This window comes from Scyliorhinus torazame, chromosome 29, assembly GCF_047496885.1.
Source record: "Scyliorhinus torazame isolate Kashiwa2021f chromosome 29, sScyTor2.1, whole genome shotgun sequence".
In the NCBI taxonomy this organism is placed as follows: Eukaryota; Metazoa; Chordata; class Chondrichthyes; order Carcharhiniformes; family Scyliorhinidae; genus Scyliorhinus; species Scyliorhinus torazame.
This window is the reverse complement of record NC_092735.1, coordinates 688,556-760,419: the sequence shown is the minus strand read 5'-3', so window position 1 is coordinate 760,419 and position 71,864 is coordinate 688,556.

Below are 71,864 nucleotides of genomic sequence, written 5' to 3'. Positions count from 1 at the left end.
TGACTCATTCCCGGACTGAACTGGATGATGCTGTGCTCCTGTCTCATTCCCGGGATTGAACTGGATGAAGCTGTGACCCTGTCTCATTCCCGGGACTGAATTGGATGATGCTGTGCTCCTGTCTCATTCCCGGGACTGAACTGGATGGTGCTGTGCTCCTGTCTCATTCCCGTATTGAACTGGATGATGCTGTGCCCCTGTCCCATTCCCGGACTGAACTGGATGATGCTGTGCTCCTGGCTCATTCCCGGGACTGAACTGGATGATGCTGTGACCCTGTCCCATTCCCGGACTGAACTGGATGATGCTGTGCTCCTGGCTCATTCCCGGGACTGAACTGGATGATGCTGTGACCCTGTCCCATTCCCGGGACTGAACTGGATGATGCTGTGCTCCTGCCTCATTCCGGGACTGAACTGGATGATGCTGTGCTCCTGGGGGCATAGGTTTAAGGTGAGAGGGGCAAAGTTTAGAGTAGATGTACGAGGCAAGTTTTTTACGCAGAGGGTAGTGGGTGCCTGGAACTCACTACCGGAGGAGGTAGTGGAGGCAGGGACGATAGGGACATTTAAGGGGCATCTTGACAAATATATGAATAGGATGGGAATAGAAGGATACGGACCCAGGAAGTGTAGAAGATTGTAGTTTAGTCGGGCAGTATGGTCGGCACGGGCTTGGAGGGCCGAAGGGCCTGTTCCTGTGCTGTACATTTCTTTGTTCTTTGTTTGTTCTTTGTTGTCTCATTCCCGGGATTGAACTGGATGAAGCTGTGACCCTGTCTCATTCCCGGGACTGAACTGGATGATGCTGTGCTCCTGTCTCATTCCCGGGACTGAACTGGATGATGCTGTGCCCCTGTCCCATTCCCGGACTGAACTGGATGATGCTGTGCTCCTGGCTCATTCCCGGGACTGAACTGGATGATGCTGTGACCCTGTCCCATTCCCGGACTGAACTGGATGATGCTGTGCTCCTGTCCCATTCCCGGACTGAACTGGATGATGCTGTGCTCCTGTCTCATTCCCGGACTGAACTGGATGGTGCTGTGCTCCTGTCTCATTCCCGTATTGAACTGGATGATGCTGTGCCCCTGTCCCATTCCCGGACTGAACTGGATGATGCTGTGCTCCTGGCTCATTCCCGGGACTGAACTGGATGATGCTGTGACCCTGTCCCATTCCCGGACTGAACTGGATGATGCTGTGCTCCTGGCTCATTCCCGGGACTGAACTGGATGATGCTGTGACCCTGTCCCATTCCCGGGACTGAACTGGATGATGCTGTGCTCCTGCCTCATTCCGGGACTGAACTGGATGATGCTGTGCTCCTGTCTCATTCCCGGGATTGAACTGGATGAAGCTGTGACCCTGTCTCATTCCCGGGACTGAACTGGATGATGCTGTGCTCCTGTCTCATTCCCGGGACTGAACTGGATGATGCTGTGCCCCTGTCCCATTCCCGGACTGAACTGGATGATGCTGTGCTCCTGGCTCATTCCCGGGACTGAACTGGATGATGCTGTGACCCTGTCCCATTCCCGGACTGAACTGGATGATGCTGTGCTCCTGTCCCATTCCCGGGACTGAACTGGATGATGCTGTGCTCCTGTCTCATTCCCGTATTGAACTGGATGATGCTGTGCCCCTGTCCCATTCCCGGACTGAACTGGATGATGCTGTGCTCCTGGCTCATTCCCGGGACTGAACTGGATGATGCTGTGACCCTGTCCCATTCCCGGACTGAACTGGATGATGCTGTGCTCCTGTCCCATTCCCGGACTGAACTGGATGATGCTGTGCCCCTGTCCCATTCCCGGACTGAACTGGATGATGCTGTGCTCCTGGCTCATTCCCGGGACTGAACTGGATGATGCTGTTCTCCTAGCTCATTCCCGGGACTGAACTGGATGATGCTGTGCTCCTGTCCCATTCCCGGGACTGAATTGGATGATGCTGTGCTCCTGTCTCATTCCCGGGACTGAACTGGATGATGCTGGGCTCCTGTCTCATTCCCGGACTGAACTGGATGATGCTGTGCTCCTGTCTCATTCCCAGGACTGAACTGGATGATGCTGTCCTCCTGTCTCTTTCCCGGGACTGAACTGGATGATGCTGTGCTCCTGTCTCATTCCCAGGACTGAACTGGATGATGCTGTCCTCCTGTCTCATTCCCAGACTGAACTGGATGATGCTGTGCTCCTGTCTCATTACCGGGACTGAACTGGATGATGCTGTGATCCTGTCTCATTCCCGGACTGAACTGGATGATGCTGTGCTCCTGTCTCATTCCCGGACTGAACTGGATGATGCTGTGCTCCTGTCTCATTCCCGGGACTGAACTGGATGATGCTGTGCTCTTGTCTCATTCCCGGACTGAACTGGATGATGCTGTGCCCCTGTCTCATTCCCAGGACTGAACTGGATGATGCTGTGCTCCTGTCTCATTCCCGGGACTGAACTGGATGATGCTGTGCTCCTGTCCCATTCCCGGACTGAACTGGATGATGCTGTGCTCCTGTCTCATTCCCGGGACTGAACTGGATGATGCTGCGCTCCTGTCCCATTCCCGGACTGAACTGGATGATGTTGTGCTCCTGTCTCATTCCCGGGACTGTACTGGATGATGCTGTGCCCCTGTCTCATTCCCGGACTGAACTGGATGATGCTGTGCTCCTGTCTCATTCCCGGGACTGAACTGGATGATGCTGTGCTCCTGTATCATTCCCGGGACTGAACTGGATGATGCTGCGCTCCTGTCCCATTCCCGGACTGAACTGGATGATGCTGTGCTCCTGTCTCATTCCCGGGACTGTACTGGATGATGCTGTGCTCCTGTCTCATTCCCGGACTGAACTGGATGATGCTGTGCCCCTGTCTCATTCCCGGGACTGAACTGGATGATGCTGTGACCCTGTCTCATTCCCGGACTGAACTGGATGATGCTGTGCTCCTGTCTCATTCCCGGACTGAACTGGATGATGCTGTGCTCCTGTATCATTCCCGGGACTGAACTGGATGATGCTGTGCTCCTGTCTCATTCCCGGGATTGAACTGGATGATGCTGTGCCCCTGTCTCATTCCCGGGACTGAACTGGATGATGCTGTGCTCCTGCCTCATTCCCTGGACTGAACTGGATGATGCTGTGCTCCTGTCTCATTCCCGGGACTGAACTGGATGATGCTGTGCCCCTGTCTCATTCCGGGACTGAACTGGATGATGCTGTGCTCCTGTATCATTCCCAGACTGAACTGGATGATGCTGTGCTCCTGTATCATTCCCGGGACTGAACTGGATGATGCTGTGCCCCGTCTCATTCCCGGGACTGAACTGGATGATGCTGTGCTCCTGTCTCATTCCCGGGGCTGAACTGGATGATGCTGTGCCCCTGTCTCATTCCGGGACTGAACTGGATGATGCTGTGCTCCTGTATCATTCCCAGACTGAACTGGATGATGCTGTGCTCCTGTATCATTCCCGGGACTGAACTGGATGATGCTGTGCCCCGTCTCATTCCCGGGACTGAACTGGATGATGCTGTGCTCCTGTCTCATTCCCGTGGCTGAACTGGATGATGCTGTGCCCCTGTCTCATTCCGGGACTGAACTGGATGATGCTGTGCTCCTGTATCATTCCCAGACTGAACTGGATGATGCTGTGCTCCTGTATCATTCCCAGACTGAACTGGATGATGCTGTGCTCCTGTATCATTCCCGGGACTGAACTGGATGATGCTGTGCCCCGTCTCATTCCCGGGATTGAACTGGATGATGCTGTGCTCCTGTCTCATTCCCGGACTGAACTGGATGATGCTGTGCCCCTGTCTCATTCCCGGACTGAACTGGATGATGCTCATGCTCCTGTCTCATTCCCGGGACTGAACTGGATGATGCTGTGCTCCTGTCCCATTCCCGGACTGAACTGGATGATGCTGTGCTCCTGACTCATTCCCGGGGCTGAACTGGGTGATGCTGTGCCCCTGTCTCATTCCCGGGACTGAACTGGATGATGCTGTGCTCCTGACTCATTCCCGGGACTGAACTGGATGATGCTGTGCTCCTGCCTCATTCCCGGACTGAACTGGATGATGCTGTGCTCCTGACTCATTCCCGGACTGAACTGGATGATGCTGTGTCCCGTCTCATTCCCGGGATTGAACTGGATGATGCTGTGCTCCTGTCTCATTCCCGGGACTGAATTGGATGATGCTGTGCTCCTGTCTCATTCCCGGGACTGAACTGGATGACGCTGTGCTCCTGGATCATTCCCGGGACTGAACTGGATGATGCTGTGCTCCTGTCTCATTCCCGGGGCTGAACTGGATGATGCTGTGTCCCTGTCCCATTCCCGGGACTGAATTGGATGATGCTGTGCTCCTGTCTCATTCCCGGGACTGAACTGGATGATGCTGTGCTCCTGTCCCATTCCCGGACTGAACTGGATGATGCTGTGCTCCTGACTCATTCCCGGGGCTGAACTGGATGATGCTGTGCCCCTGTCTCATTCCCGGGACTGAACTGGATGATGCTGTGCTCCTGACTCATTCCCGGACTGAACTGGATGATGCTGTGCTCCTGTCTCATTCCCGGGACTGAACTGGATGATGCTGTGCTCCTGTCTCATTCCCGGACTGAACTGGATGATGCTGTGCTCCTGTCTCATTCCCGGGACTGAATTGGATGATGCTGTGCTCCTGTCTCATTCCCGGGACTGAACTGGATGATGCTGTGTCCCTGTCCCATTCCCGGGACTGAATTGGATGATGCTGTGCTCCTGTCTCATTCCCGGACTGAACTGGATGGTGCTGTGCTCCTGTCTCATTCCCGGGACTGAATTGGATGATGCTGTGCTCCTGTCTCATTCCCGGGACTGAATTGGATGATGCTGTGCTCCTGTCTCATTCCCGGACTGAACTGGATGGTGCTGTGCTCCTGTCTCATTCCCGGACTGAATTGGATGGTGCTGTGCCCCTGTCTCATTCCCGGGACTGAACTGGATGATGCTGTGCTCCTGTCTCATTCCCGGGACTGAACTGGATGATCCTGTGCTCCTGTCTCATTCCCGGACTGAACTGGATGATGCTGTGCTCCTGTCTCATTCCCAGGACTGAACTGGATGATGCTGTCCTCCTGTCTCATTCCCGGACTGAACTGGATGGTGCTGTGCTCCTGTATCATTCCCGGGACTGAACTGGATGATCCTGTGCTCCTGTCTCATTCCCGGGACTGAACTGGATGATGCTGTGCTCCTGTCTCATTCCCGGACTGAACTGGATGATGCTGTGCTCCTGTCTCATTCCCGGACTGAACTGGATGATGCTGTGCTCCTGTCTCATTCCCGGACTGAACTGGATGATGCTGTGCTCCTGTCTCATTCCCGGACTGAACTGGATGATGCTGTGCTCCTGTCTCATTCCCGGACTGAACTGGATGATGCTGTGCCCCTGTCTCATTCCCGGGACTGAACTGGATGATGCTGTGCTCCTGTCTCATTCCCGGACTGAACTGGATGATGCTGTGCTCCTGTCTCATTCCCGGACTGAACTGGATGATGCTGTGCTCCTGTCTCATTCCCGGACTGAACTGGATGATGCTGTGCCCCTGTCACATTCCCGGAACTGAACTGGATGATGCTGTGCTCCTGTCACATTCCCGGACTGAACTGGATGATGCTGTGCTCCTGTCTCATTCCCGGGACTGAACTGGATGATGCTGTGCTCCTGTCTCATTCCGGACTGAACTGGATGATGCTGTGCTCCTGTCTCATTCCCGGGACTGAACTGGATGATGCTGTGCTCCTGTCTCATTCCCGGACTGAACTGGATGATGCTGTGCTCCTGTCTCATTCCCGGGACTGAACTGGATGATGCTGTGCTCCTGTCTCATTCCGGACTGAACTGGATGATGCTGTGCTCCTGTCTCATTCCCGGGACTGAACTGGATGATGCTGTGCTCCTGACTCATTCCCGGACTGAACTGGATGATGCTGTGCTCCTGTCTCATTCCCGGGGCTGAACTGGATGATGCTGTGCTCCTGTCTCATTCCCGGGACTGAACTGGATGATGCTGTGCTCCTGACTCATTCCCGGGGCTGGACTGGATGATGCTGTGCTCCTGTCTCATTCCCGGGACTGAACTGGATGATGCTGTGCTCCTGACTCATTCCCGGGATTGAACTGGATGATGCTGTGCTCCTGTCTCATTCCCGGACTGAACTGGATGATGCTGTGCCCCTGTCTCATTCCTGGGATTGAACTGGATGATCCTGTGCCCCGTCTCATTCCCGGGATTGAACTGGATGATGCTGTGCTCCTAGCTCATTCCCGGGACTGAACTGGATGATGCTGTGCCCCGTCTCATTCCCGGGATTGAACTGGATGATGCTGTGCTCCTGTCTCATTCCCGGGACTGAACTGGATGATGCTGTGCTCCTGTCTCATTCCCGGGACTGAACTGGATGATGCTGTGCTCCTGTCTCATTCCCGGGATTGAACTGGATGATGCTGTGCTCCTGTCTCATTCCCGGGACTGAACTGGATGATGCTGTGCTCCTGTCTCATTCCCGGACTGAACTGGATGATGCTGTGCTCCTGTCTCATTCCCGGACTGAACTGGATGGTGCATTGCCCCTGTCTCATTCCCGGACTGAACTGGATGATGCTGTGCTCCTGTCTCATTCCCGGGACTGAACTGGATGATGCTGTGCTCCTGTCTCATTCCCGGACTGAACTGGATGGTGCTGTGCTCCTGTCCCATTCCCGGACTGAACTGGATGGTGCTGTGCCCCTGTCTCATTCCCGGACTGAACTGGATGATGCTGTGCCCCTGTCTCATTCCCGGACTGAACTGGATGATGCTGTGCTCCTGTCTCATTCCCGGGACTGAACTGGATGATGCTGTGCTCCTGCCTCATTCCCTGGACTGAACTGGATGATGCTGTGCTCCTGTCTCATTCCCGGGACTGAACTGGATGATGCTGTGCTCCTGCCTCATTCCCTGGACTGAACTGGATGATGCTGTGCTCCTGTCTCATTCCCGGGATTGAACTGGATGATGCTGTGACCCTGTCCCATTCCCGGACTGAACTGGATGATGCTGTGCTCTTGGCTCATTCCCGGGGCTGAACTGGATGTTGCTGTGCTCCTGTCTCACTCCCGGACTGAACTGGATGATGCTGTGCTCCTGTCTCACTCCCGGACTGAACTGGATGATGCTGTGCTCCTGTCTCACTCCCGGACTGAACTGGATGATGCTGTGCTCCTGTCTCATTCCCGGGACTGAACTGGATGATGCTGTGCTCCTGCCTCATTCCCTGGACTGAACTGGATGATGCTGTGCTCCTGTCTCACTCCCGGACTGAACTGGATGACGCTGTGCTCCTGTCTCACTCCCGGACTGAACTGGATGATGCTGTGCCCCTGTCTCATTCCCGGACTGAACTGGATGATGCTGTGCTCCTGTCTCACTCCCGGACTGAACTGGATGATGCTGTGCCCCTGTCTCACTCCCGGACTGAACTGGATGATGCTGTGCTCCTGCCTCATTCCCGGACTGATCTTTAGTCTCAGGCTCATCCTGATACCTGAAATAACGGATAACTTGTAGATTGTGCAGCTATGGAACTCTCGGGGACCTTCTCCTTCTGACTTTATGTTTTGCTCTCACACATTGAAATGTGTGGAAGTCCGACCCGAGATTGGGAGCGCTGTGAATCAAACTCGGGGAATCGATCGAGGAAGTGTGCGTTTGGGAAAGGAGGGCTGTCGCCAGAACAAGAATAAATACCCTGACGATGAAGCCACCTGAGTTGGTTTAACAATCAGAGGCACCGAACAAAATGCATGCGCTGTGAAAATTTTAGATCAGATTCTGAAATTTCACATGTTGGCCCTCCGAGCACAGTTCCGCGGAAAGCTTACAGGATAGTGACTTCACAAAGGAGTTACAATACACGGGACTCTGGGGTCAGCTTTTATCGGGCCTGTGAATGTCTCCCCTATCTCTTTGACAAGAGCTCTGAACCCATTGCTGATAAGGTGTCTTGTAGACATTCACTCATCTTCCACGACAGCACGGGCTGAAACCATCAGACAACCCCGTGCTGATTGAAAGATCAGACATGTGATCTTTAGCATCTCTGCTTTCTACTGAGTAGTGTAGACTGCTGCCATCGTGTTTGTAGATCTCAGTGATCAAAAGTCATGCAGATTCGTGCGTGTGCTGTGTAGGAGCACCACACAAGTCGAATGAACCAAAAGACAGGCAATAAGCGCAGGCCGCTGGGTGAATGGTCCGACCGTTACCGACCACATGTCTGTTGAATCAAAACAGAATACAAGACAGATTTCAGCAGGTCTTACGGCACAGGGGGGGAGGGGAGGATGAATCTTAGGTCTGGATGAATCTTAGCCAAAGCTGTCAGACCTGTTGAGATTATCCAGTATTTTCAGTTTTTGATTCAGATCCCAGCATCCGCAGTAATTTGCTTTTGTAGAAATTATAGAATTTACAGTGCAGAAGGGGGCCATTCGGCCCATCGAGTCTGCACCAGCTCTTGGAAAGAGCACCCCACCCAAGCCCACACCTCCACCCTACCCCCATAACCCAGCAACCCCACCCAACACTAAGGGCAATTCTGGACACTAAGGGCAATTTATCATGGCCAATCCACCTAACCTCTCCATGTCAGTTGAAAGTGAGCAATGCAAGCCTTCAGAGCAGATGCACAGATTGATTTCCAAAGGCATGTGTCAAATCTCTGAAACTCCATTGCACAACAGTGAGAGCCCGGAGGGACACGGCAGGCATCTAAAGAGTAACATTAGTTGTTTTCTGATATTTTTCGTACGTGCTAAACAAAGGCAGTGAGGGATACAGATGGAAATGATACAGAGAACAGGACTGCACAAATATTTGACGGAGAATATGTTTCTGAGATGTATGAAAAACATTGTTGCCAATTAGCATGGTCAGGACACGAGAGCCATTCAAATACAAGAACCAGAATATTCAAATATTGACATTCAAACGAAGACTATGGTGCCATAGTCAGATTGTACCTTAATTACCAGCCCTTGTTGAGTACCACAGGGTCAAAATATCTTTCCAGCATGGGGAAATGTGTACTCTGTGAACGACTGTAAGCAGCTTCATAGAATCATTCCCGTACAGAAGGAGGCGATTCGGCCCGTCAAATATGCACAGATCCTCCGACAGAGTGACATAGAACATAGAAAATACAGCACAGAACAGGCCCTTCGGCCCACGATGTTGTGCCGAACCTTTGTCCGAGATAAATTATAGATTATCATTGAATTTACAGTGCAGAAGGAGGCCATTCGGCCCTTTGAGTCTGCACCGGCTCTTGGAATGAGCACCCTACCCAAGGTCAAAACCTCCACCCAACACTAAGGGCAATTTTGGACACTAAGGGCAATTTATCATGGCCAATCCACCCAACCTACACATCCCCGGACCGTGGGAGGAAACCAGAGCACCCGGAGGAAACACACGCACACACGGGGTGGATGTGCAGACTCCACACAGACAGTGACCTAAGCCGGAATCGAACCTGGGACCCAGGAGCTGTGAAGCAATTGTGCTATCCACAGTGCTACCGTGCTGCCCTTTAGAACAAATTAATCTACACTATATCATTCTACCGTAATCCATGTACCTATCCAATAGCTGCTTGAAGGTCCCTAATGTTTCCGACTCAACTACTTCCACAGGCAGTGCATTCCATGCCCCCACTACTCTCTGGGTAAAGAACCTACCTCTGACATCCCCCCTATATCTTCCACCATGCATCTTAAATTTATGTCCCCTTGTAATGGTTTGTTCCACCCGGGGAAAAAGTCTCTGACTGTCTACTCTATCTATTCCCCTGATCATCTTATAAACCTCTATCAAGTCGCCCCTCATCCTTCTCCGTTCTAATGAGAAAAGGCCTAGCACCCTCAACCTTTCCTCGTAAGACCTACTCTCCATTCCAGGCAACATCCTGGTAAATCTTCTTTGCACCTTTTCCAAAGCTTCCACATCCTTCCTAAAATGAGGCGACCAGAACTGTACAAAGTACTCCAAATGTGGCCTTACCAAAGTTTTGTACAGCTGCATCATCGCCTCACGGCTCTTAAATTCAATCCCTCTGTTAATGAACGCTAGCACACCATAGGCCTTCTTCACAGCTCTATCCACTTGAGTGGCAACTTTCAAAGATGTATGAACATAGACCCCAAGATCTCTCTGCTCCTCCACATTGCCAAGAACTCTACCGTTAACCCTGTATTCCACATTCATATTTGTCCTTCATAAATGGACATTCTCACACTTTTCAGGGTTAAACTCCATCTGCCACTTCTCAGCCCAGCTCTGCATCCTATCTATGTCTCTTTGCAGCCGACAACAGCCCTCCTCACTATCCACAACTCCACCAATCTTCGTATCGTCTGCAAATTTACTAACCCACCCTTCAACTCCCTCATCCAAGTCATTAATGAAAATCACAAACAGCAGAGGACCCAGAACTGATCCCTGCGGTATGCCACTGGTAACTGGGATCCAGGCTGAATATTTGCCATCCACCACCACTCTCTGACTTCTATCGGTTAGCCAGTTCGTTATCCAACTGGCCAAATTTTCCGCTATCCCATGCCTCCTTACTTTATGCAGAAGCCTACCATGGGGAAACTTATCAAATGCCTTACTAAAATCCATGTACACTACATCCACTGCTTTACCTTCATCCGCATGCTTGGTCAACTCCTCAAAGAATTCAATAAGACTTGTAAGGCAAGACCTACCCCTCACAAATCCGTGCTGACTATCCCTAATCAAGCAGTGTGTTTCCAGATGCTCAGAAATCCTATCCTACAGTACCCTTTCCATTACTTTGCCTACCACCGAAGTAAGACTAACTGGCCTGTAATTTCCAGGGTAATCCCTAGTTCCTTTTTTGAACAGGGGCATGACATTCGCCACTCTCCAATCCCCTGGTACCACCCCTGTTGACAGGACGAAAAGATCATTGCCAACGGCTCTGCAATTTCATCTCTTGCTTCCCATAGAATCCTTGGATATATCCCGTCAGGCCCGGGGGATTTGTCTACCCTCAAGTTTTTCAAAATGCCCAACACATCTTCCTTCCTAACAAGTATTTCCTCGAGCTTACCAGTCTGTTTCACACTGTCCTCTCCAACAATATGGCCCCTCTCATTTGTAAATACAGAAGAAAAGTACTCGTTCAAGACCTCTCCTATCTCTTCAGACTCAATACACAATCTCCCGCTACTGTCCTTGATCGGACCTACTCTCGCTCTAGTCATTCTCATATTTCTCACATATGTGTAAAAGGCCTTGGGGTTTCCCTTGATCCTACCCGCCAAAGATTGTTCATGCCCTCTCTTAGCTCTCCTAATCCCTTTCTTCAGTTTCCTCCTGGCTATCTTGTATCCCTCCAATGCCCTGTCTGAACCTTGTTTCCTCAGCCTTGCATAAGTCTCTTTTTCCTCTTAACAAGACATTCAACCTCTCTTGTCAACCATGGTTCCCTCACTCGACCATCTCTTCCCTGCCTGACAGGGGCATACATATCCAGGACACGGAGTACCTGTTCCTTGAACAAGTTCCACATTTCACTTGTGTCCTTCCCTGACAGCCTATGTTCCCAACTTATGCACTTCAATTCTTGTCTGACAACATCGTATTTACCCTTCCCCCAATTGTAAACCTTGCCCTGTTGCACGCACCAATCCCTCTCCATTACTAAAGTGAAAGTCACAGAATTGTGGTCACTATCTCCAAAATGCTCCCCCACTAACAAATCTATCACTTACCCTGGTTCATTACCAAGTACCAAATCCAATATTGCCTCCCCTCTGGTCGGACAATCTACATACTGTGTTAGAAAAGCTTCCTGGACACACTGCACAAACACCACCCCATCCAAACTATTTGATCTAAAGAGTTTCCACTAAATGTTTGGGAAGTTAAAGTCACCCATGACTACTACCCTGTGACTTCTGCACCTTTCCAAAATCTGTTTCCCAATCTGTTGCGCCACATCTCTGCTACTATTGGGGGGCCTATAGAAAACTCCTAACAAGGTGACTGCTCCTTTCCTATTTCTGACTTCAGCCCATACTACCTCAGTAGGCAGATACTCCTCGAACTGCCTTTCTGCAGCTGTTATACTATCTCTAATTAACAATGCCACCCCCCCCCCCCACCCCCACACCTCTTTTACCACCCTCCCCAATCTTATTGAAACATCTATAACCAGGGACCTCCAACAACCATTTCTGCCCCTCTTCTATCCAAGTTTCCGTGATGGCCACCACATCGTAGTCCCAAGTACCGATCCATGCCTTAAGTTCACCCACCTTGTTCCTGATGCTTCTTGCGTTGAAGTATACACATTTCAACCCATCTCCGTGCCTGCAAGTACTCTCCTTTGTCAGTGTTCCCTTCCCCACTGCCTCACTACACGCTTTGGCGTCCTGAATATCGGCTAGCTTCGTTGCTGGACTACAAATCCGGTTCCCATTCCCCTGCCAAATTAGTCTAAACCCTCCCGAAGAGTACTAGAAAACCTCCCTCCCAGGATATTGGTGCCCCTCTGGTTCAGATGCAACCCCTCCTGCTTGTACAGGTCCCACCTTCCCCAGAATGCGCTCCAATTATCCAAATACCTGAAGCCCTCCCTCCTACACCATTCCTGCAGCCAGTGTTCAACTGCACTCTCTCCCTATTGCTAGCCTCGCTATCACGTGGCACCGGCAACAAACCAGAGATGACAATTCTGTCTGTCCTGGCTTTTAACTTCCAGCCTAACTCCCTAAACTCGTTTATTACCTCCACACCCCTTTTCCTACCTACGTCGTTACCAATGTGCACCACGACTTCTGGCTGCTCACCCTTAAGGATCCTGAAGACACGATCCGAGACATCCCTGACCCTGGCACCCGGGAGGCAACATACCTTCCGGGAGTCTCGCTCGTGACCACAGAATCTCCTATCTATTCCCCTAACCATTGAATCTCCTACTACTATTGCTTTTCTATTCTCCCCCTTCTCTTCTGAGCCCCAGAGCCAGACTCAGTGCCAGCGACCTGGCCGCTAGGGTCTTCCCCTAACCTACCCAGACCCAGTCCCCCGTCCTATCCACGGAACCCCACCTGATCTTTGGATTCTAAGGGTCAATGTGGCATGGCCAATCTACCTATGCTGCTGATTTTTACCGGAGCACCTGCAGGAAATCCCCGCAGATACGGGGCGAGCGCGGGGTTAGGTGTTGTGCAAACTCCGGACACTGTCACCCGAAGTGGGAAACGAGCACTGGTCCCTGGCGGTGTGAGGCAGCAGTGCCAATCACTGTGCCACAGTACTGCCATACACATTTGCAACATTCATCGATCCAAATATCCATCGCGCAGCACTAATGGTGCTGAAGAAGGAAGAACAGTGTCGAGGGCCAATCAGATAAATGAGTAGAGATTTGGTGTTCGACGTTGCGCATAACATGGCCTCGCTCTAAATGCATAACTCACAAAGTAATGGCATCAGAGATCACACGGCTCAGAAGGCAAGCTGCAACAGACAAGAGATACTTCTGCACAAAGACAGTCTTCCTAACTATTTGAACTTTTCAATCTTGATTTAACAAAGGCACAGAAGAGAATTCATTCAGTAGACGGGTTAAAACAGAGCATGATATTCCGCAGGGTCAGTCTAAAAACATGGGATTGAGCGGATATGGAAGGACAAATAAGCTCAGGGTTAACAGCTTGACCAGGTTTTTAAGCAGCCCCATATATTGGTCAGACAGAGAAATAGATTCAGTGGATAGGGAACAGAGTTTATGAGAGAAACTGAAAACACTATCCACCATGTTCCCGAAGCTTAAATATGAATGAGTAGTACAATCAAACGTGAATGACAGACATGACCTCTGAATTTCGAAAGTGGCCAGCACCGCAACAATGAAACTGCCAGTGCTGAGGGTAGCGACACAGCGACCGACGATAACAACAGCACGAAGCAAGGCAAGCAATTAAGATGCACAGTTCTGCCTTCAACCATGATAGGAGTAATAACTTGAAATTCAGGCTTACCGGGTACCCCAACAACAGCCAGGGCTGGGTAGAAAAAGTGCTGTACAATGTAAAGTATATATTCGACCCGTTGAGCTGATGTCGTCCAGAAATGGTAAGGGGAAAGCCACAAAAGTAAATCGGATAACTTCCTGTCCATTGTGGAAACATTGAAGTCCATTGATTTCAGATTCAAATCCATTGTTACGAAATTTCCAATCTATTATTCTCAGATGCTGATCTCTCCTCCACCACACTCTGGAGACGATGACATTTGTGACACCCCAGCTGAACTATGGGGTATTATTCCCCTATTAATAGAAGAAGGAATATCCTGCAGTGACACAGTTAGTAGCTATGGAGACATACATTAATTCCAGTCACTAAACAAACAGGTTCAGTTAACCCCATTCACTCCAACACTTTTTCCATTACAAGCAGGTGAAATATTTACTCAGTGCGGGTGCGATGCGGAAGTGTTACTGAGGAAAGTAACAGTGGAAATAGCGAAGGCCCGGTACATAATCTTTCAATCCTCCTTCGAAATGAAAGTGTTACTTTCATTATCATCGTTGTGCATTTAAAATGAGGTTATAATTTGTCAGAATTAATGGAGAAACCTGAAGGCGAGGCTGTTGGGACGTTTATGTCAGATTCTCCTAACTACGATTAGGAGGATTAGGGCAGCACGGTGGCACAGTGGTTAGCACAATTGCTTCACAGCTCCAGAGTCCCAGGTTCGATTCCCGGCTTGGGTCACTGACTGTGCGGAGTCTGCACGTCCTCCCCGTGTCTGCGTGGGTTTTCTCCGGGTGCTCCGGTTTCCTCCCACAGTCCAAAGATGTGCAGGTTATGTGGATTGGCAATGCTAAATTGCCCTTAGTGTTGGGTGGGGTTACTGGGTTATGGGGATAGGGTGGAGGTGTTGACCTTGGGTAGGGTGCTCTTTCCAAGAGCCGTGCAGAGTCGATGGGCCGAATGGCCTCCTTCTGCACTGTTAATTCTCTAATAATTCTATATAATAACGATCTGTAGCGGAGGATTAATCAAGACATTTCTCAATGAACCGTCTATCAGCACAATTTGTTGTCAGGTCAGTTTACATTGTTGATGATCGACATATTGACTCTTAGCCCTTGCTGATAGATCTCACGCCCAAGACACAGACCCCGCTCTGAGAATTGCTGGAATCACCCTCCAGCTCCCCGAGGACATTTCCCGAGATCCCTGACTAACCGAGATGACCGCGTTTCGGTATCAACAATCTCCCCAACGTTGTTCGCATGTCTCTTGCATAAGATTTAAGTTCTTCATGATCTTTCACGAAATCTACAGATTCCAGTGTGAATGTTCTTCCAATGCTGGTGCTCTTTACAAATTGTCTTCCCCATCGTATGTACAGTTACTCCATCGCACTGATGGTCATCATCTTGGAGATATTCTTTTGGGAATCTTTTCGATCCTTTTTGCATTCTCTGCAAGATAAGGTCGTGAATGTTGTGATTTTACCCAAGATGCTGACATTCGTAATTCTGGTAAATACCCCAAACCGATTCATTTAGTTCGAGTTCCATCAAGTCAAACAGTCGGCTTTGAGGGCCGAAGGGTCTGTTCCTGTGCTGTATTGTTCTTTCTTCTTTGATTGTAGTTTTTGGTCCATTTTCCACGATAAGCTTCCTCCTTCTTCAATACTCTCGCCCTCAGTCTTTAGATAAGGCGGGAAAAATGTGGAAGAACAGGTCGGTAGATTCTATGTTATTCTTCTCATCAGAAATTCTGACAGAAATGAAATGAAATGAAAATCGCTTATTGTCACAAGTAGGCTTCAAATGAAGTTACTGTGAAAAGCCCCTAGTCGCCACATTCCGGCGCCTGTCGGAGGAGGCTGGTACGGGAATTGAACCGTGCTGCTTTAAAAGCCCAGCTATTTAGCCCAGTGTGCTAAACCAGCCCAAGAGACAAACTATCTGGGCTACTGTGGAGGAGGCATTGATATCAAAACATAGAACAGTTACTTATGGGAGGTAAGTTTTTACTTTTAAAACCCTTACCTGGTCCCGTTTCTGTTCTTCTTTACTGTTTTATTTTTTAATATAAGGCGGGAACCGGAAGTTCGACCGCGGACTTCTGGGAAGGCCCCCCCCCACAACCAATACATTCAAGTGGAGAGGAAACCCAAGACACTACACCCACCCGCCCTCCTCCTCTTACCTAATAATAAGACCCATTGGTGTGAGGTAAGTGCCATATTATATTATTATTTAAATTTTTTTTTAGAATTTATTAACCAGATCTTGGTTGGAAGTTAGAGGGATGGCAGGGAAGGGAGTGCAATGTTCCTCCTGCAGGATGTTTGAGGTGAGGGATGCCGTTAGTGTCCCTGCTGATTTTACCTGGAGGAAGTGCAGCCATCTCCAGCTCCTCCAAGACCGAGGTAGGGAACTGGAGCTGGAGTTGGATGAACTTCGGATCATTCGGGAGGCAGAGGGGGTCATAGATAGCAGCTTCAGGGAATTAGTTACACCAAAGATTGGAGATAGATGGGTAAGTGTAAGAGGGACTGGGAAGAAGCAGTCAGTGCAGGGATCCCCTGCGGTCGTTCCCCTGAGTAACAAGTATACCGCTTTGGATATTTGGGGGGGGGGGGGACTTACCAGGGGTAAGCCATGGGTACGGGCCTATGGCACGGAGTCTGTCCCTGTTGCTCAGAAGGGAAGGGGGGAGAGGAGCAGAGCATTAGTAATTGGGGACTCGATAGTCAGGGGCACAGATAAGAGATTTTGTGGGAGCGAGAGAGGCTCACGTTTGGTATGTTGCCTCCCAGGTGCAAGGGTACGTGATGTCTCGGATCGTGTTTTCCGGGTCCTTAAGGGGAGGGGGAGCAGCCCCAAGTCGTGGTCCACATTGGCACTAACGACATAGGTAGGAAAGGGGACAAGGATGTCAGGCAGGCTTTCAGGGAGCTAGGATGGAAGCTCAGAACGAGAACAAACAGAGTTGTTATCTCTGGGTTGTTGCCCGTGCCACGTGATAATGAGATGAGGAATAGGGAGAGAGAGCAATTAAACACGTGGCTACAGGGATGGTGCAGGCGGGAGGGATTCAGATTTCTGGATAACTGGGGCTCTTTCTGAGGAAGGTGGGACCTCTACAGACAGAACAACAAAGAACAAAGAAATGTACAGCACAGGAACAGGCCCTTCGGCCCTCCAAGCCCGTGCCGACCATACTGCCCGACTAAACTACAATCTTCTACACTTCCTGGGTCCGTATCCTTCTATTCCCATCCTATTCATATATTTGTCAAGATGCCCCTTAAATGTCCCTATCGTCCCTGCCTCCACTACCTCCTCCGGTAGTGAGTTCCAGGCACCCACTACCCTCTGCGTAAAAAACTTGCCTCGTACATCTACTCTAAACTTTGCCCCTCTCACCTTAAACCTATGCCCCCTAGTAATTGACCCCTCTACCCTGGGGAAAAGCCTCTGACTATCCACTCTGTCTATGCCCTTCATAATTTTGTATACCTCTATCAGGTCGCCCCTCAACCTCCTTCGTTCCAGTGAGAACAAACCGAGTTTATTCAATCGCTCCTCATAGCTTATGCCCTCCATACCAGGCAACATTCTGGTAAATCTCTTCTGCACCCTCTCTAAAGCCTCCACATCCTTCTGGTAGTGTGGCGACCAGAATTGAACACTATACTCCAAGTGTGGCCTAACTAAGGTTCTACACAGCTGCAACATGACTTGCCAATTCTTATACTCAATGCCCCGGCCAATGAAGGCAAGCATGCCGTATGCCTTCTTGACTACCTTCTCCACCTGTGTAGCCCCTTTCAGTGATCTGTGGACCTGTACTCCTAGATCTCTTTGACTTTCAATACTCTTGAGGGTTCTACCATTCACCGTATATTCCCTACCTGCATTAGCCCTTCCAAAATGCATTACCTCACATTTGTCCAGGTTAAACTCCATCTGCCATATCTCCGCCCAAGTCTCCAGACAATCTAAATCCTGCTGTATCCTCAGACAGTCCTCATCGCTATCCGCAATTCCACCAACCTTTGTGTCGTCTGCAAACTTACTAATCAGACCAGTTACATTTTCCTCCAAATCATTTATATATACTACAAAGAGCAAAGGTCCCAGCACTGATCCCTGTGGAACACCACTGGTCACAGCCCTCCAATTAGAAAAGCATCCCTCCATTGCTACCCTCTGCCTTCTATGGCCTAGCCAGTTCTGTATCCACCTTGCCAGTTCACCCCTGATCCCGTGTGACTTCACCTTTTGTACTAGTCTACCATGAGGGACCTTGTCAAAGGCCTTACTGAAGTCCATATAGACAACATCTACTGCCCTACCTGCATCAATCATCTTAGTGACCTCCTCGAAAAACTCTATCAAGTTAGTGAGACACGACCTCCCCTTCACAAAACCGTGCTGCCTCTCACTAATACGTCCATTTGCTTCCAAATGGGAGTAGATCCTGTCTCGAAGAATTCTCTCCAGTAATTTCCCTACCACTGAAGTAAGGCTCACCGGCCTGTAGTTCCCGGGATTATCCCTGCCACCCTTCTTAAACAGAGGAACAACATTGGCTATTCTCCAGTCCTCCGGGACATCCCCTGAAGACAGCGAGGATCCAAAGATTTCTGTCAAGGCCTCAGCAATTTCCTCTCCAGCCTCCTTCAGTATTCTGGGGTAGATCCCATCCGGCCCTGGGGACTTATCTACCTTAATATTTTTTAACACACCCAACACCTCGTCTTTTTGGATCACAATGTGACCCAGGCTATCTACACCCCCTTCTCCAGACTCAACATCTACCAATTCCTTCTCTTTGGTGAATACTGATGCAAAGTATTCATTTAGTACCTCGCCCATTTCCTCTGGCTCCACACATAGATTCCCTTGCCTATCCTTCAGTGGGCCAACCCTTTCCCTGGCTACCCTCTTGCTTTTTATGTAAGTGTAAAAAGCCTTGGGATTTTCCTTAACCCTATTTGCCAATGACTTTTCATGACCCCTTCTAGCCCTCCTGACTCCTTGCTTAAGTTCCTTCCTACTTTCCTTATATGCCACACAGGCTTCGTCTGTTCCCAGCCTTTTAGCCCTGACAAATGCCTCCTTTTTCTTTTTGACGAGGCCTACAATATCATTCGTCATCCAAGGTTCCCGAAAATTGCCGTATTTATCTTTCTTCCTCACAGGAACATGCCTGTCCTGTATTCCTTTCAACTGACACTTGAAAGCCTCCCACATGTCAGATGTTGATTTGCCCTCAAACATCCGCCCCCAATCTATGTTCTTCAGGTCCCGCCTAATATTGTTATAATTAGCCTTCCCCCAATTTAGCACATTCATCCTCGGACCACTCTTATCCTTGTCCACCAGTACTTTAAAACTTACTGAATTGTGGTCACTGTTACCGAAATGCTCCCCTACTGAAACATCTACCACCTGGCCGGGCTCATTCCCCAATACCAGGTCCAGTACCGCCCCTTCCCTAGTTGGACTGTTTACATATTGTTTTAAGAAGCCCTCCTGGATGCTCCTTACAAACTCTGCCCCGTCTAAGCCCCTGGCACTAAGTGAGTCCCTGTCAATATTGGGGAAGTTGAAGTCTCCCATCACCACAACCCTGTTGTTTTTACTCTTTTCCAAAATCTGTCTACCTATCTGCTCCTCTATCTCCCGCTGGCTGTTGGGAGGCCTGTAGTATACCCCCAACATTGTGACTGCACCCTTCTTGTTCCTGATCTCTACCCATATAGCCTCACTGCCCTCTGAGGTGTCCTCTCGCTGTATAGCTGTGATACTCTCCTGAACAAGTAACGCAACTCCGCCTCCCCTTTTACATCCCCCTCTATCCCGCCTGAAACATCTAAATCCTGGAACGTTTAGCTGCCAATCCTGCCCTTCCCTCAACCAGGTCTCTGTAATGGCAACAACATCATAGTTCCAAGTAGTAATCCAAGCTCTAAGTTCATCTGCCTTACCCGTAATGCTCCTTGCATTAAAACATATGCACTTCAGGCCACCAGCCCCGCTGTGTTCAGCAACTTCTCCCCGTCTGCTCTGCCTCAGAGCCACACTGTCCCTATTCCCTAGTTCTCCCTCAACGCTCTCACCTTCTGACCTATTGCTCCCGTGCCCACCCCCCTGCCATACTAGTTTAAACCCTCCCGACAGGATGGTCTACTTCTGAACCTGAGGGGCACAAATATCCTGCGGGGGAGATTTGTTATTGCTCTTTGGGGGGGTTTAAACTAATGCAGCAGGGGCATGGGAACCTGGATTGTAGTTTTAGGGTACGGGAGATTGAGAGTATAGAGGTCAGGAGCACAGATTTGACTTCGCAGGAGGGGGCCAGTGTTCAGGTAGGTGGTTTGAAGTGTGTCTACTTCAATGCCAGGAGTATACGAAACAAGGTAGGGGAACTGGCATCATGGGTTGGTACCTGGGATTTCGATGTTGTGGCCAATTCGGAGACATGGATAGAGCAGGGACAGGAATGGTTGTTGCAGGTTCCGGGGTTTAGGTGTTTTAGTAAGCTCAGAGAAGGAGGCAAAAGAGGGGGAGGTGTGGCGCTGCTAGTCAAAACAGTATTACGGTGGTGGAGAGGATGCTAGATGGGGACTCTTCTTCCGAGGTAGTATGGGCTGAGGTTAGAAAATAGTTCTAGGGATGTGGAGGAAAGGATGGCGAAGATGATTCTGGATAAGAGCGAAAGAAACAGGGTAGTTATTATGGGAGACTTTAACTTTCCAAATATTGACTGGAAAAGATATAGTTCGAGTACATTAGATGGGTCGTTTTTTATACAATGTGTGCAGGAGGGTTTCCTGACACAATATGTTGACAGGCCAACAAGAGGCGAGGCCACATTGGATTTGGTTTTGGGTAATGAACCAGGCCAGGTGTTAGATTTGGAGGTAGGTGAGCACTTTGGGGACAGTGACCACAATTCGGTGACGTTTACGTTAGTAATGGAAAGGGATAAGTATATCCCGCAGGGCAAGAGTTATAGCTGGGGGAAGGCCAATTATGATGCCATTAGACATGACTTGGGGGGGGATAGGTTGGAGCAGTAGGCTGCAAGTGTTGGGCACACTGGATATGTGGAGCTTGTTTAAGGAGCAGCTACTGCGTGTTCTTGATAAGTACGTACCAGTCAGGCAGGGAGGAAGGCGTCGAGCGAGGGAACCGTAGTTTACCAAAGAAGTGGAATCTCTTGTTAAGAGGAAGAAGGAGGCCTATGTGAAGATGAGGAGTGAAGTTTCAGTTGGGGCGCTTGATAGTACAAGGTAGCGAGGAAGGATCTAAAGAGAGAGCTAAGACGAGCAAGGAGGGGACATGAGAAGTATTTGGCAGGTAGGATCAAGGAAAACCCAAAAGCTCTCTATAGGTATGTCAGAAATAAAAGAATGACTAGGGTAAGAGTAGGGCCAGTCAAGGACAGGGATGGGAAGTTGTGTGTGGAGTCTGAAGAGATAGGCGAGATACTAAATGAATATTTTTCGTCAGTATTCACTCAGGAAAAAGAGAATGTGGTGGAGGAGAATGCTGAGACCCAGGCTATTAGAATAGATGGCATTGAGGTACGAAGGGAAGAGGTGTTGGCAATTCTGGACAGGCTGAAAATAGATAAGTCCCCGGGACCTGATGGGATTTATCCAAGGATTCTCTGGGAAGCCAGGGAAGAGATTGCTGGGCCTTTGGCTTTGATTTTTATGTCATCATTGGCTACAGGAACAGTGCCAGAGGACTGGAGGATAGCAAATGTGGTCCCTTTGTTCAAGATGGGGAGTAGAGACAACCCCGGCAACTATAAACCGGTGAGCCTCACGTCTGTTGTGGGTAAAGTCTTGGAGGGGATTATAAGAGACAATGTTTATAATCATCTAGAAAGGAATAATATGATTAGGGATAGTCAGCATGGCTTTGTGAAGGGTAGGTCATGCCTCACAAACCATATCAAGTTCTTTGAGAAGGTGACTGAACAGGTAGACGAGGGTAGAGCAGTTGATGTGGTGTATATGGATTTCAGTAAAGTGTTTGATAAGGTTCCCCACGGTAGGCTATTGCAGAAAATACGGAGGCTGGGGATTGAGGGTGATTTAGAGATGTGGATCAGAAATTGGCTAGCTGAAAGAAGACAGAGGGCGGTGGTTGATGGGAAATATTCAGAATGGAGTTTAGTTACAAGTGGCGTACCACAAGGATCTGTTCTGGGGCCGTTGCTGTTTGTCATTTTTATCAATGACCTAGAGGAGGGCGCAGAAGGGTGGGTGAGTAAATTTGCAGACGACACGAAAGTCAGTGGTGTTGTCGACAGTGCGGAAGGATGTAGCAGGTTACAGAGGGACATAGATAAGCTGCAGAGCTGGGCTGAGAGGTGGCAAATGGAGATTAATGTAGAGAAGTGTGAGGTGATTCACTTTGGAAGGAATAACAGGAATGCGGAATATTTGGCTCATGGTAAAGCTCTTGGAAGTGTGGATGAGCAGAGGGATCTAGGTGTCCATGTACATAGATCCCTGAAAGTTGCCACCCAGGTTGATAGGGTTGTGAAGAAGGCCTATGGAGTGTTGGCCTTTATTGGTAGAGGGATTGAGTTCCGGAGTCATGAGTTCATGTTGCAGCTGTACAAAACTCTGGTACGGCCGCATTTGGAGTATTGCGTACAGTTCTGGTCACCGCATTATAGGAAGGACGTGGAAGCTTTGGAGCGGGTGCAGAGGAGATTTACCATGATGTTGCCTGGTATGGAGGGGAGATCTTATGAAGAAAGGCTGAGGGACTTGAGGCTGTTTTCGTTCGAGAGAAGAAGGGTGGTGATGTCTAGCACAAGGGGACATAGCTTTAAATTGAGGGGAGATAGATATAGGACAGATGTCAGAGGTAGGTTCTTTACTCAGAGAGTAGTAAGGGTGTGGAATGCCCTGCCTGCAACAGTAGTGAACTCGCCAACACTAAGGGCATTCAAATGCTCATTGGATAGACATATGGATGATAAGGGAATAGTGTAGATGGGCTTTAGAGTGGTTTCACAGGTCGGCGCAACATCGAGGGCCGAAGGGCCTGTACTGCGCTGTACTGTTCTATTTTCTATGTTCTAAAAGAAAAACTACTTACCAGTCACTTACCACAGATAAAAAGCACCTCCTCCCCCCAAGTTTCGAATTCCCATCTAGCTTCAAATTCCCAAACTCACTCTTTGCTGTCTCACTCTGGCTGTGTCTTCTCTGGCTCACTGGGAGCACTCACTGGGAGTGAGTTACAAGTTGCTCTTTTTAAATTGGCCTGAGTTGACTCCCCTCCCCCACCTGCTTTTAGATCAAAGTAGATTAAGGTGACTGACACTTAACTGCCAACCAGTTATGTGAGTGGGTGGGGCAGCCCTTGTTAACCTGCACTGCACAATTCTAGATTAATTAATTTAATAATCACTGTTATCTGCACGGTGGGCATTTTGGATTTTTAGCTTTGGTTTCTCTGCCTTTCAATTTTCCCTGACTGCCTTTTGATTCTGTCCCCACTTTAATTCAGTCCAACACCCTGCGCCGGTTTTCATCCCCCTGCCTGGTGCTGCTTCTGGCATGCCCTCCCCACTCCCCATTGAGGGTTCATCCCCAGGCTCGGTGGTCATGGTAGAGTGGTGATTGAGGAAAGTGCTGCTGATGGCCCAGAGCGCCACATCGATCCCAAGTCTTGAGTTGTTCGATCTGTTCGTAGTCCATCTAACTTAGCGTGGTGGTAGTTCCATTAAACAGGATGAGGGTATCCTCAACGCGAATATGAGACGTCCACATTCCCAAACCTATTGTCATGGGCAGCTGGATTTGCGGCAGCAGACAGGTTTATTCGGGTGAGGATAAATATAATTTTCTCTGCCGCATTCCTAATCTAACATCCCTGTCGTATTAGACCACGCCAGTTCGGTATGCGGTTGTGCTGCAGACCCACACTTAGCTTTGCGTCATGAAACCTCATCGGGTCCACACGAGATTATGATGACAACCAAGGCAACTCCTTTCTGGCACATGCCACTGTGCCACTACCTCCTGTGCTGCTGGTGTGGGATTTATCTCCGGAGTTAATCAGTGAGGATAACTACACCAGGCAGTTGCTTGACTTATCTGTGAGACAGCAATTATGGCAGCAGATCACACATATGGTAAGAAGTACTTTGCTTTGTCCTTTGCGCTGCCTATGCTGATACAGGTTCATGGCACCATGGCTGGCTCTGCTGTGCAGCTGGGCAGGAAGAAGAATGGCAGGGCTATAGTGATAGGGGACTCAATCGTAAGGGGAATAGACAGGCGGTTCTGCAGACGCAATCGAGACTCCAGGATGGTATGTTGCCTCCCTGGTGCAAGGGTCAAGGATGTCTCGGAGCGGCTGCAGGACATTATGGGGGTGGGGGGGGGGGGGAGGGTGAACAGCCAGCTGTTGTGGTGCACATAGGCACCAACGATATAGGTAAAAAACGGGACGAGGTCCTACAAGCTGAATTCAGGGAGTTAGGAGTTAAACTAAAAAGTAGGACCTCAAAGGTAGTAATCTCAGGATTGCTACCAGTGCCACAAGCTAGTCAGAGTAGGAATGTCAGGATAGATAGGATGAATGCGTAGCTCGAGAGATGGTGCAAGAGGGAGGGATTCAAATTCCTGGGGCATTGAATGATTACAGTGCAGAAGGAGGCCATTCAGCCCATTGAGTCTGCACCGGCTCTTGGAAAGAGCACCCTACCCAAAGTCAACACCTCCACCCTATCCCCATAACCCAGTAACCCCACCCAACACTAAGGGCAATTTTGGACAGTAAGGGCAATTTATCATGGCCAATCCACCTAACCTGCACATCTTTGGACTGTGGGAGGAAACCGGAGCACCCGGAGGAAACCCACGCAGACACGGGGAGGATGTGCAGACTCCGCACAGACAGTGACCCAAGCCGGAATCGAACCTGGGACCCTGGAGCTGTGAAGCAATTGTGCTATCCACAATGCTACCGTGCTGCCCCCGGTTCTGGGGGAGGTAGGACCAGTAAAAACCGGACGGTCTGCACCTGGGCAGGATGGAACCGATGTCCTAGCGGGGGTGTTTGCTCGAACTGCTGGGGAGAGTTTAAACTAATGTGGCAGGGGGATGGGAACCAATGCAGGAAGTTGGAAGGTAGTAAAACAGGGACAGAAATAAAAGGCAGTAAGGGGGAAAGTGTGAGGCAGAGTAACCATCGTCAAAAATCAATAAGGGCGACAGTACAAGGTACAGTGACTGAGGGGAGCTCAGTGAATAGGGCCAGGAATACTAAAAGGAATAAAACGGGAAGGGAAAACATTAATGGTAAGCGACGCGGCAGGTTGTTATATGAAGATATGGGTTCAACGACAAGGAAAATTAGGAGAAACGTTAAAAGGAAATATAACTTAGGAGAGGTTACTGATCGAGGTGTTAAGATTCAAAACAGAGGTAAAAAAAGCCAACATAAATGTACTTTACCTGAATGCTCGTAGTATTCGGAATAATGTAAATGAGTTTATGCCGCAAATCACCGTGAATGACTATGATTTAGTGCCAATTACTGAAACATGGTTAAAGGATGGTCAGGACTGGGAGTTAAATATCCGAGGGTATCAAACTATTCGGAAGGACAGATTGGGTGGTAAGGGAGGTGGTGTAGCTCTGTTATTTAAGGATGATATCCGGGCAATAGTAAGGGATGACATCGGTGCTATGGAGGATAAGGTTGAATCCATTTGGGTGGAAATCAGGAATAGAAAGGCGAAAAAGTCACTGATAGGAGTAATCTATAGGCCACCAAATAGTAACATTATGGTAGGGCAGGCAATAAACAAAGAAATAAAGGATGCATGTAGAAATGGCACAGCAGTTATCATGGGGGATTTTAATCTACATGTCGATTGGTTTAACCAGGTCGGTCAAGGCAGCCTTGATGAGGAGTTAATAGAATGTATTCGCGATTGTTTCCTAGAACAGTATGTAATGGAACATACGAGGGAACAAGCGGTCCTCGGTCTGGTCCTGTGCAATGAGACAGGATTGATTAATGGTCTCATAGTTTGGGATCCTCTCGGAAGGAGCGATCACAATATGGTGGAATTTAAGATACAGATGGAGGGTGAGAAGCTAAAATCAAACACTAGTGTTTTGTGCTTAAACAAAGGAGATTACAATGGGATGAGAGAAGAACTAGCTAAGGTAGACTGGGAGCAAAGACTTTATGGTGAAACAGTGGAGAACCTTCCAAGCAATTTTTCACAGTGCTCAGCAAAGGTTTATAGCAACAAAAATGAAGGACGGTAGAAATAGGAAAAATCGACCATGGATATCGAAGGAAATAATGGAGGGTATCAAATTGAAGGAAAAAGCATACAAAGTGGCAAAGATGAGTGGGAGACCAGAGGACTGGGAAATCTTTAGGGGGCAACAGAAAGCTGCTAAAAAAGCTATAAAGAAGAGTAAGATAGATTATGAGAGTAAACTTGATCAGAATATCAAAACAGATAGTAAAAGTTTCTACAAATACATAAAACAAAAAAGAGTGGCTAAGGTAAATATTGGTCCTTTAGAGGATGAAAAGGAAGATTTAATAATGGGAGATGAGGAAATGGCTGAGGAACTGAACAGGTTTTTGGGTCGGACTTCACAGTGGAAGACTCAAATAACATGCCAGTGACAGATAGAAATGAGGCTATGACAGGTGAGGACCTTGAGAGGATTGTTATCACTAAGGAGGTAGTGATGGGCAAGCTAATGGGGCTAAAGGCATCCCAGAGTGCTAAAAGAGATGGCTAGGGAAATTGCAAATGCAAATTTACCCAAATTCACGAGACTCTGGGATGGTCCCGGTGGATTGGAAATTAGCAAACGTGACACCACTGTTTAAAAAAGGAGGTAGGCAGAAAGCGGGTAATTATAGGCCAGTGAGCTTAACTTCGGTAGTAGGGAAGATGCTGGAATCTATCATCAAGGAAGAAATAGCGAGGCATCTGGATGGAAATTGCCCCATTGGGCAGACGCAGCATGGGTTCATAAAGGGCAGGTCGTGCCTAACTACTTTAGTGGAATTTTTTGAGGACATTACCAGTGCGGTAGATAACGGGGAGCCAATGGATGTGGTATATCTGGTTTTGCAGAAAGCCTTTGACAAGGTGCCACACAAAAGGTTGTTGCATAAGATAAAGATGCATGGTATTAAGGGGAAAGTAGTGGCATGGATAGAGGATTGGTTAATTAATAGAAAGCAAAGAGTGGGGATTAATGGGTGTTTCTCTGGTTGGCAATCAATAGCTAGTGGTGTCCCTCAGGGATCAGTGTTGGGCCCACAACTGTTCACAATTTACATAGATGATTTGGAGTTGGGGACCGAGGGCAATGTGTCCAAGTTTGCAGACGACACTAAGATGAGTGGTAAAGCAAACAGTGCAGAGGTTACCGGAAGTCTGCAGAGGGATTTGGATAGGTTAGGTGAATGAGCTAGAGTCAGGCAGATGGAATACAATGTTGACAAATTTGAGGTTATCCATTTTGGTAGGAATGACAGCAAAAGGGATTATTATTTAAATGATAAAATATTAAAACATGCTGCTGTGCAGAGAGACCTGGGTATCCTAGTGCATGAGTCGCAAAAAGTTGGTTTACAGGTGCAACAGGTGAAAAGTTGGCAAATGGAATTGTGTCCTTCATTGCTAGAGGGATGGAGTTTATGACTAGGGTGGTTATGCTGCAATTATATATGGTGTTAGTGAGGCCACACCTGGAGTATTGTGTTCAGTTTTGGTCTCCTTACTTGAGAAAGGACGTACTGGCACTGGAGGGTGTGCAGAGGAGATTCACTAGGTTAATCCCAGAACTGAAGGGTTTGGTTTACGAGGAGAGGTTGAGTAGACTTGGACTGTACTCGTTGGAATTTAGAAGGATGAGGGGGGGATCTTTTCGAAACATATAAAATTATGAAGGGAATAGATAGGATAGATGCGGGCAGGTTGTTTCCACTGGCGGGTGAAAGCAGAACTAGGGGGCATAGCTTCAAAATAAGGGGAAGTAGATTCAGGACTGAGTTTAGGAGGAACTTCTTCACCCAAAGGGCTATGAACCTATGGTATTCCTTGCCCAGTGAAGCAGTCAAGGCTCTTTCATTAAATGTTTTTAAGATAAAGAAAGATAGTTTTTTGAAGAATAAAGGGATTAAGGGTTATGGTGTTCGGGCCGGAAAGTGGAGCTGAGTCCACAAAAGATCAGCCCTGATCTCATTGAATGGTGGAGCAGGCTCGAGGGGCCAGATGTCCTACTCCTGCTCCTAGTTCTTATGTTCTTATGTTCTAACAGAGACTCTGCAGAACTCAGTGAATGCGTTCAGTGAGGTTAAGAGAGATAAAACACAAGGAGAGTTTACAAATAAAGTCCGCACAGTTGATCTGAGAAAGCAGTGCAAAGAGCAAGGGAAGTCCAGATTAAACTGCATTTACTTCAATGCGAGAGGTCTGACGGGCAGGGCAGGTGAACTCATCGACCTGGGATATGATAGCTATTACTGAAACATGACTAAGGGAAGAGCAGGACTTGTACCTCAATGTGCCAGGGTACAGATGTTTTGGGAAAGTGACCAGGAGGAAAAAGTGTCGGGGGGAGTTTTTGATCAGGGAGTTTATCACGGTAGTACTGAGAGGGTTATATCCGAGGTTTCACCAACTGAGTCTCTATGGGAAGCACTGAAAAATAAGAAGGGAGAGATCATTTTGGTAGGATTGTGCACAGGCCTCCAAATAGTCAGCGGGAAATGGATGAGCAAATATGTAAAGAGAGTACAGATACCTGCAGGATAAATAAGATGGTAATAGTTGGAGAATTTAACTTTCCCAATGTTTACTGGAACAGCCATAGCATTAGAGGCTTGGATGAAGATACAATTGTTGATTGTATTCAGGAGGAATTTATCAAGTAATACGTGAATGATCCGACTAAAGAGGTGGAAAAACCTGACCTCCTCCTGGGAAATAAGGAAGGGCAGGTGACAGAAGTGTTAGTGAGGGATCACTTTGGGACCAGTGACCATAATTTCATTAGTTTTAAGATGGCTATGGAGAATGATAGGTATGGCCCAAAAGTTAAAATTCTAAATTGGGGCAAGGCCAATTTTGATGTTTTTGGACAGGAACTTTCAAAAGTTGATTAGTGGAGTCTGTTGGCAGTCAAAGGCACGGCTGGTAAGTGGTAGTCTTTGGAAAGTGTGTTAACCAGGGTTCAGGGTAAGCACATTCCTTTTAGGATGAAGGGCAAAGTTGGTAGAAATAGTCAAACCTGGATGATTCGGGATATTGAGACTCTGGTCAAAGATAACAAGGAGGCAGATGACAGGCATCCGCAGCTGGGCTCAAACGGATCCCATGAATAGGTAAGAAGCTGTCAGATAGAATTAAGAGACAAATCTAGAAGGCAACATGGAAACCTAAGATTGCTTTGGCAGATAAAGCAAAGGATAATTCAAAAAGCTTCTACAATTGCTTAAAGGGCATAAGAGTAACTTGCGAGAGAGCAGGGCCTCTTGAGGGTCTACAAGGTCGTCTATGTGCTGATGCACAAGAGATTGGTAAGGTCCTAAATTAATACTTCCCATCAGTATTTTACATTTTACTGCTGAGAAAGGCATGGATGTTAGGGAACTTGGGGAAATAAATACTGATGTCTTGAGGCGAGTACATATTACAGAGAAGCAGGTGCGGGAAGTCTTAAAGCGCATCGCGGTAGATAAATCCCCGGGACTTGATGAAACCATGAACCCCCTACCCAGGAAGATGTGGGAGGTCAGTAGGCTGATGAATTTACAGATGGAGTTTTGTTTAGAAAAAGTGCGGTGATACATTTTGGTAGTTCTAAGCGGAGCAGGACCTACTCAGTTAATGGTAGGGTGTTGGGGAGAGTTACAGAACAAAGAGCTCTCGGAGAACAGGTTCATAGCTCCTTGAAAGTGGAGTCACAGTTGAACAGGGTGATGAAAAAGACACCCTGCATGCTTGGTTTCGTTGGTCAGAATACAGGAGTTGGGACGCTTGTTGAAGTTGTACACGACATTAGTACGGCCACACCTGGAATGCTGTGTTCAGTTCTGGTCACTCTATTATAGAAAGGATATGATTAAAATAGGAAGTGTGCAGAAAATATTAACCAGGATGCTACCTGGAATTGATGGTTTGAGTTATAAGGAGAGGCTGGATAGACTGGGACTTTTTTCCGTGTACTGTAAGAGGCTTAGGGGTGATCTTATAGAGGTCTAGAAAATAATCAGGGGCATAGATAAGGTAGATAGTCAACATCTTTTCCCAAAGGTAGGGGTGTCTAAAACTAGAGGGCATAGGTTTAAGGTGAGAGAAGAGAGATAGAAAAAGGTCTAGCGGGCAATGTTTTCACACAGAGGGTGGGGAGTGTCTGGAACGGTCTGCCAGAGGCAGTAGTGGAGGCGTGTACAATGGGCCTAATGTGGGCAATTGGGACTAGCTTCGTGGTTAAAAAATGGTAGCATTGGTCATGTTGGGCCGAAGGGCCTGTTTTCATGCTGTAAACCTCTCTGACTCTCTGACTCCAAATCGAAGAATGAGGCGTCAAGCTGCTGAAGTTTTAATACAGATCTACTTGCAAAGAGAATAGGTGGAGCTACGCGATTCCAAACAAACATATAATCTATGTTCGGCAGTCCTGCCACGTCCAGCCGTGTATCGTGGTGGACAAATATACAAAGCACTGGATCAGGGGCTTCACGAAGTGCCCCCATCCTCAACGGTCAAGTAGGCCAGCACATCTGTGCAAATGCAAAGGCCGAAGTGTTCTAAACATCTTCAGACAGCCAGACAGGTGTCGAGCGGTGAATCTTGAAAACGTGTGCCCCATAACTGGCCGCACGCCCTGGCCAAGCCGCCCCATTGTAGCTACAACATTGTTGCAGCTTACCTTCATTGAACAGGGAATCGAGTATAAAACCTGGTAAGTCATGCGACAGTTGTACAGAACCACGATAAGGCCGCACTTGGAATATTGCGCACAATTGTGCTTGCCACACTACCAGAAGGATGTGGAGGCTTTGCAGAGGGTGCAGCGGAATTTTACCAGGATGTCGCCTGGTTTGGAGGGCGTTAGCCATGTGGAGAGGATGAATAGACGCGGACTGTTTTTATTCGGAAGACGGAGGTAGAGGGGTGACCTGATAGAGGGCCACAAAATTATGAGGGGCATAGATAGTGATGATGGGCAGGCACTCTTTACCCAGAGTGGAGGGGTCCATCACCAGGGGGCATAGGTTTAATGTCCATGGGGCAAAGTTTAGAGGAGATGTGCGAGGCATGTTTTTTACACAGAGGGTGGTGAGCGCCTGGAACGCGTTGCCAGGGGAGGCTGTGGAAGCAGTTACATTAACGGTGTTTAAAAGGCATCTTGACAAACACATGGATAGGACGGGTATAGAGGTATATGGCACAAGGAAGTGCTAAGAGGTTTGCAAAGGTTGGTATCATGACCGTGTCAAATGGATGTACCTTTAAGAAATTAGATGTTTATCAAATAGCTGCAGTGATGTCAGTGTGTGGGTGGAGTTGGGCTGTCTGTCTTTCACTTTCGTTTTTGAGCTGGCAGCTGCAGTGTGTTTTTGGTTTCGTTTTCAGAGGTGGAGAGCTGCATTCAAAACAAGCAGCTGTATAATGATCTCCCTCTCCACCAGCTGAAGGGTGTTTCCAGATCATTGATGATTTCAAAGTAAAACCTGTTTCTGTAGAGCATTTAAACCTGCTGTCTATTTTTAAAAAGGAATCGACTTCTGGATGTTGTTTGGTAGATATTAAGTGTTATCTATAAAGTATTGTAAATGTGGAGTTACGTGTGTTGCTTGTTGATAAACTGTTTACTGTGCATTTATAAAATGTTAACTGGATTCATGGAATAAACATTGTTTTGTTTTGAACATACTTTAGCGCTCTGCTGCACCACACCTGTAAAGTGGGTCCTTGTGCTCCCCATAACGAAACTCTATTTTAAGTTGTGGGTCAGGTGAACTTCATGATATACTTTGGGGTTCTCTAAACCTTGGCCCTTAATAATGGGTACAAGCTTGGAGGGTCGTAAGGCCTGCTCCTGTGCTGTATTGTTCTTTGTTCTTTGTATTCGTATCTATTCTGTAACGTGGAAATTGCCCAGATATGACCCGTACACATGTAAAAAGACAAGTATCAATTATGGGCCCGTCAAGCTACCTCGGTCATGAGCAAAGTGGTGGAAGGGGTCATCAACATTCCAACCAAGCATCACTTACTCAGCAATAACTTGCACACGGACGCTCAGTTTGGTGCAGTGAATGTAACTGATCTCCTGGCCGCAGAATGAAAAATGAAAATCGCTTATTGTCACAAGTGGGCTTCAAATGAAGTTACTGGGAAAAGTCCCTAGTCGCTACATTCCGGCGCCTTTTGGCGAGGCTGGCACGGGAATTGAACCCGCGCTGCTTATCTTGTTCTACTTTACAAGCCAGCTCTTTAACCCACTGTGCTAAACCAGCCCCTCACGGATCGCTTTAAACATTGACAAAATAGCTGAATGACAGCTGTGAGTCGAGAGTGACGGTCCCTGATATCAGGGTCCATCTGACCGAGTTTGGCATCCATGATCCCGAGGAAAATTATAGTCAATGGAAATCAGTGGGAGGTGCCTCCATCGGTTGGTGTCATATTTTGCACAGCGAAAGATGGTTGTTGATATTCAATAATCTAATTTCCAGGGTATCACTGCAGACATTTCTCAGGGTAGTGCCCTAGCTCCAGACATCTCCAGTTATTTCATCCATAACCTTCCTTTCATCCTCTGGTCAGGAGTGGCAACGTTTTTTCGAAGAGGCCACAAAGATGATTGATGCAGGTAGGGCAGTGGATGTTGTCTATATGGAATTCAGTAAGGCATTGACAAGGTCCCTCATGGTAGACTAGTACAAAAGATGAAGTCACACGGGATCAGGGGTGAGCTGGCAAGGTGGATACAGAACTGGCTAGGCCATAGAAGGCAGAGAGTAGCAATGGAAGGATGCTTTTCTAACTGGAGGGCTGTGACTAGTGGTGTTCCGCAGGGATCAGTGCTGGGACCTTTGCTGTTCGTAGTATATATAAATGATTTGGAGGAAAATATAACTGGTCTGATTAGTAAGTTTTCAGATGACACAAAGGTTGGTAGAATTGCGGATAGCGATGAGGACTGTCAGAGGATACAGCAGGATTTAGATTGTTTGGACACTTGGGCGGAGAGATGGCAGATGGAGTTTAATCCGGAGAAATGTGAGGTAATGCATTTTGGAAGGTCTAATGCAGGTAGGGAATATACAGTGAATGGTAGAACCCTCAAGAGTATTGAAAGTCAGAGAGATCTAGGTGTACAGGTCCACAGGTCACTGAAAGGGGCAACACTGGTGGAGAAGGTAGTCAAGAAAGCATACGGCATGCTTGCCTTCATTGGCCGGGGCATTGAGTATAAGAATTGGCAAGTCATGTTGCAGCTGAATAGAACCTTAGTTAGGCCACACCTGGAGTACAGTGTTCAATTCTGGTCGCCACACTACCAGAAGGATGTGGAGGCTTTAGAGAGGGTTCAGAAGAGATTTACCAGAATGTTGCCTGGTATGGAGGGCATTAGCTATGAGGAGCGGTTGAATGAACTCGGTTTGTTCTCACTGGAACGGCGGAGGTTGAGGGGCGACCTGATAGAGGTATACAAAATTATGAGGGGCATAGACAGAGTGGATAGTCAGAGGCTTTTCCCCAGGGTAGAGGGGTCAATTACTAGGGGGCATAGGTTTAAGGTGAGAGGGGCAAGGTTTAGAGGAGATGTACGAGGCAAGTTGTTTACACAGAGGGTAGTGGGTGCCTGGAACTCACTACCGGAGGAGGTAGTGGAAGCAGGGACGATAGTGACATTTAAGGGGCATCTTGACAAATATATGAATAGGATGGGAATAGACGGACACGGACCCAGGAAGTGTAGAAGATTGTAGTTTAGTCGGGCAGCACGATCGGCACGAGCTTGGAGGGCCGAAGGGTCTCTTCCTGTGCTGTACATTTCTTTGTTCTTTGTTCTTTGTTCACAAATGACTGCAACTCCCACTCGCATTTGCTTCCTGACTTAATCCGAACTCTCGCAACTCCCTCTGCCTGCTCTCGCTTTCTGCCTCTTGGGATCCTTATTTTATTACCTCAATGTTCTTGCACTTTCCCTATTAATTTGGCTCTTTCATTTTCTCTCTGATCTTGCACTCTGCCACTTAAAATCATTTTTATCACGGTTTATCCTTTCTCCACGTTTCCAATTTATTTCCAGTTCGGTACTTACCTCATAGCGGCGCAAACGGTTTGAAAGACAAGACAGCAGATACCTGGAGATAGCAGCCCCAAGAGGTTCCCCTCCATGTTATGATGCTGGCTTGGGAAAATATTGCAATTCCTTCTCCGTCCTGGATCAGAATCTTTGCATTCCGAATCCTCCTCCCCAGCCAAACGGCGCACCAGGTGTATTTACAGGTCAGAGCCTGCCGCAGTTCAATAAATCACTTCACCACCAACTTCCCAAGGGCAGGAGGAGATGGCGAATCAATGTGGGTCCAGCGGGCTATCCCTAAACACATAAGAAAACATTTAATTGCTTATCCGTCTAAATAGTTGTGTTTGGGAGCATATTCCTCATTCCTCGGTTGACCTCTGCTGTCGATGTAGAATGGCTAATGTTTGGATCTCAGAGAGGAAAATATATGGTCTGTTGCATGAGATGAAATTCCACATCGATGCATCATCTGAGGGATCTTCTGCACCGGTGGTTCTTACGTTCCCCGCGGTAAATTCTGGCTTTTTTCCTGATTCGTTATCTTTCTGTCAACAATTACAGCTCTCCAAGGCAAATGTTCTGTACCATTGCCGTCCCAGTACATGGCACTCAAACAATTCTGCCCTTCCCAAGAACACATCCCTTCTCAGTATTTCCTTCCTCTCCCTCCACCCTGCCATCCTGCAGTCTTAGAACTGTTGACAAAATAATCTATTTTTCTGCTGTTCTGTGTCATGTGATTGTCACTTCAAGAAATGTTTGTCTGCTCAAGCACCTGTAGTGATGTCAGAGTGTGGGTGGAGTTGAGCTCTGTCTCTGCTTTTAATTTCGCTTTGAAGAAAAGCTTGGGAGTGTCTGTGTTTGTTGATTTCGTTTTAGTGTTGGAGCTGAAGCCAGCCAAAAAAAGTGTAATTTCCATCTCTCTGCAATCTAACAAGACTATCTCTAGATCATTTGGTGAATTCAAAGTGATAACTGCTCTCAGTAGAGAATTTCAAGCTGATGCGCTTCTGTAAAAAGGATTTTTATCTTATGGATGTTAAAAGGAAAGTGTAAGGATTACTTAGAGTGTTGTATTCTTTGGGGGTGTATTTGAATTGACGGTTGCTAAGATGTTCACTGTATGTTTTAAAAAGGTTAACTGAATTCATACAATAAACATTGTTTTGCTTTAAAAATTACGTTTAAATTTCTGCTGTCCCACACCTATAGAGTGGGCCGTGTGCTCCACATACCACAATCTAGTAAATGTCGTGGGTCAGGTGAACACCATGATGCACTTTGGGATTCTCTAAACCCTGGCCCATAACAAATTGGGAGCTCGTCCGGGATAAAAGCCTATCTATTGGATTGGCTTAGTGAACTTAAAGACAATGAAGGGTGAGCATATTGTGGTTGCTTTTCAGGTGTGGTATTCTAGTTTAAGTGGGGAATGTGTTGTGGACAATGGCTGTTTCAGGGGCTCTGAAGTTTTTGGAGGTGGAGACGGTCACACGCAGTACCTTACGGACAGAGTCTAAAAACAGGCTATTAGAGTTGGCAAAAACATTGCAGTTAACTCTACCTGACAAAATGCGAAAAGGTGAGGTAATTATGGCGGTGGTTAAGCATTTAAAGTTGCCCGAGATAGAGTTTGACTCATTGGAAATGGCAAAAAAATCAGTTACAAATTAAACAAATAGACCATGAGAAAGAATTAAAGCAGCTTCAATACGAAAGAGAGAGAGAGGAAAAAGAAAGAGATATAGAGTAAAAAGAAAAAAGAGAGCGAAGAAAGGAAAACAGAATTCTGCCCTAGCAGAACAAAAAGAAAGAGAAAGCGAAAGGTCAGGGGAAAATATAATGAGTGAGAGTTTGAACTTCAGAAAATGGCCATGAGACATGACAGTCAGTTAAAATTGGCAGATGTAAAGGGAAACGTACAGTTGGAGGATGGTGATGAGGATAGTGAGAAAGAGCGTCATCGTCGAAGGCTTGGTGGGGATCTATTTAAATATGACCAAGCATTGCCAAGGTTTGATGAGAAGGAGGTAGAAGACTTTTTCATTTCATTTGAGAAGGTAGCTAAACAAATGAAATGGCCACAGGACATGTGGGTGTTACTGATTCAAACAAAGCTGGTAGGTAGAGCTAGTGAAGTGTTTGCATCACCACCGGAGGAGGTATCTGGGACGTATGAGGAGGTGAAAAAATCCATCCTAGGTGCATATGAACTAGTGCCTGAAGCCGACAGACAAAGGTTTAGAAATTTAAGGAAATAACTTGGTCAAAATACATGGAATTTGAAAGGATCAGAGTAATTTTGATAGGTGGATAAGGGCTTTGAAAATGGATCAAATGTATGAAGCTGTCTGAGAAATTAAACTTTTGGAGGAGTTTAAAAATTCAATTCCTGATGTAGTGAAAACTCTTGTGGAAGAACAGAGGGTTAAAACTGCGAGGTTAGCAGAAGAAATCGCTAGGCCATAGAAGGCAGAGGGTAGCAATGGAGGGATGCTTTTCTAATTGGAGGGCTGTGACCAGTGGTGTTCCACAGGGATCAGTGCTGGGACCTTTGCTCTTTGTAGTATATATAAATGATTTGGAGGAAAATGTAACTGGTCTGATTAGTAAGTTTGCAGACGACACAAAGGTTGGTGGAATTGCGGATAGCGATGAGGACTGTCTGAGGATACAGCAGGATTTAGATTGTCTGGAGACTTGGGCGGAGAGATGGCAGATGGAGTTTAACCTGGACAAATGTGAGGTAATGCATTTTGGAAGGGCTAATGCAGGTAGGGAATATACAGTGAATGGTAGAACCCTCAAGAGTATTGAAAGTCAAAGAGATCTAGGAGTACAGGTCCACAGATCACTGAAAGGGGCTACACAGGTGGAGAAGGTAGTCAAGAAGGCATACGGCATGCTTGCCTTCATTGGCCGGGGCATTGAGTATAAGAATTGGCAAGTCATGTTGCAGCTGTATAGAACCTTAGTTAGGCCACACTTGGAGTATAGTGTTCAATTCTGGTCGCCACACTACCAGAAGGATGTGGAGGCTTTAGAGAGGGTGCAGAAGAGATTTACCAGAATGTTGCCTGGTATGGAGGGCATAAGCTATGAGGAGCGATTGAATAAACTCGGTTTGTTCTCACTGGAACGAAGGAGGTTGAGGGGCGACCTGATAGAGGTATACAAAATTATGAGGGGCATAGACAGAGTGGATAGTCAGAGGCTTTTCCCCAGGGTAGAGGGGTCAATTACTAGGGGGCATAGGTTTAAGGTGAGAGGGGCAAAGTTTAGAGTAGATGTACGAGGCAAGTTTTTTACGCAGAGGGTAGTGGGTGCCTGGAACTCACTACCGGAGGAGGTAGTGGAGGCAGGGACGATAGGGACATTTAAGGGGCATCTTGACAAATATATGAATAGGATGGGAATAGAAGGATACGGACCCAGGAAGTGTAGGAGATTGTAGTTTAGTCGGGCAGTATGGTCGGCACGGGCTTGGAGGGCCGAAGGGCCTGTTCCTGTGCTGTACATTTCTTTGTTCTTTGTTCTTTGTTCTTATGATTATGAATTAGTTCATAAATCAAAGCTTGGTTTCCGACATCAGTTTCAGCGGATAGAAACTGGGGACATGAGAAATACGCTGGTAAAGGTAAAGGTGATCTGATGTGAGATAATAAGGAGAGTGCACCTCAGATTCAAAAGGAAATCCAGGAGGGTGGAAGAGACATGAAAAGTTTAAAATGTTTTCACTGTGATAAACTAGGCCATGTAAAGTCACAGTGTTGGTGGTTGAAGAAAAGCACTGGCAAGGCTGATGTGCGAGAACAGGATAAGACAGTGGGGTTTGTTAAAGTGGTAAAGGAAAGCCCAAGTGAAGCAAAGGAGGTGCAAAAGATTGCACAGCCTGATCAAGAGGTGATTGATAAGAAGCTGCCAGATCTCTTTAAAGAATTTATTTGTGTGGGCAAAGTGTGTTATACGTTTAGCTGCTGTATAAAGAGTCAAATGTTCTGCTCCTTTTCCACAAACGCCTTTAATTCACTTCAACTGACTCTGCACAAAACGCTAACATCACATCACCTGACACAAAGGCCACCTGAAGCCCCTTTACATATCAGTGCCAATTATTGGATACTGAACATAAATGAGACAACTAGTTGGAATGTCTGCGAACACATTATTTAACTGTCACCCCTTCCTTGGAGAAAAGAAGTAATGAGGTGAAAATAAAATTGCAAGAAACTCAAAAACATTTTTGGAAGAAAAAAAACCAGTCACATAAACAGACGTCCTTCATTCACAATATCCAAAAGTTTCTGTGAGCTAGCCCTTTTTATAAAACAGTCTGACAATTGATAGCTCCTGTCAATCCATTAAATTTTTGCTATTTCCCCTCTGTCCAACATCTGCTTCAAACTTGCGATGTCTATCCTTAACCTTGTTTCATTGTTAATTTTTGTAGAGTGCACATTTTCCCACAGGGATTTATTGTGAATGTGACATTCAATAGGTATATTACCCAAATCCCCTAATCCCAAAATTTCTGTCAATATCTGAGATATATAAAAGGCCATATCCACCGCCTCTACAAGGCTTAACGTCTCAGCAGCCAAAGTGCTTTTGACCACTCTCCCTATTAATTTGTTTCCCACACAAGAAGGCAACATTCACCATTGTTCCCCAAAAGGAAAATTATAGAACCTTCTGCGCTTCAAAGCCCATCACATAAATTTGCATAGGACGCATCACTATAAACTATGAATTTCAAGTGCCTAAGGTCACCTGAAACCGGAACCACAAAACACACTTCTGCATTTTTAGTTTGACCAACGCTTTATTTGCTCTTATTATGTCTTCCACTTTGGGGTCATTCATTTTTGTACGCAAATCTAAGACATCAAAACTCACGTCCGGTCTAGTTTGTCTACCTAACCAATTCAGTTGCCCAATTAAACTTCGCAGTTGATCTTTTTCCATATTTGAAACCATTGCGTCTTTTTGTGAAACCCGGCCACGGCTAATTGCTACGGGGTTGATACTTTCCAAATAAGATTGCTGACGTAAAGTTGCCCCCAACTTAGTCTGTCCGATTTCCAGTCCAATATACTTAAATGCACCAGAAGCATTGAAAACAGAGAGAGGAGAGACAGCCGGGAGAGTCAAAAAAAGTGCGAGAGGAGAGACATAGAACATAGAGAACATAGAACATTTCAGCGCAGTACAGGCCCTTCGGCCCTCGATGTTGCGCCGACCTGTGAAACCACTCTAAAGCCCATCTACACTATTCCCTTATGGTCCATATGTCCATCCAATGACCATTTGAATGCCCTTAGTGTTGGCGAGTCCACTACTGTTGCAGGCAGGGCATTCCACACCCTGAGTAAAGTACCTACCTCTGACGTCTGTCCTATATCTATCTCCCCTCAATTTAAAGGGATATCCCCTCGTGCTAGACATCACCATCCGAGGAAAAAGCCTCTCACTGTCCACCCTATCCAATCCTCTGATCATCTTGTCTGCCTCAATTAAGTCACCTCTTAACCTTCTTCTCTCTAACGAAAACGGACACAGCGCGAGAAGAGAGACAGACGGGGGAGTGAAAACAGCGCGAGCGGAGAGACAGCCGGGAGAGTGAAAACAGCGCGGGAGGAGAGACAGCTGGTGGGGGGGGGGGGTTGAAAACAGCGCGGGAGGAGAGAGAGCCGGGACAGTGAAAACAGCGCAGGAGGAGAGACAGCCGGGACATTGAAAACAGCGCGAGAGGAGAGACAGCCGGGACAGTGAAAACAGCGCGGGAGGAGAGAGAGCCGGGACAGTGAAAACAGCGCGGGAGGAGAGACAGCCGGGAGAGTGAAAACAGCGCGAGAGGAGAGACAGCCGGTGGGGGGGGGGGGGGGGTTGAAAACAGCGCGGGAGGAGAGAGAGCCGGGACAGTGAAAACAGCGCGGGAGGAGAGAGAGCCGGGAAAGTGAAAACAGCGCAGGAGGAGAGACAGCCGGGACATTGAAAACAGCGCGAGAGGAGAGAGAGCCGGGACAGTGAAAACAGCGCGGGAGGAGAGACAGCCGGGAGAGTGAAAACAGCGCGGGAGGTGAGTGAGCCGGGACATTGAAAACAGCGCGGGAGGAGAGAGAGCCGGGACAGTGAAAACAGTGCGGGAGGAGAGTGAGCCGGGACAGTGAAAACAGCGCGGGAGGAGAGTGAGCTGGGACAGTGAAAACAGCGCGGGAGGAGAGACAGCCGGGAGAGTGAAAATAGCGCGGGAGGAGAGTGAGCCGGGACATTGAAAACAGCGCGAGAGGAGAGACAGTTGGGAGAGTGAAAACAGCGCGGGAGGAGAGTGAGCCGGGACAGTGAAAACAGTGCGGGAGGAGAGACCGCCTGGGGAGTGAAAACAGCGAGAGAGGAGAGAGAGCCGGGACATTGAAAACAGCGCGGGAGGAGAGTGAGCCGGGACAGTGAAAACAGCGCGGGAGGAGAGACAGCCGGGAGAGTGAAAACAGCGCGGGAGGAGAGTGAGCCGGGACAGTGAAAACAGTGCGGGAGGAGAGACCGCCTGGGGAGTGAAAACAGCGAGAGAGGAGAGAGAGCCGGGACATTGAAAACAGCGCGGGAGGAGAGACAGCCGCGACAGGGAAAACAGCGCGAGAGGAGTGACAGCCGGGACAGTGAAAACAGCGCGGGAGGAGAGTGAGCCGGGACAGTGAAAACAGCGCGGGAGGAGAGACAGCCGGGAGAGTGAAAGCAGCGCAAGAGGAGAGAGAGCCGGGACAGTGAAAACAGCGCGGGAGGAGAGAGAGCCGGGACAGTGAAAACAGCGCGGGAGGTGAGACAGCCGGGACATTGAAAACAGCGCGAGAGGAGAGACAGTCGGGACAGTGAAAACAGCGCGAGAGGAGAGACAGCCGGGACAGTGAAAACAGCGCTGGAGGAGAGTCAGTTGGGACAGTGAAAACAGCGCGAGAGGAGAGACAGTCGGGACAGTGAAAACAGCGCAGGAGGAGAGACAGTCGGGGGAGTGAAAACAGTGCGGGAGGAGAGACAGCCGGGACAGTGAAAACAGCGCGAGAGGAGAGACAGCCGGGACAGTGAAAACAGCGCTGGAGGAGAGTCAGTTGGGACAGTGAAAACAGCGCGAGAGGAGAGACAGTCGGGACAGTGAAAACAGCGCGGGAGGTGAGACAGCCGGGACATTGAAAACAGCGCGAGAGGAGAGACAGTCGGGACAGTGAAAACAGCGCGAGAGGAGAGACAGCCGGGACAGTGAAAACAGCGCTGGAGGAGAGTCAGTTGGGACAGTGAAAACAGCGCGAGAGGAGAGACAGTCGGGACAGTGAAAACAGCGCGGGAGGTGAGACAGCCGGGACATTGAAAACAGCGCGAGAGGAGAGACAGTCGGGACAGTGAAAACAGCGCGAGAGGAGAGACAGCCGGGACAGTGAAAACAGCGCTGGAGGAGAGTCAGTTGGGACAGTGAAAACAGCGCGAGAGGAGAGACAGTCGGGACAGTGAAAACAGCGCAGGAGGAGAGACAGTCGGGGGAGTGAAAACAGTGCGGGAGGAGAGACAGCCGGGACAGTGAAAACAGCGCGGGAGGAGAGACAGCCGGGACATTGAAAACAGCGCGGGAGGAGAGTGAGCCGGGACATTGAAAACAGCGCGAGAGGAGAGACAGTCGGGAGAGTGAAAACAGCGCGGGAGGAGAGACAGCCGGGGGAGTGAAAACAGCGCGAGAGGAGAGACAGTCGGGAGAGTAAAAATAGCGCGGGAGGAGAGACAGCCGGGCAGTGAAAACAGCACGAGAGGAGAGACAGCCGGGAGAGTGAAAACAGCACGAGAGAGGGAGACAGTCGGGAGACGCAGTGGTTGCTGGTTAAGTGTTTTATTTTTACCTGTATTTAAGTTGGGCAGTTGCTAAACCCGAGACACTACACTTGTAGTGTCCCCCAGCCTTCCACCTCCTCTAACCTAAGGGGGTGAGTGAATATCAGGTAAGCTCTATTTTTCTTTTTCTTGTTTTTACCGCAAGTTATCCAGAGGGGATGGCAGGGAAGGCAGTGCAATGTTCCTCCTGCAGAATGTTTGAGGTGAGGGACGCCGACAGTGTCCCTGCTGATTTCATCTGTGGGAAGTGCACCCATCTCCAGCTCCTCAGAAACCGCGTTAGGGAACTGGAGCTCGAGCTGGATGAACCGCATCATTCGGGAGGCAGAGGTGGTCATAGATAGTAGCTTCAGGGATAAGAACATAAGAACTAGGAGCAGGAGTCGGCCATCTGGCCCCTCGAGCCTGCTCCACCATTCAATGAGATCATGGCTGATCTTTTGTGGACTCAGCTCCACTTTCCGGCCCGAACACCATAACCCTTAATCCCTTTATTCTTCAAAAAACTATCTATCTTTATCTTAAAAACATTTAACGAAGGAGCCTCTACTGCTTCACTGGGCAAGGAATTTCATAGATTCACAACCCTTTGGGTGAAGAAATTCCTCCTAAACTCAGTCCTAAATCTACTTCCATTTATTTTGAGGCTATACCCCCTAGTTCTGCTTTCACCCGCCAGTGGAAACAACCTGCCCGCATCTATCCTATCTATTCCCTTCATAATCTTATATGTTTCTATAAGATCCCCCCTCATCCTTCTAAATTCCAACGAGAACAGTCCCATTCTACTCAACCTCTCCGCGTAATCCAACCCCTTCAGCTCTGGGATTAACCTAGTGAATCTCCTCTGCACACCCTCCAGTGCCAGTACGTCCTTTCTCAAGTAAGGAGACCAAAACTGAACACAATACTCCAGGTGTGGCCTCACTAACACCTTATACAATTGCAGCATAACCTCCCTAGTCTTAAACTCCATCCCTCTAGCAATGAAGGACAAAATTCCATTTGTCTTCTTAATCACTTGTTGCACCTGTAAACAAACTTTTTGCGACTCATGCACTAGCACACCCAGGTCTCTCTGCACAGCAGCATGTTTTAATATTTTATCATTTTCATAATAATCCCTTTTGCTGTTATTCCTACCAAAATGGATAACCTCAAATTTGTAAGGGCAGCACGGTAGCATAGTGGATAGCACAATTGCTTCACAGCTCCAGGGTCCCAGGTTCGATTCCGTCTTGGGTCACTGCCTGTGTGGAGTCTGCACATCCTCCCCGTGTGTGCGTGGGTTTCCTCCGGGTGCTCCGGTTTCCTCCCACAGTCCAAAGATGTGCAGGTTAGGTGGATTGGCCATGATAAATTGCCCTTTGTGTCCAAAATTGCCCTTAGTGTTGGGTGGGGCTACTGGGTTAAGGGGATAGGGTGGAGGTGTTGACCTTGGGTAGGGTGCTCTTTCCAAGAGCCGGTGCAGACTCGATGGGCCAAATGGCCTCCTTCTGCACTGTAAATTCTATTCTATTCTATTGTCAACATTGTATTCCATCCGCCAGACATTAGCCCGTTCACTTAGCCTATCCAAATCCCTCTGCAGACTTCCAGTATCCTCTGCACTTTTTGCTTTACCACTTATCTTAGTGTCGTCTGCAAACTTGGACACATTGCCCTTGGTCCCCAACTTCAAATCATCTATGTAAATTGTGAGCAGTTGTGGGCCCAAACACTCACTCCCTGAGGGGCACCACTAGCTACTGATTGCCAACATAGAACATAGAACGATACAGCGCAGTACAGGCCCTTCGGCCCACGATGTTGCACCGAAACAAAAGCCATAGAACATAGAACATAGAACAATACAGCGCAGTACAGGCCCTTCGGCCCACGATGTTGCACCGAAACAAAAGCCATCTAACCTACACTATGCCATTATCATCCATATGTTTATCCAATAAACTTTTAAATGCCCTCAATGTTGGCGAGTTCACTACTGTAGCAGGTAGGGCATTCCACGGCCTCACTACTCTTTGCGTAAAGAACCTACCTCTGACCTCTGTTCTATATCTATTACCCCTCAGTTTAAAGTTATGTCCCCTCGTGCCAGCCATATCCATCCGCGGGAGAAGGCTCTCACTGTCCACCCTATCCAACCCCCTGATCATTTTGTATGCCTCTATTAAGTCTCCTCTTATCCTTCTTCTCTCCAACGAAAACAACCTCAAGTCCGTCAGCCTTTCCTCATAAGATTTTCCCTCCATACCAGGCAACATCCTGGTAAATCTCCTCTGCACCCGCTCCAAAGCCTCCACGTCCTTCCTATAATGCGGTGACCATGTGGGGGGGGGACTTACCAGGGGTAAGCCATGGGGTACGGGCCTCTGGCACGGAGTCTGTCCCTGTTGCTCAGAAGGGAAGGGGGGAGAGGAGCAGAGCATTAGTAAGGGGACTCTATAGTCAGGGGCACAGATAGGAGATTTTGTGGGAGCGTGAGAGACTCACGTTTGGTATGTTGCCTCCCAGGTGCAAGGGTACGTGATGTCTCGGATCGTGTTTTCCGGGTCCTTGGGGGGGAGGGGGAGCAGCCCCAAGTCGTGGTCCACATTGGCACTAACGACATAGGTAGGAAAGGGGGCAAGGATGTCAGGCAGGCTTTCAGGGAGCTAGGATGGAAGCTCAGAACTAGAACAAACAGAGTTGTTATCTCTGGGTTGTTGCCCGTGCCACGTGATAGTGAGATGAGGAATAGGGAGAGAGAGCATTTAAACACGTGGCTACAGGGATGGTGCAGGCGGGAGGGATTCAGATTTCTGGATAACTAGGGCTCTTTCTGGGGAAGGTGGGACCTCTACAGACAGGATGGTCTACATCTGAACCTGAGGGGCACAAATATCCTGGGGGGGAGATTTGTTAGTGCTCTTTGGGGGGGTTTAAACTAATGCAGCAGGGGCATGGGAACCTGGATTGTAGTTTTAGGGTAAGGGAGAATGAGAGTATAGAGGTCAGGAGCACAGATTTGACGTCGCAGGAGGGGGCCAGTGTTCAGGTAGGTGGTTTGAAGTGTGTCTACTTCAATGCCAGGAGTATACGAAACAAGGTAGGGGAACTGGCAACATGGGTTGGTACCTGGGACTTCGATGTTGTGGCCATTTCGGAGACATGGATAGAGCAGGGACAGGAATGGATGTTGCAGGTTCCGGGGTTTAGGTGTTTTAGTAAGCTCAGAGAAGGAGGCAAAAGAAGGGGAGGTGTGGCGCTGCTAGTCAAGAGCAGTATTACGGTGGCAGAGAGGATGCTAGATGGGGACTCTTCTTCCGAGGTAGTATGGGCTGAAGTTAGAAACAGGAAAGGAGAGGTCACCCTGTTGGGAGTTTTTTATAGGCCTCCTAATAGTTCTAGGGATGTAGAGGAAAGGATGGCGAAGATGATTCTGGATAAGAGCGAAAGTAACAGGGTAGTTATTATGGGAGACTTTAACTTTCCAAATATTGACTGGAAAAGATATAGTTCGAGTACAATAGATGGGTCGTTTTTTGTACAGTGTGTGCAGGAGGGTTTCCTGAAACAATATGTTGACAGGCCAACAAGAGGCGAGGCCACGTTGGATTTGGTTTTGGGTAATGAACCAGGCCAGGTGTTGGATTTGGAGGTAGGAGAGCACTTTGGGGACAGTGACCACAATTCGGTGACGTTTACGTTAATGATGGAAAGGGATAAGTATACACCGCAGGGCAAGAGTTATAGCTGGGGGAAGGGCAATTATGATGCCATTAGACGTGACTTGGGGGGGATAAGGTGGAGAAGTAGGCTGCAAGTGTTGGGCACACTGGATAAGTGGGGCTTGTTCAAGGATCCGCTACTGCGTGTTCTTGATAAGTATGTACCGGTCAGGCAGGGAGGAAGGCGTCGAGCGAGGGAACTGTGGTTTACCAAGGAAGTGGAATCTCTTGTTAAGAGGAAGAAGGAGGCCTATGTGAAGATGAAGTGTGAAGTTTCAGTTGGGGCGATGGATAGTTACAATGTAGCGAGGAAAGATCTAAAGAGAGAGCTAAGACGAGCAAGGAGGGGACATGAGAAGTATTTGGCAGGCAGGATCAAGGAAAACCCAAAAACTTTCTATAGGTACGTCAGGAATAAATGAATGACTAGGGAAAGAGTAGGACCAGTCAAGTACAGGGATGGGAAGTTGTGTGTGGAGTCTGAAGAGATAGGCGAGATACTAAATGAATATTTTTCGTCAGTATTCACTCAGGAAAAAGATAATGTTGTGGAGGAGAATGCTGAGCCCCAGGCTAATAGAATAGATGGCATTGAGGTACGTAGGGAAGAGGTGTTGGCAATTGTGGACAGGCTGAAAATAGATAAGTCCCCGGGACCTGATGGGATTTATCCAAGGATTCTCTGGGAGGCCAGGGAAGAGATTGCTGGACCTTTGGCTTTGATTTTTATGTCATCATTGGCTACAGGAATAGTGCCAGAGGACTGGAGGACAGCAAATGTGGTCCCTTTGTTCAAAAAGGGGAGCAGAGACAACCCCGGCAACTATAGACCGGTGAGCCTCACGTCTGTAGTGGGTAAAGTCTTGGAGGGGATTATAGGAGACAAGATTTATAATCATCTAGATAGGAATAATATGATCAGGGATAGTCAACATGGCTTTGTGAAGGGTAGGTCATGCCTCACAAACCTTATTGAGTTCTTTGAGAAGGTGACTGAACAGGTAGATGAGGGTAGAGCAGTTGATGTGGTGTATATGGATTTCAGCAAAGCGTTTGATAAGGTTCCCCATGGTAGGCTATTGCAGAAAATACGGAGGCTGGGGATTGAGGGTGATTTAGAGATGTGGATCAGAAATTGGCTATCTGAAAGAAGACAGAGGGTGGTGGTTGATGGGAAATGTTCAGAATGGAGTACAGTCACAAGTGGAGTACCACAAGGATCTGTTCTGGGGCCGTTGCTGTTGGTCATTTTTATCAATGACCTAGAGGAAGGCGCAGAAGGGTGGGTAAGTAAATTTGCAGACGATACTAAAGTCGGTGGTGTTGTCGATAGTGTGGAAGGATGTAGCAGGTTACAGAGGGATATAGATAAGCTGCAGAGCTGGGCTGAGAGGTGGCAAATGGAGTTTAATGTAGAGAAGTGTGAGGTGATTCACTTTGGAAGGAATAACAGGAATGCGGAATATTTGGCTAATGGTAAAGTTCTTGAAAGTGTGGATGAGCAGAGGGATCTAGGTGTACATAGATCCCTGAAAGTTGCCACCCAGGTTGATCGGGTTGTGAAGAAGGCCTATGGAGTGTTGGAGAGACATTGGAGGAACGGCTTTATCGTGAGATTTTAAGAGGGTAAATAAATCGACTTCTTGCGCACCGTGGCACCAATACAATTTAAGGTTCAGAGGGAATGAGGAAGGATTTAACACAAGATGGCATCTGTTCACATACCACTTTAATGAATTCGCTTCAGTCAGCAGCCAAAATTGAGGGGGGGGAGGCAGGTAGATAGTTGATTGATTGTTGTCTGTTTGTTGGAATGATTGCTAAATGTTACGTAGTCGATTTCGGCGGGAGAACTGCTGGTGAGTCAGTTTCAGCGGGAGCAGTGCGGAAGTGGTTGCTGGGAGGTAAGTCTGTCCTTTAAAAGCACTTGTCTTTGCAGGGGCAGGCCAGTCGATTTTGGCGGGAGTGGAGCTGGCTGGTTAGTCAATTTCAGCAGGAGCTGAGAATTAAAAAAAAAAAAAATTAGTGTTTTAGGCGGGAACAGGAAGTCGACCCGCGGACTTCTGGGAAGACCCTCACCAATAAATTCTGGTGGAGAGGAAACCCGAGACACTACACGTGTAGTGTCTCCCACCTGCCCTCCTCCTGTAACCTAATAATAAAACCATTGGTCTGAGGTAAGTACCATATTTTATTATATTATTATTATTTTTTAGAAAAAATTTAATTTAGTTGTTAGCCAGATCTTGGTAGAAAGTTAGAGGGATGGCAGGGAAGGGAGTGCAATGTTCCTCCTGCAGGATGTTTGAGGTGAGGGATGCCGTTAGTGTCCCTGCTGATTTTACCTGCAGGAAGTGCTGCCATCTCCAGCTCCTCCAAGACCGAGTTAGGGAACTGGAGCTGGAGTTGGAAGAACTTCGAATCATTCGGGAGGCAGAGGGGGTCATAGATAGCAGCTTCAGGGAATTAGTTACACCAAAGATTGGAGATAGGTGCCACCCAGGTTGATAAGGTGGTGAAGAAGGCCTATGGAGTGTTGGCCTTTATTGGTAGAGGGATTGAGTTCCGGAGTCAGGAGGTCATGTTGCAGCTGTACAGAACTCTGGTACGGCCGCATTTGGAGTATTGCGTACAGTTCTGGTCACCGCATTATAGGAAGGACGTGGAGGCTTTGGAGCGGGTGCAGAGGAGATTTACCAGGATGTTGCCTGGTATGGAGGGAAAATCTTATGAGGAAAGGCTGATGGACTTGAGGTTGTTTTCGTTGGAGAGAAGAAGGTTAAGAGGAGACTTAATAGAGGCATACAAAATGATCAGGGGGTTGGATAGGGTGGACAGTGAGAGCCTTCTCCCGCGGATGGAAATGGCTGGCACGAGGGGACATAGCTTTAAACTGAGGGGTAATAGATATAGGACAGAGGTCAGAAGTAGGTTCTTTACGCAAAGAGTAGTGAGGCCGTGGAACGCCCTACCTGCTACAGTAGTGAACTCGCCAACATTGAGGGCACTTAAAAGTTTATTGGATAAACATATGGATGATAATGGCATAGTGTAGGTTAGATGGCTTTTGTTTTGGTGCAACATCGTGGGCCGAAGGGCCTGTACTGCGCTGTATCGTTCTATGTTCTATGTAAATTATGTAAGACAATTTGAAAAGAGGTAATAAAATATTTATAAATAAAACATATCAAAAAGCATATATTTTTGAATACATTCAGTGACTTGATCGCCACAGCTTTTTGGGAAGAACCTTCCACAGCTTTACGATTCTTTGAATGAAGAATTATTTCTTCACCTCTGTCATAAATGGTTTACCAGGTTTCCTGAATCGAGATAGGTGATATCAACACCATCTTTCTAGATATTGGGAGACTCTGTGTCAGCTCATTGTTGACTTACAAACTGATATCGTCGTTCCCAAGTGTAATATGTCTTCTTGATCATAATGAAACAATGAGTGGTTTTCAGTTTTTTTTACAATTAACTACACAAGCCGACTGTTAGGCAAATTGTGGTCAAGGTCATAAAGAACAAACAAGGAACAATACAGCACAAGAACAGGTCATTCGGCCCTCCAAGCCTACGCCGACCTTGGTACTTGCCTAAAATAAATCCTTCTGCACTTACGGAGTCCGCATCCTGCCATTCCAATCCTATTCATATATTTTTCTAGATGCCCCTTAAATGAAGCTATCGTACCTGCTTCCATCACTATCCCAGGCAGCGCATACCATGGCAAAATACTTGCCTCGCACATCTGTTCTAAACTTTTGCCTGTGCACTTTAAAACTGATGACCCGGTTAGTTGACTATCCTACCCGAGGTAAGAGCATCCACTGTGTCCATGCCTCTCATAATCTATCAGGTCGCCTCTCAACCTCCGTCGTTCCAGTGAGATCAGACCTAGTTTATCTAACGTCTCCTCATAGAAAATGCCCTCCATACATAGTAAACCGCTTCTGTGTACTCTCCAAAGCATCCACGCCATTCTGGTAGAATAGCCACCAGAATTGTACACAATTCTACAAATGAGGCCGAACAAAGGTACAAAGGTCCTGTGCAGCTGCAACATGACTTGTCAATTTTTATATTCATTGCCCCAACCGATGAAGGTCAGCATGCCGTATGCCTTCTTGACCACCTTCTCCACATGCGTTGCCACTTTCAGTGATCGGTGGGCATGCTCGCCCAGATCTCTCTGCCTGTCAGCACTCGCAAGAGGTTTACCATTTATTATTGTTATGGGCCAGGATTTAGAGAACCGCAAAGTGTATCATGGAGTTCACCTGTTCCACATCTTTTAATATATTGTGGTTATGGGGAGCACACTCTGCAGGTGTGATGCAAACAATTTTTTAAAACTTACTTTTAAATTAAAACAATGTTTATTTATGAAACCAGTTAACATTTAAAAAACCCACAGTAAACATCTTAATCACCATCAACACCAATAAATCCCCCAAAAATACAGTACACGACAGATGACCCTTAATAAATTCCTAAACAGGGGGACCTCCGGGTGCGGCTATGCAGAGCTAGGTCGCATATTCGGCAGCTCCCACTTGGAACGGACTTTTGGGCTCTTTTACAGGGCCCCCACGGCATTTGTTTGACATTTCCCGGTGTGGGAAGAAGACTGCAGCATTCCCCTGACAGTGTCCCCCAGGAATGTTATGTCTTTTGGCTGCCACACCCGGCAGAAACAGTAAAAGATTTGGCTGCAACAGGATAAACAGGGACTCTTCCAGCATGCAGGCGGGGGAAGGGCAAGCTTAAAGCTGCAATCTGACTTGACTCTATCAGCAGAGGGAACAACTGTGAAAAGTTCTAAAAAGGCCATTGAAGAAGCAGGGACGAGGCTTTTGGTGGCGGCCATGGAGGAGTAGGTCGCGCATTCGGCAGCTCCTGTCTGGTACGGACTCCCAGACCTTTTTCAGGAGTTTCCATAGACTTTTTGGGGCAGACTGGTGAAGCGAACACTGCCAAAAGGATTCCCTCTCGACTTCCGGTCCCCCTCCAACTTCTATGAAACGGACCAGAAGTGTAACGGCCAAAGGAGCGGCGCTGGAGCAACGGGAGAAGCGAGGGAAAGAAAACAAAATGGCGGCGGCCAGGGACAAAGGGGAGCTGCAGGAGTTCATCAAGCACTGCTTCGAGGAGCAGCACGAGGAGATGCGCAAAGAGATGTTGGCGCCTATGCTTTCGGCAATTGAAGGACTCGGGATCACGCAGAAGGCCCACGAAGCTAAGATCCAGGAGGTACAGAAAAGAGTCAGCCAGAACGAGGATGAGCTCGTGGGCCTGGCGGTGAGAGTGGAGCAGAATGAGGCGCTACACAAGAGGTGGGCGAGAAGACTCGAAGACCTGGAGAACAGGTCGAGGAGAAAGAATCTGTGCATCCTGGGTCTCCCTGAGGGAGTGGAGGGGGCTGATGCCGGGGCATACGCGAGCACGATGCTTGAGGCGATGATGGGCACGAAGGCCCCTTCGAGGCCGCTGGAGTTGGACGGGGCACATCGGGTGCTGGCGAAGAAGCCCCAGGCAAATGAGCCGCCAAGGGCAATGGTGGTGAGGTTCCACCGGTTCACGGACAGAGAGGGTCCTGAGATGGGCCAAGAAGGAGCGGAGCAGTAAGTGGGACAATGCAGAGATCCGAATATACCCGGACTGGAGCACGGAGGTTGCAAAGCGGAGAGCGGGTTTCAACCGGGCCAAAGCGGCGTTGTACCGGAAAGAAGTGAAATTCGGAATGCTGCAGCCAGCGCGACTGTGGGTCACATACAAGGGCCAACACTATTACTTCGAAACGCCTGAAGAGGCGTGGACCTTTGTACAAGCTGAAAAGTTGGGCTCTAACTGAGGGTTTGTGAGGGTGGGGGGGATGTTTTGGGGTTTGATGTGTGATGGTTGTTGTATATAGGGGGTCAATCACACGCAGGAAATGTTACATGGGCTGGGGGAGAGAGACAGGAGCTGCGCCAGAGGGGGCGGAGCGGGCTTTGGAAAGGCGGGAAGGGGAACGAAGGAATGCATATGGATTGGGAGACTACCACGCGGGGAGGTCAATGGGAAGCCGGGGTCAGCAGGCATGAGCTGACTTACGGGAGTGACATGGGGGAGCAAAAAAGCTAGACAGGGGTCTAGCGGGGGGAGGGGAGGGGGGGAAAAATGGTTGCTGCTGCACTGGCCGAAAGGGAATGGGACACAGAAGAGGTGGTCGGGACGGGGGTCCCCCCTCTGGGGGACTGGAGGGTGAGGGAGGCGTGGACACGGGACTGGCCCAGAAAAGGAGATGGCTAGTCGGCGGGGGGGGGCGGTGAGAGCCCCTCCAATCCGGCTGATAACGTGGAATGTGATGGGCCGGTGAAGAGGGCTCGAGTGTTCGCGCACTTAAAGGGACTGAAGGCGGACGTGGCCATGCTCCAAGAGACACACCTGAAGGTGGCGGACCAGGTCAGGTTAAGAAAGCGATGGGTAGGACAGGTATTCCACTCGGGACTGGACGCGAAGAATAGAGGGGTGGCAATGTTGGTGGGAAAGCGGGTGTCATTTGAGGCCAAGACTATTGTAGCGGACAGTGGAGGGCGATATGTAATGGTGAGCGGTAGGCTGCAAGGGACGTGGGTGGTGTTGGTAAACGTATACGCCCCAAACTGGGATGATGCAGGATTCATGAAGTGCATGTTGGGGTGCATTCCGGACCTGGAGATAGGAGGCCTGATAATGGGAGGGGACTTCAATACGGTGCTGGACCCAGCACTGGACCGCTCCAAATCAAGGACTGGAAAGAGCCCGGCGGCGGCCAAGGTACTTAGGGGGTTTATGGATCAGATGGGGGGAGTGGACCCACGGCAGTTTGCAAGGCCGCAGGCCAGGGAATTTTCTTTCTTCTCCCATGTACACAAAGCCTACTCCCGGATAGATTTCTTTGTCCTGGGTAGGGCGCTCATCCCGAGGGTGGAGGGGACAGAGTATTCGGCTATAGCCGTTTCGGACCATGCCCTGCACTGGGTGGAACTGGAGCTGGGAGAGGAGAGGGACCAACGTCCGTTGTGGCGGCTGGATGTGGGACTGCTGGCAGACGAGGTGGTGTGTGGGAAGGTGAGGGGGTGTATCGAAAGGTACTTGGAGGCCAACGACAATGGGGAGGTGCGAGTGGGGGTGGTATGGGAGGCGTTGAAGGCGGTGATCAGGGGAGAGCTAATTTTCATTCGGGCTCACAGGGAGAAGACAGAGGGTATGGAAAGGGAGAGGTTAGTGGGGGAGATTTTGAGAGTGGACAGGAGATATGCAGAGGCCCCGGAGGAAAGATTACTTGGGGAAAGACGACGGCTCCAGACGGAGTTTGACCTGTTGACCACAGGGAAGGCAGAGGCACAGTGGAGGAAAGCGCAGGGGGCGACCTACGAGTATGGGGAAAAGGCTAGTCGGATGCTGGCACACCAGCTCCGTAAGAGGATGGCAGCGAGGGAAATAGGGGGAGTCAAAGGTGGAAGGGGAGCCACGGTTCGGAGTGCGACGAAAATAAACGAGGTAATGAAGGCCTTTTATGAAGAGCTGTACAGATCCCAGCCCCCAGCGGGGGAAGAGGGGATGAGATGATTCTTAAATCAGCTGAGATTCCCGAGCGTGACGAATGTGATATAAAATAGTTACTTTAGAGATACTAGTTAATGTAATGTAGAAATAAGCCACTTTGATTCTGGCGGTTAGGGACAAAGGGATTTGAGACCGCATGGAAAAAGCAGGAAGAGGTGTGTCTATGAGAGTGATGCTGCATTGATAGGGGCCAGAGAAAGGGATTGGAAGTGAGCCAATCAGAATAGATCAAACAGGTCAGGAGGGATATAGGCTGACCTATGGGCGTCGAGTATGTGAAACTTGATACCATTTGAATTGATTTGCAGAGATCCCTTTGTTTCTTTGTTCATTCGCTTTCTGGAGTATAGGAGACTGGATGTCTCTTATGTTTCTGTAAGATGAATCAAGCTTGCAAGCTAAATAAATAACTTCTTTTTACGTGCAAATCCATCTCAACTTTTATTGAGGCCAGACTGACGGAGAAAGAAATTTGGGAATCGACATTTGGTGCCGAAAACCGGGATTTCTCAGGGCGGTCCTGATCCAACTGCGAAATCAGAATTAGACTGATTATGAACAGGAGGATGGGGAACAAAGGGCCCTCAATGTAGAACTGGAAAACGACCGCGCATTGATTGTTCCCCTCTTCTTATCGTCTGATTAGTCTGGTCACTCGCGGTTGGCACAGAAAGACCGCCTCGACGAAATCACAGGTCAGTCTGGGGATTAGCAATTTAATTGATGGGATTTCATATTGTTGTTTCGGCTTGGGTTAGGGTTTTGGGTTGATGGGACATCTCAAATGATGATTCAATTCCAAGTATAAGGGTTCAGAGGCTGATGTGACTTCAGTAATGAAGGTTCAGTCTATTATATGGGTTCAGGGGCTGATGTGACTTCAGTAATGAAGGTTCAGTCTATTATATGGGTTCAGGGGCTGATGTGACTTCAGTAGATGAAGGTTCAGTCCAGTATAACTGTTTTTAAATCTGAAGATGGTTCAACTCTATGTGTGAGTGTTTTAAATATATAGTTGATTAAGCTAAAATTGTCTCCTTGGACTGTATTGGCGAAAAACGCAGTTCCGAGGTCTAGTTGAGATTGTGGGGAATGCTGCATATTGGTTGAAGCAGAAGTCTCTCAAAGGGTTAACAGCAGCAGGCGAAGTTGAAAACAGACAGTGCTTCTCACTCAGGCTTTGAGATAACAGCAGCAGCCTGTAGTGTAATCGGATACCTTTCCTTTGAGTCAGTGAACACCAGCAAAGTTACGTTTGAATTAATTAAAGGAAACCAGTGGGTTTCTCCACCTCTTTGATAAAAGTTATTATTTTCGAAAGCAATTGATTGAAATTGCCAGAATCTTAAGTTTTACTTACTTGAAATAAGGTTTATCTCATTTTATCTGGAGATTAATAGAAACTTAAAGAAGATCATGGACACCATTTTAAAAAGTGTCAATCTGGAGATGATAGTTGATTTTGCTAATACTTATGTCTGCATGGGTTTCCTCCTACAGTCCAAAGATGTGCAGGATAGATGATAAATGTAAAAGAAAAAAAACTTGTTAAAAGAAAAATTGTTAAGATAAAGAAATAATTAAGTTGTAAATGTTATACAAGTTTGTGTTAAGCAAATTGTAAATTTAGTTCTGAGTTGAGATCAGAGCTAAGCTTGCAAGTTGCAGTAATTCAATTTGAATTTTCAAACATTTTTAAGTTTAAAAAAAAAAGAGCAAATAGAGAAAAGAAGGACACAGATCTTGAATGCGTTGAATAGCACATTTCAAAGGCCCATAAATCTTTCTGTTATCTTAGACCTAAAACCTAGGAAGACTGAGGAGCCAGAGGAATTTCTGGAGCGTTTTAATGAAATCTACCGGGGGCAGTCAGGCGATTTGCTGTATCAAAATAGTCAGAATTCCCCTCAATACTGTGCTATGTTAATGCATTGCCTACCACCTTCTGTGGTTACTGCTGTGAAATGTAATAACATGAATTGGACAGAGAACGAACCTTCCCAGATGGCAAGGGCAGTCAGATTTTACTGGAAGGAGGTTAGTTAATGACCTACTGTAGGCCAAGAAGGAGGCTCAGTTACAAAGGTTAAGACTGAGTATGTAATGAAAAAGGATGATCTGCGACCCCAACAAGCGGCAGAAATGGTAGTTTACCAGCAGGAGCCCCAATATAGTGACTTTGGGTGGGTGGATCAGCGAAGAGGAGGATGAGACAACAGTGCTATATTTCTATCACCCCCCAGTGGTGGACGTTAGACGTTGAACAGTCACTGCATCACGTTACCCTGGCCTATGACAGAACTAGACGAAACAGGGAGTTGGAGGACAAATACCGGCCATTACTTGAGACCGAATGGCCAGTCAAGGTTACAGCCACAGTCACGGGAAAAGAAGGTACAGCCGATTTTGTTACAATATCACCACATTTATGGCCACAGTCAGCTTCGGTAAGCCCTCATATTACACGTCAGGTCCATGACCAGTACCATGCCAGATATATGGGGCGAATGGTCAGCATCTTACCGCAGCTCGTCAGAATAGGTATGAGATATACCTTTTGAACAATCCACGTCTGACATTTAAACACTGTACCACTATCAATCCAGCCTGTTTTCTTAGCGGTCCCCTGTCCATGAAGACGCACCTGGCCACGACTGTTTAGCCTTGATTCAGGAAACTACCACAATAAGGGGCGATTTGAGTGACATTTCGTCAGAACAACCTGACATGATTATGTGTGGTCAAATATCCCACCGGGGTTTAGTTAATGACCTACTGCAGGCCCTCCTTATGCCAGCGCAGATTTCCGTTATTAAATGCGCTGCCCACACGAATGGTACAACCCCAGTTGACGTTGGTAATGAACGAGCAGATCGTGCAGCGCGAACAGCCGCGCAAATTCAGCAAGTGATGGTGCCTAAGATGTTAAGTCAGACTAAACGATCTACTATAAATATGTCTGCTTCTGACAAGTCAATGCCAACCATCCAAGACGTCATAAGGTTACAGGAGGACGCTCCTGAGAGTGATAAACAAATGTGGAAACGGTTAGGTTGTACATATGATTCTGTTTCCTCTTTATGGACCACGCCTGCACATCAGACTTGTATGTCTGATGTGCTGGCTTTATGGGTCATTGAATGTGTACACTTTGCAACTCATTGTGGGGCTCGGGGGACTAGTGATTTGTTGCTGGACACTTGGTGGCACCCTAAAATGCAGGGGTTGGCCCAAAGTATCAGTAATCGGTGTTTGATTTGTCAGCAATATAACACCGGAAAAGGTATCCCTTGTGGGAAGGGGCAAACCCCGTTGCCCAGTGGTCCCTTTGAGACGCTCCAAATGGATTACATTGAGTTGGAAAGGTGTCAATGTTATAAATATGTTTTGGTCATTGTGGATGTGTTCAGCAGATGGGTCGAGGCGTATCCGACTATCGATAATAAAGCTGCTACTGTGGTTAAAGTCTTGATGAGGGAAATCATTCCCCGGTACGGTATACCAGCTCAGTTAAGTTCTGATAATGGGCCTCATTTTATTGGACAAATTAACAAGGAGTTTTGCTCCCAGTTGGGCATACGCCAGCAGTTACACTGTGCTTACAGACCGCAGGCGGCCGGGTTGGTTGAGAGACACAATCAGACCCTCAAAACTAAATTGGCTAAATTAAGAGCAGACACGGGACTGATATGGCTTAAGTTGCTCCCCGTTGCCCTCTTCCAGCTGCGGGTTACACCTGCGGGACCTGCCCGGCTCTCTCCCGCCGAGATTCTTTATGGCAGGCCTCTTAGAACTCCCTGGAGCCTGCAGGTTCCCAGACTGGTTCAGTTTCATCAGATGACTGAAGAAATGACCGCCTATGTTCTAGCCCTTACGCAAGTGCTCAAGGAACTCCATGGCCAAGTCCGCGTGGCTCACCAGCCACTGCCCCCAGTACCTAGCTCACTTTCAGTCCAGCCCGGTAGTTATGTCATGGTCAAAAATTGGACTAGGAAGGGGTCGGAGCCGCGATGGGACGGGCCCTTCCAAGTTCTCCTTACCACCCCCACAGCAGTTAAAGTGGAGGGGCGAAGTGCTTGGGTCCACCTACATCACTGTAAATTGAGTCCATCTCCACTACTGTAAAAGGTCGGATACTAACCTGCCTCCCTTCTCCAGTGCTATTTTACAGGTGTGGAGCATGATGGAGTGGCTACGCATCATCTGTCTGATATTTGGCCTCACTTCGCTTGGCGTGTTATTGGCGATGGACATGGAAAAGGGGAATATTATGTATCTGTGTAGCCCCAACCAATCTACAAGGATACATCACCTATGCAAAGGTGATGTTCTTCGCTGCCCCCATATACGAGGACATGGTATCGACTCATGGAAGGTCATCAAAGTTAAGGAGAATGCAGGAGTCATGAAGCAGTTGCACTGGTCCCGGCGATGGGAAGGGAACATTATATGGACATTGCCTTGTTTTTGGAATACATGTAAATTTGATTTTGGATGTGTTAAGAGTGGTACAATAAAGGTAAAATCAGGCTGTCAGAAGAGTGTAGGAAGAGGCTATGAGAAAGTGAAAGGGACTAGAGAGAGGACGGGGCGTATGAGAAGGGAAGTACAGCTAGAACGTAGGTTACCGGGAGGAGCAAGGGGTGGCTGGGTTGGGGGCACCAATTGGGTTGGAGGAGCTGAGCAAGGGTTTGGGGAGCATGCAGGCGGGGAAGGCCCCGGGACCGGACAGATTCCCGGTGGAGTTCTACAGGAAGTACGCAGACCTGTTGGCCCCACTACTGGTGAGGACCTTTAATGAGGCAAGAGAGGAGGGGACCCTGCCCGCGACAATGTCGGAAGCGACAATTTCTTTGATCCTAAAGCGGGACAAGGACCCACTGCAATGTGGATTGTACAGGCTGATCTCGCTCCTCAATGTGGATGCAAAAGTGCTAGCCACGAGGATCGAGGACTGTGTCCCGGGGGTAATCCACGAGGACCAGACGGGATTTGTAAAGGGCAGGCAACTAAACACCAATGTGCGGCGGCTCTTAAACGTGATAATGATGCCAGCGGAGGAGGGAGAGGCGGAGATAGTGGCAGCTATGGACGTGGAGAAGGCCTTTGACCGAGTAGAGTGGGAGTACCTCTGGGAGGTGCTGCGTAGGTTTGGGTTCGGGGTAGGGTTTATCAATTGGGTTAAGCTCCTTTACAGAGCCCCGATGGCGAGTGTAGTGACGAACCGGCGGAGGTCGGAGTACTTTCGACTGTACCGAGGGACGAGGCAGGGGTGCCCCCTGTCCCCCCTGTTGTTCGCATTGGCGATCGAACCATCGGCCATGTCATTGAGGGAGTCTAATAAATGGAGGGGGGTGGTCCGAGGGGGAGAAGAGCATCGGGTGTCGCTATATGCGGATGACCTGTTGCTGTACGTGGCGGATCCAATGGAGGGGATGGTGGAGGTCATGCAGACTCTAAGGGAGTTTGGGGCATTTTCGGGCTATAAGCTCAATGTAGGGAAGAGTGAGCTCTTTGTATTACAGGCGGGGGACCAAGAAAGAGGGATAGGGGACCTACCGCTGAGGAGGGCGGAGGGGAGCTTTCCGTATCTGGGGATCCAGACAGCCAGGAGTTGGGGGACCCTACATAAACTGAATCTGACGAGCTTGGTGGAGCAAATGGAGGAGGATTTCAAAAGATGGGACATGTTACCGCTCTCGCTGGCGGGTAGAGTGCAGTCGGTCAAAATGGTGGTCCTTCCGAGGTTTCTGTTTGTGTTTCAGTGCCTTCCCATCGTGATCACAAAGGCCTTTTTTAAGAGAGTAGGCAGGAGTATTATGGGGTTTGTGTGGACGAATAAGACCCCGAGAGTAAGGAGAGGGTTCCTGGAACGCAGTAGGGACCGAGGAGGGTTGGCGCTGCCAAACATGGGGAGCTACTACTGGGCAGCAAATGTGGCGATGATCCGCAAGCGGGTTATGGAGGGAGAGGGGGTGGCATGGAAGAGAATGGAGATGGCGTCCTGAAAAGGAACGAGCCTGGGGGCGTTGGTGACGGCACCGCTGCCGCTCTCGCCGACAAAGTATACCACGAGCCCGGTGGTGGCAGCAACGCTAAGGATCTGGGGCCAGTGGAGACGGCACCGGGGTGCAATGGGAGCATCGGTGTGGTCCCCAATCAGGGGTAACCACCGGTTTGTCCCGGGGAAGATGGACGGGGGATTCCAGAGCTGGCATCGGGCGGGGATTGGAAGAATGGGGAACCTGTTCATCGACGGGACGTTTGCGAGCCTGGGGGCACTGGAGGAGAAGTTCGAGTTACCCCCAGGAAATGCCTTTAGATATATGCAGGTGAGGGCTTTTGTGAGGCGACAGGTGAGGGAATTCCCGTTGCTCCCGGCACAAGAAATTCAAGATAGGGTGATCTCGGGTGTATGGGTCGGGGAGGGCAAGTTGTCGGAAATACACCAGGAGTTGAAAGAAGAGGGGGAGGCGCTGGTAGAAGAGTTGAAGGGTAAATGGGAGGAGGAGCTGGGGGAGGAGATTGAGGAAGGTCTGTGGGCTGATGCCCTAGGTAGGGTTAATTCCTCCTCCTCGTGTGCCAGGCTCAGCCTGATACAATTTAAGGTGGTCCACAGAACGCACTTGACGGGCGCGAGGTTGAGTAGGTTCTTTGGGGTAGAGGACAGATGTGGAAGGTGCTCAGGGAGCCCAGCGAACCATGTCCACATGTTTTGGTCATGCCCGGCACTAGAGGGGTTCTGGAGAGGAGTGGCGGGAGCAATATCTCAGGTGGTGAAAGTCTAGCAATATTCGGAGTAGTGGACGAGCCGGGAGTGCAGGAGGCGAAAGAGGCCGGCATTCTGGCCTTTGCGTCCCTCGTAGCCCGGCGAAGGATCTTGCTAATGTGGAAGGAGGCGAAGCCCCCCAGCCTGGAGGTCTGGATAAATGATATGGCTGGGTTCATAAAGTTGGAGAGGATTAAGTTCGCCTTGAGAGGGTCTGTGCAGTGGTTCTACTGGTGGTGGCAACCGTTCCTAGACTATCTCGCGGAGCGCTAGAGGAAGGTCGGTCAGCAGCAGCAACCTTGGGGGGGGGGGGGGTTGGAGGGGACGTCCTGGGAGGGGGGGGGGTGAAAGGGGGGACTGCCTGGGAGGGTGGATGAGCAAGAGATAACATGAAGGGTTGGGGAAACTGGCACGTACGGGTGAGGGCCAGTGTACAAAGCTGTGTAAATATATCATTTTGCCATGTATATATCTTGCTTTGCGCGATTTCTCGGTTTTTTTTGTTACGAGGGGGGGGGGGTTATTGTTTGTTAGGGAGAAAAATTATGTTAAAAAACTTTAATAAATATATATTTTTTTTAATTAAAAAAAAATTCCTAAACAACATTCGGAAGGGTATTCGAAATACCCTTTTTAACACAAAGATAAGGTTTAAATTCTCTAATGATAGCAGTTATCCCCTTGAAATCACCCAAATGAACACTCTTTATCTTGTAGAGAGATCCATGCACATCTGCTGACTTTCTCTGCAGCTATTCTCTCTGAAAACAAACCTAAATTCTCACTCTGTAGCAACCTGCTCAAAAATGAAAGTAAAGCAGACAGACAGTCCAGCTCAAGCCACACTCTGATATCACTGATAAACACCCATTTCTTAAAGGTACTCTCACATGACACCTCCCCCCAAGAAAAAAAACTACACCATCAACTTCAAGATGGTTTCATTTTTCACCTTTTCTCTTTACGGACAGTGAATATAGATTTAGTTCTTCTTCCTCCAACAGGAATCCTTCTCAATTGACAGTCAATTTGAACAAGAAGGTCTTTGCATGACCTGTCCATTTCTCTATGCCTTGGCATTTCTCTTTTAAAGTCAGATACTTTAGTTCAATCTGATCACAGAGTCCCTTGTAATTATCCAACACAGGAGCATTGGTTATCACAGCTTTCAGGCAGTCAAATACCTGTTGAAATTCCGCTGTCCACTGAAATTTTCGACGTTTCTTGAGTAAGCCCATCAGTGTCGAGGGTATCGGAAACTCCTCAATAATTTTTGTTTTCACATGCCGTGTGACCATTCGACCCTGTCCGATTGGATGGCCAAGGAAAGTGACTTGGGCTTTTCCAAATTCACTTTTGGCTAGTTTTACCACCAAACCCGCCTCCTGAAGTCGATCGAATAACTCTATCAGATGTTTTAAATGTTACTTCCATGTCTGGTTGAAAATTACCAGATCGTCGATGTGAACCGCACAATTGGGTAATCCTGAAACAACTTTGTTAGTTAACTGTTGAAATGTGGCTGGGGTGTTTTTCATGCCAAATGGCATAACTTTGAATTGGTATATACCATCTGGAGTCACAAAAACTGAAATCTCCATCGCCCTTCGGACAAAAGTATCTGCCAGTAACCTTTAAGTAAATCCAGTTTGGAAATAAATGCTGATTGTCCCACTTTCTCAATGCAATCCTTCAAACATGGAATAGGATAAGAGTCCGCTCTTGTAACTGCATTAACCTTTCTATAGTCCACACACAACCGTTGGGTACCGTCTGCACAATCACTATGGGTGAGCTCCATTGGCTGAAACCCCTTTCAATAATGGCCTTTTTCAACATACTCTCAATCTCTTTGTTAACCTGTGCCAATTTTAAAGGGTAGAGTCGATATGGATGTTGTGTGATTGGAACAGCATTTCCCACATCTGCATCATGAATAGCCATGTTAGTAGTTCCCAATTTATCTCCTCAAACCTGCTGATGTGATATCAAGAACTCTTTCAGGCAGTTCGTTTTTGCTCTGGAATGTAACTCAACAATTTATCCCAATTTTTAAGAACATCCTCGTTTTCCAATTTAAATTGAGGAATGTCAAATTCACAGTCATCTAGATTTGGTTCACCACTTTGAGGTAGAATCAATAAAACCTCCTCCTTTTGCTCTCCTTCCCCTTCAAGGTACCTTTTAAGCATTTTCACATGACATACTTGGTTTTCCTTCTATTTGGATGTGTGTTTTTGTTTTTATGTGTGTGTGTGTTTTTGTTTTTGTGTGTGTTTTTGTGTGTCTGTGTGTGTGTTTTTGTGTGTTTTTTTGTTTTTGTGTGTGTGTTTGTTTTTGTGTGTGTTTTTGTTTTTGTGTATGTGTGGGTGGGTGTTTTTGTTTTTGTGTGTGTGTGTTTTTGTTTTTGTGTGTGTGTGTGTTTGATTTTTGTGTGTGTTTTTGTTTTTGTGTGTGTGTGTTTGTTTTTGTGTGTGTTTTTGTTTTTGTGTGTGTGTGCGTGTGTGTGTTTTTGTTTTTGTTATTGTGTGTGTGTGTGTTTGTTTTTGTGTGCATTTTTGTTTGTGTGTGTGTTTGTTTTTGTGTGTGTTTTTGTTTTTGTGTGTGTTTGTTTTTGTGTGTGTTTGTTTTTGTGTGTGTGTGTGTTTTTGTTTTTGTGTATGTTTTTGTTTTTGTGTGTGTGTGTGTTTGTGTGTGTGTGCTTTTGTTTGTGTGTGTGTGTTTGTTTTTGTGTGTGTGTGTTTTTGTGTGTGTGTGTTTGTGTGTGTGTTTTGTTTTTGTGTGTGTGTGCGTTTTTGTTTTTGTGTGTGTGTGTGTTTTTGTGTGTGTTTTTGTTTTCGTGTGTGTGTGTTTGTGTGCTTTTGTTTTTGTGTGTGTTTTTGTTTTTGTGTGTGTGTGCGTGTGTGTGTTTTTGTTTTTGTTTGTGTGTGTGTGTGTTTTTGTTTTTGTGTGTGTGTGCGTGTGTGTGTTTTTGTTTTTGTTTGTGTGTGTGTGTGTTTTTGTTTTTGTGTGTGTGTGTGTGTGTTTGTTTTTGTGTGTGTTTTTGTTTGTGTGTGTGTGTGTTTGTTTTTGTGTGTGTTTTTGTTTTTGTGTGTGTGTGTGTGTGTGTTTGTTTTTGTGTGTGTTTTTGTGTGTGTGTGTTTGTGTGTGTGTGCTTTTGTTTTTGTGTGTGATTTTGTTTTTGTGTGTGTGTGTTTTTGTTTGTGTGTGTGTGTGTATTTTTGTTTTTGTATGTGATTTTGATTTTGTGTGTGTGTGTTTTTTGTTTTTGTGTGTGTTTTTGTTTTTCTGTGAATGTTTTTGTTTTTGTGTGTTTTTTTGTTTTGTGTGTGTGTGTGTTTGTTTTTGTTTGTGTGATTTTTTGTTTTTGTGGGTGTTTTTGTTTTTGTGTGTGTGTGTTTTTGTTTTTGTGTTTTTTTTGTTTTTTTGTGTGTGTGTGTTTTTGTTTTTGTGTGTATTTTTTTGTGTCTGTGTGTGTTTGCTTTTGTTTTGTGTGTGTGTGTGTGTTTTTGTTTTTGTGTGTGTTTTTGTGTGTGTGAGTGTGTGTGTTTGTGTGTGTGTGTTTTTGTTTTTGCGTAGGTTTTTGTTTTTGAGTGTGTGTGTTTTTGTTTTTGTGTGTGTTTTTGTTTTTGTGTGTGTTTTTGTTTGTGTGTGTGTGTGTTTGTTTTCGTGTGTGTTTTTGTTTGTGTGTGTGTGTTTGTTTTTGTGTGTGTTTTTGTTTTTGTGTGTGTGTTTGTGTGTGTGTGCTTTTGTTTTTGTGTAATTTTGTTTTTGTGTGTGTGTGTTTTTTTGTTTTTGTGTGTGTTTTTGTTTTTGTGTGTGTGTTTTTGTTTTTGTGTGTATTTTTGATTTTGTGTGTGTGTGTGTTTGCTTTTGTTTTTTGTGTGTGTGTGTGTTATTGTTTTTATGTGTGTTTTTGTTTGTGTGTGTGTTTTTGTTTTTGTGTGTATTTTTGTTTTTGTGTGTGTGTTTGCTTTTGTTTTTTGTGTGTGTGTGTTTTTGTTTTTGTGTGTGTTTGTGTTTGTGTGTGTGTGTTTTTGTTTTTGTGTATGTTTTTGTTTTTGAGTGTGTGTGTTTTTGTTTTTGTGTGTGTTTTTGTTTTTGTGTATGTTTTTGTTTTTTTGATCGTGTGTTTGTGCGTTTGTTTTTGTGTGTGTTTTTGTTTGTGTGTGTGATCGTTTTTGTGTGTGTTTTTGTTTTTGTGTGTGTGTGTATGTTTTTGTTTTTGTGTGTGTTTTTGTTTGTGTATGTGTGTATTTTTGTTTCTGTGTGTGTTTTTGTTTGTGTGTGTGTGTGTTTTTGTTTTTGTGTGTGTTTTTGTTTTTGTGTGTGTTTTTGTTTGTGTGTGTGTTTGTTTTTGTGTGTGTTTTTGTTTTTGTGTGTGTGTGTCTGTGTTTGTTTTTGTGTGTGTTTTTGTTTTTGTGTGTGTGTGTGTTTGCTTTTGTTTTTTGTGTGTGTGTGTTTTTGTTTTCATGTGTGTTTTTGTTTGTGTGTGTGTTTTTGTTTTTGTGTGTATTTTTGTTTTTGTGTGTGTGTGTGTTTGCTTTTGTTTTTGTGTGTGTGTGTTTTTGTTTTTGTGTTTTTTGTTTGTTTGTGTGAGTGTGTGTGTTTGTGTGTGTGTGTTTTTGTTTTTGTGTATGTTTTTGTTTTTGAGTATGTTTTTGTTTTTGAGTGTGTGTGTTTTTGTTTTTGTGTGTGTGTGTGTTTTTGTTTTTGTGTGTGTTTTTGTTTTTGTGTGTGTTTTTGTTTGTGTGTGTGTGTAATTTTGTTTCTGTGTGTGTTTTTGTTTGTGTGTGTGTGTGTGTTTTTGTCTTTGCGTGATTTTGTTTTTGTGTGTGTGTGTTTTTGTTTTTGTGTGTGTTTTTGTTTGTGTGTGTGTGTGTTCGTTTTTGTGTCTGTTTTTGTTTTTGTGTGTGTGTGTGTTTTTGTTTTTGTGTGTGTTTTTATTTGTGTGTGTGTGTGTTTTTGTTTTTGTTTTTGGATGTGTGTGTGTGTGAGTGTGTTTTTGTGTGTATGTTTGTTTTTGTGTGTGTGTTTGTTTTTGTGTGTGTATTAGTTTTTGTGCGTGTGTGTGTGTGTTTGTTTTTGTGTGCGTTTTTGTCTTTGTGTGTGTGTGTTTGTTTTTGTGTGTGTTTTTGTTTTTGTTTGTTTGTGTGTGTTTTTGTTTGTGTGTATGTGTGTGTTTGTTCTTGAGTGTGTTTTTGTTTTTGTGTGTGTGTGTGTGTTTGTTTTTGTGCGTGTTTTTGTTTGTGTGTGTGTGCGTGTGTGTTTTTGTTTTTGTGTGTGTTTTTATTTTTGTGTGTCTTTGTGTGTTTTTTTGTTTTTGTGTGTGTGTGTGCTTTTGTTTTTGTGTGTGTTTTAATTTTTGTGTCTGTGTGTGTGTTTGTTTTTGTGTGTGTTTTTGTTTTTGTGTGTGTGTGTTTGCTTTTTTGTGTGTGTTTTAGTTTTTGTGCGTGTGTTTTTGTTTTTGTGTGTCTGTGTGTGTCTTTGTGTGTTTTTTTGTTTTTGTGTGTGTGTGTGCTTTTGTTTTTGTTTGTGTTTTAATTTTTGTGTCTGTGTGTGTGTTTGTTTTTGTGTGTGTTTTTGTTTTTGTGTGTGTGTGTTTGTTTTTGTGTGTGTTTTTGTTTGTGTGTGTGTGTGTTCGTTTTTGTGTCTGTTTTTGTTTTTGTGTGTGTGTGTGTTTTTGTTTTTGTGTGTGTTTTTATTTGTGTGTGTGTGTGTTTTTGTTTTTGTTTTTGGATGTGTGTGTGTGTGAGTGTGTTTTTGTGTGTATGTTTGTTTTTGTGTGTGTGTTTGTTTTTGTGTGTGTATTAGTTTTTGTGCGTGTGTGTGTGTGTTTGTTTTTGTGTGCGTTTTTGTCTTTGTGTGTGTGTGTTTGTTTTTGTGTGTGTTTTTGTTTTTGTTTGTTTGTGTGTGTTTTTGTTTGTGTGTGTGTGTGTGTTTGTTCTTGAGTGTGTTTTTGTTTTTGTGTGTGTGTGTGTGTTTGTTTTTGTGCGTGTTTTTGTTTGTGTGTGTGTGCGTGTGTGTTTTTGTTTTTGTGTGTGTTTTTATTTTTGTGTGTCTTTGTGTGTTTTTTTGTTTTTGTGTGTGTGTGTGCTTTTGTTTTTGTGTGTGTTTTAATTTTTGTGTCTGTGTGTGTGTTTGTTTTTGTGTGTGTTTTTGTTTTTGTGTGTGTGTGTTTGCTTTTTTGTGTGTGTTTTAGTTTTTGTGCGTGTGTTTTTGTTTTTGTGTGCCTGTGTGTGTCTTTGTGTGTTTTTTTGTTTTTGTGTGTGTGTGTGCTTTTGTTTTTGTTTGTGTTTTAATTTTTGTGTCTGTGTGTGTGTTTGTTTTTGTGTGTGTTTTTGTTTTTGTGTGTGTGTGTTTGTTTTTGTGTGTGTTTTTGTTTTTGTGTGTGTGTGCGTGTGTGTGTTTTTGTTTTTGTGCGTGTTTTTGTTTGTGTGTGTGTGCGTGTGTGTTTTTGTTTTTGTGTGTGTTTTTATTTTTGTGTGTCTGTGTGTGTCTTTGTGTGTTTTTTTGTTTTTGTGTGTGTGTGTGCTTTTGTTTTTGTGTGTGTTTTAATTTTTGTGTCTGTGTGTGTGTTTGTTTTTGTGTGTGTTTTTGTTTTTGTGTGTGTGTGTTTGCTTTTTTGTGTGTGTTTTTGTTTTTGTGCGTGTGTTTTTGTTTTTGTGTGTCTGTGTGTGTCTTTGTGTGTTTTTTTGTTTTTGTGTGTGTGTGCTTTTGTTTTTGTTTGTGTTTTAATTTTTGTGTCTGTGTGTGTTTGTTTTTGTGTGTGTTTTTGTTTTTGTGTGTGTGTGTTTGTTTTTGTGTGTGTTTTTGTTTTTGTGTGTGTGTGCGTGTGTGTGTTTTTGTTTTTGTTTTTGTTATTGTGTCTGTGTGTGTTTTTGTTTTTGGGTGTGTGTTTGTGTCTGTGTTGTTTTGTTTTTGTGTGTGATTTTGTTTTTGTGTGTGTGTGTGTGTGTGTTTTTGTTTCTGTGTGTGTGTGTGTGAGTGTTTGTTTTTATTGTGTTTTTGTTTTTGTGTGTCTGTGTGTGTTTTAGTTTTTGTGTATGTTTTTGTTTTTGTGTGTGTGTGTGTTTGTGTGTGTGTGCTTTTGTTTGTGTGTGTGTGTTTGTTTTTGTGTGTGTGTGTGTTTGTTTTTGTGTGTGTGCGTTTTTGTTTTTGTGTGTGGGTGTGTTTTTGTTTTTGTGTGTCTGTGTGTGTTTTTGTGTGTGTTTTTGTTTTTGTGTGTGTGTGTGTTTGTTTCTGTGTGTGTTTTTGTTTTCGTGTGTGTGTGTTTGTGTGCTTTTGTTTTTGTGTGTGTTTTTGTTTTTGTGTGTGTGTGTGTGTGTTTGTGTGCGTTTTTGTTTTTGTGTGTGTGTGTGTTTTTGTTTTTGTTTTTGTGTGTTTGTGTGTTTTTGTTTTTGTGTGTGTTTGCGTGTGTGTTTTTGTTTTTGTTTGTGTGTGTGTGTTTTTGTTTTTGTGTGTGTGTGTGTTTTTGTTTTTGTGTGTTTTTTTGTTTGTGTGTGTGTGTGTTTGTTTTTGTGTGTGTTTTTGTTTGTATGTGTGTGGGTTTGTTTTTGTGCATGTTTTCGTTTTTGTGTGTGTGTGTGTTTGTTTTTGTGTGTGTTTTTGTTTTTGTGTGTGTGGTTGTGTGTGTGTGCTTTTGTTTTGTGTGTGATTTTGTTTTTGTGTGTGTGTGTTTTTGTGTGTGTTTTTGTTTTTTTGTCTGTGTGTGTTTTTGTTTATGTGTGTGTGTTTTTGTTTGTGTGTGTGTGTGTGTGTGTATTTTTGTTTTTGTGTGTGATTTTGATTTTGTGTGTGTGTGTTTTTTGTTTGTGTGTGTTTTTGTTTTTCTGTGAATGTTTTTGTTTTTGTGTGTTTTTTTGTTTTGTGTGTGTGTTTGTTTTTGTTTGTGTGATTTTTTGTTTTTGTGTATGTTTTTGTTTTTGTGAGTGTGTGTGTGTGCGTTTGTTTTTGTGTGTGTTTTTGTTTGCGTGTGTGTGTTCGGTTTGTGTGTGTTTTTGTTTTTGTGTATGTGTGTGTGTTTTTGTATTTGTGTGTGTTTTTGTTTGTGTGTGTGTGTGTGTTTGTGTGTGTTTTTCTTTTTGTGTGTGTGGGTTTTTGTTTTTGTGTGTGTGTTTGTTTTTGTGTGTGTGTGTGCGTGTTTGTTTTTGTGTGTTTTTGTGCGTGTGTGTGTGATTGTTTTTGTGTGTGTTTTTGTCTTTGTGTGTGTTTTCGTTTTTGTGTGTGTGTTTTTGTTTTTGTGTGTGTTTTTGTTTTTGTGTGTGTGTGTATTTGTTTTTGTGTGGGTTTTTGTTTTTGTGTGTGTGTGTGTTTTTGTTTTTGTGTGTGATTTTGTTTTTGTGTGCGTGTGTGTGTTTTTGTTTTTGTGTGTATTTTTGTTTTTGTGAGTGTGTGTGTGTTTGCTTTTGTTTTTTGTGTATGTGTGTTTTTGTTTTCATGTGTGTTTTTGTTTGTGTGTGTGTTTTTGTTTTTGTGTGTATTTTTGTTTTTGTGTGTGTGTTTGCTTTTATTTTTTTGTGTGTGTGTGTTTTTGTTTTTGTGTGTGTTTTTGTTTGTGTGAGTGTGTGTGTTTGTCTGTGTGTGTTTTTGTTTTTGTGTATGTTTTTGATTTTGAGTGTGTGTGTTTTTGTTTTTGTGTGTGTTTTTGTTTTTGTATATGTTTTTGTTTTTTTGATCGTGTGTGTGTGTTTTTGTTTTTGTGTGTGTTTTTGTTTGTGTGTGTGTATATTTTTGTTTGTGTGTGTGTTTTTGTTTGTGTGTGTGTGTGTTTTTGTTTTTGTGTGTGTGTTTGTTTTTGTGTGTGTGTGTGTTTATCTTTGTGTTTGTTTTTGTTTTTGTGCTTGCGTGTGTTTGTTCTTGTGTGTGTTTTTGTCTTTGTGTGAGTTTTTGTTTTTGTGTGTTTGTGTTTGTGTGTGTGTGCTTTTGTTTTTGTGTGTGATTTTGTTTTTGTGTGTGTGTGTTTTTGTTTTTGTGTGTGTGTGTGTGTTCGTTTTTGTGTGTGTTTTTGTTTTTGTGTGTGTGTTCGTTTTTGTGTGTGTTTTTGTTTTTGTGTGTGTGTGTTTTTGTTTTTGTGTGTGTTTTTGTTTGTGTGTGTGTTTTTGTTTTTGTTTGTGTTTTTGGTTGTGTGTGTGTGTTTTTGTGTGTGTTTATCTTTTTGTGTGTGTTTTTCTTTTTGTGCGTGTGTTTTTGTTTTTGTGTGTATGTTTGTTTTTGTGTGTGTGTGTGTTTGTTTTTGTGTGCGTTTTTGTCTTTCTGTGTGTGTGTTTGTTTTTGTGTGTGTTTTTGTTTTTGTGTGTGTGTGGGTGTTTTTGATTGTGTGTGTGTGCGTGTGTGTTTTTGTTTTTGTGTGTGTTTTTATTTTTGTGTGTCTGTGTGTGTCTTTGTGTGTTTTTTTGTTTGTGTGTGTGTGTGCTTTTGTTTTTGTGTGTGTTTTAATTTTTGTGTCTGTGTGTGTGTTTGTTTTTGTGTGTGTTTTTGTTTTTGTGTGTGTGTGTTTGCTTTTTTGTGTGTGTTTTTGTTTTTCTGCGTGTGTTTTTGTTTTTGTGTGTCTGTGTGTGTCTTTGTGTGTTTTTTTGTTTTTGTGTGTGTGTGTGCTTTTGTTTTTGTTTGTGTTTTAATTTTTGTGTCTGTGTGTGTGTTTGTTTTTGTGTGTGTTTTTGTTTTTGTGTGTGTGTGTTTGTTTTTGTGTGTGTTTTTGTTTTTGTGTGTGTGTGCGTGTGTGTGTTTTTGTTTTTGTTTTTGTTATTGTGTCTGTGTGTCTTTTTGTTTTTGGGTGTGTGTTTGTGTCTGTGTTGTTTTGTTTTTGTGTGTGATTTTGTTTTTGTGTGTGTGTGTGTGTGTGTTTTTGTTTCTGTGTGTGTGTGTGTGAGTGTTTGTTTTTATTGTGTTTTTGTTTTTGTGTGTCTGTGTGTGTTTTTCTTTTTGTGTATGTTTTTGTTTTTGTGTGTGTGTGTGTTTGTGTGTGTGTGCTTTTGTTTGTGTGTGTGTGTTTGTTTTTGTGTGTGTGTGTGTTTGTTTTTGTGTGTGTGCGTTTTTGTTTTTGTGTGTGGGTGTGTTTTTGTTTTTGTGTGTCTGTGTGTGTTTTTGTGTGTGTTTTTGTTTTTGTGTGTGTGTGTGTTTGTTTCTGTGTGTGTTTTTGTTTTCGTGTGTGTGTGTTTGTGTGCTTTTGTTTTTGTGTGTGTTTTTGTTTTTGTGTGTGTGTGTGTGTGTTTGTGTGCGTTTTTGTTTTTGTGTGTGTGTGTGTTTTTGTTTTTGTTTTTGTGTGTTTGTGTGTTTTTGTTTTTGTGTGTGTTTGCGTGTGTGTTTTTGTTTTTGTTTGTGTGTGTGTGTTTTTGTTTTTGTGTGTGTGTGTGTTTTTGTTTTTGTGTGTTTTTTTGTTTGTGTGTGTGTGTGTTTGTTTTTGTGTGTGTTTTTGTTTGTATGTGTGTGGGTTTGTTTTTGTGCATGTTTTCGTTTTTGTGTGTGTGTGTGTTTGTTTTTGTGTGTGTTTTTGTTTTTGTGTGTGTGGTTGTGTGTGTGTGCTTTTGTTTTTGTGTGTGATTTTGTTTTTGTGTGTGTGTGTTTTTGTGTGTGTTTTTGTTTTTTTGTCTGTGTGTGTTTTTGTTTATGTGTGTGTGTTTTTGTTTGTGTGTGTGTGTGTGTGTGTGTATTTTTGTTTTTGTGTGTGATTTTGATTTTGTGTGTGTGTGTTTTTTGTTTGTGTGTGTTTTTGTTTTTCTGTGAATGTTTTTGTTTTTGTGTGTTTTTTTGTTTTGTGTGTGTGTTTGTTTTTGTTTGTGTGATTTTTTGTTTTTGTGTATGTTTTTGTTTTTGTGAGTGTGTGTGTGTGCGTTTGTTTTTGTGTGTGTTTTTGTTTGCGTGTGTGTGTTCGGTTTGTGTGTGTTTTTGTTTTTGTGTATGTGTGTGTGTTTTTGTATTTGTGTGTGTTTTTGTTTGTGTGTGTGTGTGTTTTTGTTTTTGTGTGTGTTTTTGGTTTTGTGTGTGTGTGTGTTTTTGTGTGTGTTTTTCTTTTTGTGTGTGTGGGTTTTTGTTTTTGTGTGTGTGTTTGTTTTTGTGTGTGTGTGTGCGTGTTTGTTTTTGTGTGTGTTTTTGTGCGTGTGTGTGTGATTGTTTTTGTGTGTGTTTTTGTCTTTGTGTGTGTTTTCGTTTTTGTGTGTGTGTTTTTGTTTTTGTGTGTGTTTTTGTTTTTGTGTGTGTGTGTATTTGTTTTTGTGTGGGTTTTTGTTTTTGTGTGTGTGTGTGTTTTTGTTTTTGTGTGGGTTTTTGTTTTTGTGTGCGTGTGTGTGTTTTTGTTTTTGTGTGTATTTTTGTTTTTGTGAGTGTGTGTGTGTTTGCTTTTGTTTTTTGTGTATGTGTGTTTTTGTTTTCATGTGTGTTTTTGTTTGTGTGTGTGTTTTTGTTTTTGTGTGTATTTTTGTTTTTGTGTGTGTGTTTGCTTTTATTTTTTTG